Source organism: Pinus tabuliformis, chromosome 2_1 (assembly GCF_031772625.1).
Source record: "Pinus tabuliformis cultivar Carrire ecotype Pingquan chromosome 2_1, CPIR1, whole genome shotgun sequence".
In the NCBI taxonomy this organism is placed as follows: domain Eukaryota; kingdom Viridiplantae; phylum Streptophyta; class Pinopsida; order Pinales; family Pinaceae; genus Pinus; species Pinus tabuliformis.
The window spans coordinates 213,078,644-213,150,732 of NC_142299.1; the positions used below are offsets into that span (position 1 = coordinate 213,078,644).

At 40.7% G+C, this 72,089-nt stretch overlaps 1 pseudogene; it reads right to left on the reverse strand.

Annotated features, from left to right (window-relative positions):
* Window positions 1–25,089: 25,089 nt before the first annotated feature.
* Window positions 25,090–54,054, reverse strand: LOC149199505 (protein EDS1B-like; annotated as a pseudogene).
* Window positions 54,055–72,089: the final 18,035 nt, after the last annotated feature.

The window sequence follows — 72,089 nt, forward strand, 5'->3', positions numbered from 1 at the left end:
TGGGGATTTGATTTTAAATCTCATTGTTGTAGCTCCTAATTCTCTAAGTGAAAAATGGAATCTTACTCTAGCAGCTATGAAGGAATACTGTTGAACTTAATTGTTTTAGGAGAGGTCTTCTCAATTGTTCAATTATTGCTCAAACAATGTAATCCAAGCAACATTTCTGAATTAAACACACTTCAATTATGATGGATAATAAGCAAAGGAAATAACTGTGCAGTACTAGGTATAAAGAAAAGTGAAAAATGGCCTAATCTAGGTATAAATAAAAATAGAATTCTTTATGTAAATAACAATTTGAAATCATTATACAACATGATCACACAAAACAGAGCAATTGAATAATTGAGGGAAATTAGGTTGTATTCGATCAAAACATGACACTAATTGCAGGGTCCCTCCACATAGTCGTTCAAATATTTAAACGAGTACAATACTTGCACAGAAAAACCAAATTCATTTACATGAAAACCACAAATTGTTCAGGAAGCATTTCATTCGGCGCGCACCTAAATAACAGTGCGGCCATTAATTTTATAACATGTCCCTTGCATAATTGTATGAGAATTCTAAGCCTAATATCTCTTAATCCTATCTAATATTATATCGTGAAACCATCATTTTTCTATTTTGAAAGCAAAATGGTAGGGTTTCAGCTGATCTCGGCTCTGTTCTACGTTAATCTCGCAGTTGACTCAGGGTTTGACCGCGATCTCCCATTCTACCTTTGGAAAATGATTTCGAGTGGATAGGAAGGCATCCATAAGGGAGTCACCTTCTATCCATATGCCCCTTTCATTTCTAAACTAGAGCTTTGGAACCTTGCAAACAATGAAGGCAGCTACAGAATCCTGGACTAGCTGTGGAAATAGGTCAATTCGGTAGCTAATTACAACTTTAATTAAAACAATAGGGTATACAGCTGAATATGAACAAGAAAACATATTAATGCATACCTTCACCAAAACCTTGGAGATATGGATTTATTAAGTGGTAAATATATGTGAAAAAGAGAGGATTATTGGGCAAAAAGGATGTCATGGTAGGGAAATCTTCAGACTCTACACGGAGATAGAGTAAATGAATCCTACATCTAGCAGTTTTTGTAGTTCTTCTTTGACTATATATTTAAGAGTACACACTAAGGGGTGTACTCCCTTCATTTCCTTGTAACTCCAAGCGAAGGCTTCAAGATTTTCCTTTAACATGTTGCATAGCTTCTCATCTTCAAGAGCATAAAGATATGGATTGATTTTCAAGGTTATCTCTGGGCCGAATTGTATGGTTTTGACATGAAGTGGGTTGGAATCAGCCAAGAATAAGTCAATTGGATGATTGTTCTAGGTTTCCTTTGTTGCTTCTTCTAAAGGTAATGAACCGGGAGTTGGACTTTGGAGCAGGTGATCAATCAAGTCATCCTCATCTTGCTGTCCTCCTCCCATGGTTGCTTCCAAAGCATAAAGTTGGGCAGAATACACTTCATCTTCTTCCTCCTCCTCCAACTATAAAGGTAAATCATGCTCTAGAGAAGGTTGAGCAGGAGGGTATAGGACTAACTACTTGGACATATGCCCATTCTTGATGGTCATATTCCCAACCCTACAGCTAATGTAAGCATCATATGTGGCCAACCATGACCTCCCAAGGATGAGAGGATAACCAATAACCTTAGCCTTAGGCTGTAGAACTAGGAAATATGCAGGGTACTCCCAGGAGTCAATGGAGACCATCACTTCCTCCACAATTCCCTCAGGGGTTACTGTGGATTAGTCTGCAAGTTGCAGGACTGTTGTGGTCTTCCTCAATGACCATTGGAGGTTTGGCTTGAGCATGGTGTCCTTGGTCATCACATTAATGGCAGCCCCAATATCGATCAGAGTGTGTGGGACAATGGTGCCATTGATTTGCACATATACTACAGGACTTCCAAGGTCCAAATATTTTGGACATATTACCTGCCCCAGCATTAAGTCGGATAGCTACACAATGACATTAATGGTAGGGTCATCCCTTTTTCACCTCCATGGATGCTTGAAGCATTTCTCCTTAATCAACTTATTGTAAATGAGAACATCATTTATTGCCTGGAGAAGGGGGGTCTTTACACATAGATTTTTCAATTCTCCCAAAAGTTCAGTCTCTTCCAGGGTAGGCTGGAGTGGTTGGGCTAATCTCTCAGGAAAGGGTGGATTTAATTTAAGGTTGCTTTCCTCTCTTTCTTCCTCAACCTCCCTAGGTGGAGGGGGAGGTTGGTCATCAGGGAGAACTCTCCACAACATAAGCTGGATATGATGTCTCTCCACTATATACTTGCTAAGCCTACCTATTGTTTGGGTTCGGATTTGACTGGGCATGCATCTGGGGTTGTTTGGGTGGAGCAGAGTGTAGGTGCTATGGTTGGGCAGGTGGTGGAGGCAATAGAGTTGGAACATTGTTGTATTGGGGCCTCCACCCCTGGAGTGGTGTATTCCACTGAGGTTGTGGTGGAGCATAAGGTTGAAATGATTGGCTGGCTGGCTGGGAATGATACTGAGATGCATAGGACCAAGGAGGGGGTGTAGACCAGGAAGGATGAGCAGGGGGTCCCTAAGAAGGTATAGCTATGGTTTGGTTGGGGTTGTAATATGCATGGGATGACCCTTGCATGCCCTGCTAGTATGGTCTAGGCCCAGGAGGTCTCCTTTGGTTAACGTAGCAAAGTTGCTCAGTGAGCCCTTTAGATCCTTGATACACAGCTTTGAGTCTGGGTAAAGAAAGGCACTTGTTTGTGGAGTGGTTTTCTTCACAGACTGAGAAAATTTCAATACATTTCAATGGACATCATTCCTAGGATTCCTCCTGGTGGATATAGGACAAAACATGGCCAAGGCTCTCTCTGCTTCCTCCTGCTTCCTTTTAATCTTCATGGTGTCCATTTGCAAGGCAAGGGTTTGTAGCATCTCATTTTTTAAATCTTCCAGCATGTTTCCAATTTCACCCTTGACGGATGAGTAGGAAGATGATGTACTGGCCATAGGTTGAATACCCCTATCCTTTTTCCTGGCCGCCCTAGAATGGTTTCTAAAGACAATCTTCATATCCTCATAGGTTAATTGGTAGATGTCTCCTCCTGCTAACAAATGTAAGGTATCCAAAATATCTTCTCTTACTCCCTGAAGCAGGACCAACATTAGTGATTCAGGGTCAAGTGTGCACCTGGCCCTTTTGTAACTGAGCTAGAATCTTTCTTCGTATTCTTCCAAGGATTCATCATGGCCTATGGTCATCCTGAAAATTTGTTCTTTAGTATCCTTTTACTAGAAGTAGTCCTGATATTTGTTGTTAAAGGCCTGCTGCATTTGAGCCCAAGTTGTGATGTTATCTCCAGGTAAACCCATGAACCATCGCAATGCTGCATCCTTGAGGGTAGATGGAAATAGTTTTAACTTTTTCTCATCATATGTATAGTCATAGGTTTGGCATATAACAACAAGCTCAAACAGGAAAGTGTCGGGGTCCTCTATGGTCAAGCCATGGAAATGAGGTATGGCATAGGGGCTTATATTTTTCATCTTAGTGTCCCCATTGCTTTCCCTGATGGGGAAGGCACCCTCAACTCTCTCTCTATTCCCTCTATCATTTCAGTTTTCAGCCATTGGTTCAGTAGGAATGGGTTCCTCTTCTTCTTCTTCTTCCCCTGTAGGTTCTTCAAATATGTTAGGTTGCTCACTTAAGGGTTCCTCCAGTTCACATCCATCGAAGAAGAGATAAGGTTGGCTGTTGGATGCAATGGGGGTATTTGTCAAAAATTTCCCTAAGTTGTCCCTATTCCTATGAGGCATGAAAGGTGTTATCACTCAGGTTGTTCCCTTTGAATCCTAAGGGAATACGGCCGAGGTAACAACAGACCAATCTTTGGATCATAGGTTCTAGCCTACCTGCAATCAGAGAGGGCTCTCTCTTTAGAATTTAGCTTTGTTTTAGTAATGTTTTAGGCTAGTTATGATGCACTAAATTTTGTTTAAAGTTTTGGTTGAATGATATCTTCTAACAGCTAAAATGTAATCTTCAGGGGTTTCAGTCCATTGGGCATTGGAGTCTGTGATTATGTGTTGTTTGAGGTGTTGAGTGAGAGTGATGAAACTGCAGGGCCATATGGGTACTCATGAAACAATCTTCAAATTGTGGAATATGGACTATTTCCAGCCAGTGAAAGGCAACTAAGAATCTTTCACTACGCTGGTGATATGAAGAAATGAAATATTACTCAGGAGCAGATCAGAATTCCTGAACAATATTTACTATGAAAGATTCAGTGTAAATGTGAGCAATTAAGAATTTCACATTCACAACTAATTTTGAAGAAGACATTCATAACAGCAGAGATTGAGTTTAGGGTGTTCAATGAACAAATCCTGAACTATTCTTTTTCTCTAATGCTAAGCCTATGAAACATACAGCATAAGTGGATTATGAAAGAGCGGAATACATAATAACATGGTTCAGAAAAACTTATTGTGACATGAAATAGCGCAGGAATCCTGTAGCAGCAAGCAAGTCCATCACAACACTTCAAACAACTCAGAACTTTAGAAATTCCATTAGCCTCTTGTATTAAAAGTCTGAATTTACAGTATAGCTCTTCAGAAGGAAAATCAACAACCCCAATAAGTTTATGCGTGGGGATATATATACAATCGTTTTACAAAATATCTTAACGATGAGTCATTTGCTCAATAACTGTCTTTACCAACTTTCAAGAATAGCAGATGCAATAGTTATTGCTACTTTAAATGAACAATGAATGACTGTTCACTTCTGTCAGAAATTCTTTGACTTTTGGGGCAACTGGGTCTGTCGGGTGCTTTGCATTGATTCTGAGAAATCTGCCCTTTACTGCCTTGTCGTGGTGCGGCTACCTCAGCCCCGTCATCTGCATCTGTCGGTCCTGCTTTGGTGGCCAAATTTGATTGCTGAGTTGGCCTTGTCCACTCCTTTCCCAGTCAGAGCAAATATATTAATTTTCTGAAAATGCTGACTTGTGATCGATACACAAAAATTTGGTGAAAAACCTGTTTCTTCACAGCAGTGTTTGTATCATGCCCATCCACCATTCCTGTGTAGGCAATTGGTGTCTTAGGATTTTTCCCAAAGTCTCATCTGCCTCAGTGTATTTGTAATAGTTTTGAGGCACTTCAAAAAGATGTCTAATCTCATTCACAATAAAGAATAAATTCTCCAGTTTGTCATATAGACTTTGCCCAGATGGAGGGCCTGCTTCCTCTGGGGCACTTGCTGATGCAGTGATATGGTTTGTGGCATATGTGTTGACTCTTTTAGCATAATTTTCATGAGATAGTAACCTTCCTGCACTGGTTACCAAACTGGGAAGACCTCTGTTATGTAATGCTGTAACTTTGTCAATAAATTTGTTCACATCTGCCTGCATTTCTTGGCACCTTTTGTCCAATGTCTGCACATGATTTCTCAAGGTAAGCACTCTCTTTACCAGTAAAATGGTATCAGTTCTGCTGGTGATACCCATTGCTGCCAGCTGGGGCCAGTGCGATTGTTAAGGACATTGATCATCCTATTGGCTATTTCAGGCATGTTGCTTAGAGATGCCTTTGCTCTCTGATTTTCTAGTTGGGCCCTACCTATGAGGTCCATATGCTCATGGATAGTTTCAATATACTGCCACTGGTCTGTAATAGATTGACCAATGTTGGCCCACATGATTTTCTTGATTTCAACTACAACCTTATCAAGAGAGAGTTCTTTTTCCAGTTCCTTTATTCTTTTCTCAAGAGCTCTTACCTCTCTTGTTTTTTCAGCTATGCTCTGCTTTGATTTATCATACTTTTCTTCAATGGCAGCCAATTTATCCTTGGTCTCTTGTAGTTCAGCCATCTGTGCTTCTAAAGCCTCAAGCTCCTTCATCATGTTCTGCATGCTTAGGCTGGGTCCCTGTTCTGGTGTTGTTGCTGGCGCTGATGTTGAAGGGCCCGCCTCTGATGTTTGTCCGGTGGGAGGAGCTGCTGCAGAGGTCTGTGCTGGCTGCATTGGTAATTCAGCTTGTCTTGTTTTCAATGCTACCTCTAATGCACTCTCTGTTTCCATCAACCTTTTGTATAAACTCAGGAGTAAAGCAACCACATCCTGATCCTTCTTTTGCTCTGCCACCTCTCCAGTTTGAGGGTGAAGGGTAGCTGGCAGCTTGATATGTTTTCTCATAGCTGCTATGTCTTCATCTATTTTCTTTAATAGTGCCTGCACACCCTTAGGGTCCTTTGGATCATGACCTAATTCTATAATGATCTCTTCCAAGGACTTGATTCTGTTGTCCTTGGCTTGAGATGATGCTTTTTCTAATTCAAGCTGGGCAGCAGTATTGTGTAAAGAATTTTGTAATTGGTGTGCCAGTAGGGTCTTATCAGCTAAAGTGGAATAGAGCATCTCCCTGGTTTGCCTGTGTAGCTCAATCTGATCCATGGGGTGGATGTCTTTGGCAAAAATTTCCAAATTAGTTTTGATATAATCGGCAGTTGTTTGAGGTTGCTGCATAGTAGGCCTGAAATGACTAAGAGTCATTTTTTGTTCTTGAATGTCATAAGCAGACATTAATCTCTGCTGATTAGTTGGTGCCATTTTCAAGAGTTGGTTGTAGATTTGGTATTTGAGGGGCTCATTCCTTTTCTTGATATCTATGAACTGTTGCTTGATGCTAGAGTCCGCCTTAGATCACTGCCTTGAAGAGCTCACCTCTGCCCTAGGTGGCATGTCCTGTCCTTGCTGTAAGGAGATGGCCAATGTTTCAATGCTAGGAGGGGGCACAGTATCAGTTGGTCTCTCTGGTAATTCCTCCTCTGAAAAGGGATTTAGCCTCTGTCTTTTTTCACCTTGCTGGTCCGTTGAAGTAATAAGAGGAGTGTCCTCTTGCCTATCCCGTTTCCTTGTTCTTTCCTCATTAGCAGGTGTTTGTAACACTGAGGATTCAACTGTTACCTCCTGCCTGGGAGGGATTCACTCTTGTGTTTGCTGTTCTGTGGAGGCAAGTTCCTTGGCTGCACCTTTGTGCTGCTCTACATGCTGCTCCACATTAGGAGGTGACTCCTCTTGTTGTACTACTTTGCCTTTGGCCATGTTTGCTGCTTGATCAATTGTTTTGGCAGGCTGCTGTGGAACGGTGGAGGAAGAGGCAGCTTCTCCAAGATGTTGAGTGCCTAAAGACCAAACCTGTCCAAAATATTCCAAGTCAACTGCCTTTTCTAAAGTTTTAATGGCTATTTCTACTAATTCTTCTTCAGAATAATCCTCCACTAAGGTGCCTTCCCTCCACTCTAGTTGGTTAGCATGTTTTTCAATTTCTAGAATGCTAAAATGATCATAGGTGGCAAGCCTATACTTGATTCTTCTGAGGCTTATGAAATGGTTAGGGTCATAGGGTGCCCAATAGAAGCTTGTCTTGAGGAGGAGGCCCTTTAGCATTTTGTCTGCCTCTTCCCAAGCTTCTTCCCTCTTATTAAAGATAAATGGACCCAATTGATGCTTAATTTTCAACTGTGCCTTCTTGTTTCTGCTATGGAAGTGAATCATATCTGCATTGTCGAACTATCTGAAGTATTCTAGGGCAAAGAGTCTCATGGGAACATACTTTGGTAGCCTGTATGGTGCTAACTCACAGCCATATATTCTGATCACTGTGTGGTCTTGGTAAAAGTACCAATCTCCAATGCTATAGTTCTTAGAGAGCTGGAGGATTTTCTGCATATCATCAGTGAGTCTAGGAGGAGGGGAACTCTGCAGCAGTGCCAAGGCTGGATGAATGAAGAGGTCAATAAACTCACAGTAATTTTATGGTGAGTAATGAATATGAAGGCAGACTGATGTCCAAAACATTACAGATCTTCTGTTTCCCTTTGCATCTAGTTTCTTGAGGAAAAGAGGAAAGCTATCAGGCTGATTGTACAATAGCAGATGATATATATAGGACTTGTATTTGAATACCCTCTCTCTCTCCAAGTTCATGAACTGTTCATGAATTTTGTTGGCTATAAATGTAGCATAGTCATACTGGACATCAGGGGGCTGTCCTGGGGTAAAAATGGATAGCACTACCAATGTTGTCTCATCCACAAACTCACTGGTTTTGAACCCTAGGATGGAGGATATCGTGTCTACTAGCAGTCTGCGTATGTCATTGAACCAGACATGCAGATAAGGGGGAGGCTATTGGGGCTGGTAATCTGGAAGCATAAACAATTGGCCAATTCTTGTAATTTGTGAGTTGGAGAGCTTGGCACCCTGCTCTAGTAAAAGCTGCATAGTAAGAGGAACCAGTGGCTTTGTTGGTTGAAACTGTAGCATTTGGTTGATGGCTTCAGGAGTGATATGGAATAAGACAGAGCCTGAAGGACTCAGAACAACCCTTTGATTGGGGTCATAGTTTGTGCAGCATTGGTGAATCAAGTCAGGGAACTCATTGACCTGAGGGAGATAGTAGATTGGCAAATGGGATTTCCAGATTCCCAGGAGGTCTGTACCATCTCTGTGATTCTTCCTTAACTCACAAATTTTTTATATGTGGTATTTGTTACACAGCTCTACAGTTTCTCTCATCTGATAATCTCTGTCTGCAAGGGCCAGCCATTCCAGGTCCTTATGTGGGGCATTCAATGGTACAATGTTTAATGCCACTGGGGTCTCCATTGTCAATTGATACTTGGAATAGTATTTGAACTTGATTTTCTGGGAAAAAGCAATATAGAGCGGTGAATTTCAATGAGCAGGGAAATTTGCAGAGGGAACAAGGCAAATTGGGGTGAAACTGAGATGAAATGCTCCTGGGAGATATTTAAAGGGAAAATGTTGGGACTGAGAATTGCCTTTTCGGTGGATTTGTCTGGCAATGGTTTAGTTTCGCAAATGCGCAATAAGCTGTGAATTTGTGATAATTGTGCACAATGGGGGACCTCTGTAGGTGAATTTAGGATTATAGTGGGGAAATGAAGCTCCAGTTACTGAGGATTCCTAGCAATTCTTATGTTTTCCCTCTTTTCTTGTTTGCTTTAGTGAATTATGCAAGGACCAAGGCATGCAAAGGGAAACTGATAAATACCTGGGCACAGTATGAAGATGGTGTTGATAGTCAGGTGAATACACGGCGCCAGCAGCGAGGGAGCAAGCTTCAGAGTTGGCGGACAAGCAACGTAAACACTCATGCAGGAGTACAGTGCGTATTTCGGCGAAAAAAGGGGAAAAAACGATTTTTGCGCACTTATATAAAAAATTTGGTATTTGGCGCCTTTTTAGTGGATGACATCATCATGATGTCATTGGTCCGACAAGGTACGGAGGAGTGATGTGGCGGCTAGTAATTGGAAGTGACGTGGATGGGCAATGTGTCGGACAGGTGTGAGGAATGGCGGGGAGTGAGGTGAGGTAGAGCTGATGTGGTGATGACGTGGGGCGGGAGCGGGACAGTGGTAACCAGAGCGGTTAGTGGTATTTATCGGACCGCTAAGAGTACGGGCCTGGTAATGGTCAAAAGTTGCCTGCTCCAGTAATAGGCGGGCACGCGTCCTCGGCCCTACGTCACCCTCTGACAAATTTCGGGTGGTAAAGGACGGATGTAAAGGGTGGTCCGAAATCGTTGTGGGCCGTCGGATGGGAGGGCCCGGATCCGACAGACGACGGGCTGCAGATGTGCGAAGGCGATATGGCGGGACCCGGCGGGGATTTTTAACATTTTTTGTTTTTTTGTGGTGGGGCGTGCCGAAATACAGACTTTGGGAAAAGCGGAAAAAGGTGGGTTTTTGCCAAATTTATACAATGGCGGGGATAATGCAATGTTGTGGGTTTGCAAAGTGGATAAGGGTGGGAACAGGTTATTAAACTATCCAAGTGTTAATCCAATCCCCAATCTTTAAAATGAACCAAATACAAGAAACCTTTGATTCTGTAACATTCTCCAAACTTTGAAAATATGCCTATAATGCCCAAGGGGGGGGTATTTACATATTCTCTGGGCCTTTTTCACAATAGTGCTATAGTAGCAGGGGAAAAGGGGCACTTAGGGAGTTAGATAATATGGTTAGAAGTCAATGTGAATTGGGGATATGAAAGATTGAAAATGAGGAATGAAAAACTAAGTTTAGTGAGTAAACCTAGTTTCAGAAGTAGATGGGGAATGATTTTACACAAGAAATGTGGCTTCTTTTTGGAGAAGAAGGTGAAAACCTGTCATGAATTTTTCAAAAAGAAATACAAGGAGGACTATTTTAGGGAGGTCCTAAAGTCCTCCAGGGGATGTTATAAAGAGAGTCTTTAGGGGAAAGCAGGGGGAGTTAGACATGCTTCTATATTTTGCCTTCAAAATGCTGCATAGACACCTTTGCAACTGCTAACATGTGCTGTCTTGATCAAGGCCAAAACTGAATAGGATCAGGATTCTGCAACTTCTGGCTACCTACCCAACTTAGAACCTATCATTTTTTGTTACTTCAGGGAGGGTGCACTTAGACTTGCAAACCCTCATATGCTCTTTTCTTTTTGTTGCCCTCCTATCTAAATCTACCCTTATATCTCCCAAGGGCCCAGATTAAGCTGGTGGGATCCTTACTTTCTCTATCCAGCTAGTCATCTGTCAAGCTTGAGCTGTTTGAACAAGTACTCATTCCCTACTCTAAAACAGGAAATTTAAAACATGGCATCGCCCAGTTTGAACTATTGAGCCATCCATCAAGATAGCAGTGGCATTTTGACTGGCCACTTTCCTGGTCTTTCTTTGGGGTTCATTTCAATTATTTTTTCTTTTGACCAGTTCATTTTCTTGCCTTTTTATTATTCTTTTAAGGCATACCCTCTTTACATTGTTTAACTTTTTTCTTTTTTCACAAAAAATGGAACCTTTGTATCTTCAAATATGATCATTTTTAGCACTTCCACTGTCAATCATGAAATATGAAACCCTATTGGTATAGGAGGCTAACAAAAGGAAATATTTTTGGGTTGGTTTTGTATTATTTTTTAAAACTTGGAAAGTACTTACAAAATTGAAATTGTTGATTGAATGAAAATTACTGATAGAATGAAAAATCTACTTGCTGAATTGAAATCCTACTTGCAGAATGGAAAGGAAAGCAGATAATGCAAAATGAAAGAAAGGAAAAAAATAGATTACTATTGCACAAGTAAACTAATGGCAGAATATTGAAGACAAGAAATAGAAGAAAAGAAAGCAGTAATCACATTCTACTCAGACACCTCCTTGGAAACGGTGCCAAAAAGTGATGAGCACCAATATTGCAACAAGGATGCTCCAACTCCTAGGCTACCAACTTTACTTATCAACCCAAGGTTCATACAAATTTGGAGGTGATAGTGTTGTATGCACAAGTAAAAGTGATGGTTCTACCTATTGTCATTGTTCAGATGGCGAGAGATCACTCGGGTTCCAAGCCATACTTCTATAATGTCAGAAGAAGCTTGATTCTTTGATGGAAGAAGGGAAAATCTACTCTAAGAGAGTTACTCTACTGCAACAATGGAAGAAATCCCACATGGAATGCTAAACCACACCATACCCTAATGAACCATTTAAGAAGATATGCTAAGCAGAATTTCTAAATCAACACTAAACAAATGCTACTATCTAAGTTGTAGAAGTAAAAATCATCAAACAATACTAATGTGCAAGCAAAGAAACTAAATCTGTTTTCACTATTTTGGGTTTTTTTAGGCAAAATCAAGTATGGAAACTAATTGTTCTTGTGGATGTGGCAGGTGGATGAAGGGTGTTTGAGGATGGCTAGAAGGTTTATGATGTGGTTGGATGGTGTGGAGGGGTCCTAGGAGGCCTTTTAGTGACTTCCTAAAGGTTTCCCATCAATTCGGCCTCAAAACATGCCGTTTCAAGAAAACCTACAGGATGTACTAGAAACCTACAGGATGATCCTGTAGGAATTATAGGAAACCTACAGGATTCAATCGAGAGCTAATTGTTGTAGGTTTTAACCCCGTACGCAAATTACCTGCATACGAATTCTAAAACACAGAAAATAAACAATGTGAAAGCATAACACATAAAACACAAATACACAAATATTTCCCCTTGATCCCAAAACCAGGAATACTAGCTTGATTTTTCATTATGTTCCTTTCAATGTTACAATACACATTTATACATGCCGAAGCATCCAATACCATGGACAAAAAATCATCGCGTCCAAAACCATGTGCGAAAATCATGCACAAAACCATAGGTAGGTCCGCCCAACCTAATATAGGGTCCAAAAACAAAAAAATTCACGGCGCTACCCCATACCCCATAGAGGGGGGCTACCCGCACCCCTCAAACCCCCTATGACCCCCCCCACTCCGCAATCAGTGTAGCCAAGGGGGGGCCTCTGCCCTCCCTCTAACCCCTAGTTAACTACGTGGGCTAGTCGTGGAAAGAATATAACACAACCCAACATTCTCCCACTTTTTGTTTTCTTTCCACAGGGGGCCACAAGAGAGCTTAGTCATTTATCCAACACTATAACGCCCATTGTTTCTCTACACCAAGAGATCTTCTAAGAGCTCACAGATTTTGTCAATGCATCTGCAGTATTCTTCAAATTGTCCACCTTTACCAGAAACACCTTTTTGTCTTCTATCATATCCCTCACAAAGTGATACTAAACATAAATGTGCTTTGTCTTTGAATGATATGCAGGGTTCTTTGCCAAGAAAATTGCACTTTGGCTGTCACAGTCTATCCTTATGACTCCCTGTAGTAACCCCATACTTGAACACAATCTCTGCAACCAAACTACTTCCTTGCCTGCATGAGTGACTGCCACGTATTCTGCCTCTGTAGTTGATAGTGCTACTACCGATTGTTTCTTACTCATCCAATTGACTGCACCTCCAAATAGGTTAAACAAATACCCACTTGTAGATCTTCTCTGATTCAAATCTCCAGCCCAGTTTGCATCAACAAAGCCACGAATATCCAACACTCTATCCAATCCTGGTCTTCCTTGGTAGCACAAACCATAATCACTAGTGCCACGCAAATACATGAAAACCCACTTCACTGCTGTTGAGTTCTCCTTCCGTGGTTTTGACATAAACCTGCTCAATACTCCCACTGCATGTGCAATGTTTGGTCTAGTACAGACCATTGCATACATCAGGCTACTGGCTACACTTGCATATGGAACACGGGACATGTCCTCTTCCTCTTCTTGTGTCTTGGGACATTGTTCAACAGATAACCTAACACCTATAGGAATAGGAACCTTCACCGGTTTACTATCTTGCATATTAAACCTCTGCAGTATTGTCTCGACATACTTCCTTTGGTTTAACTAGAGCTTCCTCTTTGCCCGGTCTCTTTTAATTTCCATGCCCAAAACATAGTTTGCAACACCAAGATCTTTCATGTCGAATTTAGAGGACAATTGGGTCTTCAAATACTAGATAATTTATTTGAAATTTCCAATAAGCAACATATCATCCACATACAAGACCAGATAAATAACACGGTCACCAATTAATTTAAAATACACATAGTGATCTGCTTTGCTTCTAGTGAAGCCAAGTCCCCGTATAAATGTATCAAATTTATGATTCCACATCCTTGGTGAATATTTTAACCCATACAGAGAATTCTTTAACTTGCATACCATTTATTTCTTACCCTTCACCGCAAAACGTTCAGGTTGCTTCTTATAGATCTCCTCTTCCAGATCCCCATGAAGAAATGTTGTCTTCACATCCATCTGTTCTAGCTCAAAATCAAAAGCAACAACAACAGATAAAAGTAATCTAATAGAAGCTACCTTGGCAACAGGAGAAAAAATATCACCAAAATCAATTCCCGGCACCTGGGAATAACCTTTTGCTACCAACCAAGCTTTGTATTTCTCCGCCTTTCCTTCTGCATTTGTCTTCTTTTTGAACACCCATTTGCTGCCAATGGTTTTCCTTCCAGTTGGCAATTCCACCAGATCCCAAGCCTCATTTTTGTGCAAAGATGCCATTTCATCAACCATGGCCTCTTTCCAGAGTTTTCCATCATCTAAATCTACTGCTTCCTTCACAGTTATGGGATCATCATCAGTAACAGATAAAGCACAATTTGAACAGAAAGTAGATGGACTATACCTTTCCAATTGCCTTCTTTCTCGAACTGATCTTCTCACACCCGGAGTTTATGGCTCTTCATCTTCTGATTCCTCCTCTCCTGTAGAGTCTGATTCTTCCTCCTTAAGCTCAAACTCTATCTTCTCAGGTTCCTTTGGTTGGACTTCATGTTTAATAACATCTTTCACCTCTTTGAACACCCCATCTCAGCTGTACACAATCTTCCTTGTTACTGGGTTCCAAAGCTTATAACCCTTTAAACCATCCTTATGCGCAATAAAGATGCACTTTTCAGATTTACTATCCAACTTGGTTCGTTTCTCCTTTGGAACATGTACATATGCATCACATCAAAATACCCTCGGATGCGAAAGAGAGGGTTTCTTACCAGTCTGTATTTCTTGTGGAGTCTTATCGTCCAACACTGATGAAGGTGATCTATTGACCAGGTAACGTGTTGTCTCCATCATCTCTACCAATAATTTTGTCCTAATCTGGCACCACTGAGCATGCTTCTTTCCCTTTCCATCGACGTCTTGTTCATTCTTTTTGCAACTCCATTTTCCTCAGGTGTGTATGGAGTAGTCTTCTACCGTGCTATACCACACTTCTTACATAATTCTTCAAATTCCTTGCTGAAAAACTCTCCACCGTTATCTGTCCTCAACACCTTTATCTTCTTCTCTATCTGGTTTTCCACCAGAGCCTTAAATTCTTTAAACCTGTCAAAGACTTCAAATTTCTTCTTAAGGAAATATATCCATGTATTGCTTGATAAGTCATCTATAAATGATACATAGTACATAGACTTACCCAGTGATGGAACCTTCACAGGTTCAAACACATCACTGTGCACAAGTTCTAATATATGTTTTGCCCTCTTACCACCAGAGGGGAAACTCACTTGATTTTGCTTCCCATATACAAAATTTTCACAGAAACCAAAATACAGAGAGCTATTACTCATAGCTTCTACAATACCTTTACCATGAAGTATTCGTAGGCCCTTCTCTCCAATATTTCCAAGCCTTTGATGCCACAACATGGTCTTCTCTCCAGAGACCACTAGATTTTCTGCTCCACTTTCAGGAACCACAGAACTATTGCACCCATCAATAATAGTGCTACCTTGCGGCTTGTACAGGGTTCCAATCCGAGCTCCCCACATCAATACCAGTGTTCCCTGAACCATTTTGTAGGTATCCTTCTCGAACGCTGTTTTTAAACTTGCATCATCCAGCTTGCTTATGGAAATCAAATTTCTAGCCAATGCAGGAATATGCAGAACACCCGGAAGTGTTCTAACCCTTCCACCTTGCAACTTCAACTTTACTTTTCCGCAACCAATGATTCTAGCCTTCCTGTCATCCCCCAAGAATACATCACCACCATCATATTTCTCATACTTGCAGAACCACTCTCTATTGGGAGTGAAGTGAAAGGATGCACCTGAGTCAATCAACCATGCCTCATGATCTACATGTGTACTTGAAGAAGCCAAGTACACATCCCCACCTTCATCTGAGGTGGTTTTCACCTCTGCAGAAGGAGCATCATCAGATCCCTTTCCTTTGTCAAGAGCTTTAGATTTACAATCCCTTTTGTAGTGCCATTCCTTTCCGCATTTCCAGCACACCACCTTTACAGATTTTCCTGGAGATTTAGATCTCCCTCTAGATTTATATCTCCTACTCGATGACTTATTTTTGTTTCTATTCTGGGACCATCCTCGTAAAGACAAGGCATCACCATTCTGGCTCTCCATATTTTTCCATCTCATCTGCTCCGTCAGTAAGGATAAGACTATTTCATCAAACTAAAAGGTAGTTGTATTGCTACCTATTGCAATAACCATACTATCCCACGAATCTACTAGAGAACACAACAAACTAATGCACTTATCTTCATCTGAAATTTTAATATCAATAGATAATAACTAACTTACCACAGTATTAAATGCATTCAAATTTTCTGTCACTGAGTTTCCATATTTCATCCTCAGGTTATACAGCGTTTTCCGTAGGAACAGTTTAGTCACTAGAGACTTAAACTAATACAAAGTCCCTAACTTGTCCCACAAAGCCTTCGTCGTAGCTTCCCCTGATACATTCAGCAATACTGAATCTGAGACACACAATAGTATTGTGCTTTCAGCCTTGTGATCCAACTTCTTCCATTCTTCATCAGACACTCCCGTTGGTTTAGTACTTGGATCTACTGCGATCCACTCATCTCTATCCACCAACAGATCCTCCATCTTGAGTTTCCATAACTCAAAACTCTGACCATTAAATTTATTGATCTTTATCTTTCCACTTCTTGCCATATTCTTTCACCACTAGAATCGATCTCGCAGATCTCCCACTGAACAAGGTCTACCACAGGCTTGAGTGAAACCCCTCAGCAACAAAGGCGTCCCCTTGAAGCCAAAAATAGCTTTGATTCCAAATGTAGGTTTTAACCCTGTACATAAATTACCTGCATACGAATTCTAAAATAGGAAATAAACAATGTGAGAGCATAACACATAAAACACATATACACAGATATTTTCCCATGAATCCCAAAATCGGGACTACCAACTTGATTTTTCATTATGTTCCTTTCAATGTTACAATACATATTTATACATGCTGAAGCATCCAATACCATGGACCGGAAACCATCGCGTCCAAAACCATGTGCGAAAACCATGCACAAAACCATAGGTAGGTCTGCCCAACCTAATATAGGGTCCAAAAACAAAAATTTTCAGGGCGCTGCCCTAGATCCCATAAAAGGGGGCTACCTGCACCCCTCAAACCCCTTGTGAGGCCCCCGCTACACAATCAGCAATGAAGGGGGGGGCTCCGGCCCCCCACCAATCCCCGGTTAACTACGTGGAATAGTCGTTGAAAAAATATAACAGAACCCAACAGTTGTGAGGTGTTGGAGGTGTTAGGAATCTTGGGAAAGGTGTGTGATGGGTGGAATGGAGTGTTAGAAGGCCTAGGAGCACTCAGGAGTTAATATCCAAGATAAGAGATGGTTAGATTCACTCAATGTATCTAGGGGAATTTCAATGAAAAATGATGAAAAACTAGTGAGGGTGATGGTGAAACAAGGGATGGCTAAGGTGAATGAAGAAGAAGGTGGCTGCTAGTGATGAAGTCTTGGTCTCCTCCTGAAGCACCTGCTCTGCTTAAAACATGTGTGTCTTCCAAGAACTATGCAACAAGATACATTTTCATAAACTAGAAAAGCATGAACCAATTGCCTATATTATGCATGAAGAAATTTGCTGAAGGGAATGAAAGCATGAGTGATATATTATTGTAGAAATGGAGATGCAAAAATATGATAATGAAATTTTCCTTTCAACATGAACCAAATACTGAATCAAAGACAACAAACTCCAAAGCTCATACAAGAACTAGAAATCTGTGTTTTTGGGGCTATTGAAGGGTCCCTTCCTCAAGTCATGGTCCCACAGGGAGGAAGTGAGGTCGAGACACCTGCTGATGACCTTGTGGTGATCCTTTCTCTCCTTGCTAACCCGCTACTTGAAAGAAGGCACAAATGGAAGTAAACTATAACACAACCAATCTAATCTACATTGCTGAAATGCATCTACTAAGCAAATGAATAATTAAGCTATGAATATATACTAGCATACATGTAAAATAAATAGGAGCCTTGGATGCTAGGGTTGGGCCCTAAACCAAGATATTCAGCCCTCTAAGTTAACTCAGTGTTGGCTCAAAACAAAACTCATTCTTATTACCAAAACAACATATTACATCAAAAAACTGTCACAAGTCTTGCAGCTGAAAAATAGAGTAGAGTTCTACAATAGAAATCTAAATCCTACTGAGGTCTTGGGCCTTTCTACTTATACATCTGAATTTTTCAATGACTTCCTTAAAATTAGGGAGGCTCAGCTCCCAAACTTGAGATAAACTAGTGCTTTGTCTTTCACTTGCTCGACTACCTTCTAGTCCTCATGATTTGGATGTTTTCACTCCGAGCTTATGGAGGAATATTCAAATGGAGGGGTAGTAAATGAGGAGGATTTACCTCCTGTAATCCCTCTCCCTTGTCCCATTCGAGTTTTGACCTTGGTCTTTGCCAAAATTCCTTGCTTTTATCCTTCAATCCTGCATTAAATGCACATTATACCACAAAGAAAAATATCCGACTCTAACTCGTCTCATAAAAAAAAATATAATCAAAAGTATGCAATAAGTTATGAGAATAGTTGGTTTTGACTAAGCTAGGAGGTGAATTAAGGCCCCTATAATTACCCAATGATGAGGCTCATCATCGATCATAGCCGCTCAACGTTAAAGGCAAAAATAAATATCATTGAATTTAGCACCAATGTAAACGCCCAAATTAACCTCTTCTTTAGATCCTAGTGAAGCTTCATGTATAGCTTCTTGTGTAATATCATATTTCGCTCCTCATTATGGCATTATTTTCAGCTTTCACTTTAGATTCCATTTAAGCTTCCATTTAAGCTTTCGTTTTAGCTTTATGTTTAACATTCTATTTTTCTCCTCATTATGGGATTGTTTTTAGCGTCCACTTTAGCTTCCTTTTTAACTTTTATTTTAGCTTCTTGTTTAACGTCATATTTTTCTTCCTCATTTCTTATAAAAGCTTCCCTTGAAACTCTTTCATTCAGATCACATGTTGTATATATAGAGCAGTCATTTTTCTCTCCTTGTGATTTGTTTCTTGTAGTTGATTCGGATTTAAACAGGAACACAACAAATTATAGAGATAACCATAAACACAGATATGCAGCGGAAATAATACTTAATTTCATTAATATAAAACATTGAAATATGCTTACAAACAGTAACGGAAATAAACCAGCTAGGGCGATTGTAGCTTATCTTTGAGAAGAGATGTGGTGGCTACATGCCTCTGAACTGTTCTGAACTATGTTACAATGAGGCTCGAAGGCCTATTTATTATTGAGAAACAATGGAAAACCCTTCACATCCCAAAACCTAACCCTAGAAGATGAAACTCCAAATTGTGGGCCCCGTTTTGGGGTGAGTTGGACAGCCAACTTCCCGGGGTCGCGAATTGGTCGTATTATCTCCGTTTGACGCGCATGATAGCTCGTTGGAAAGATATCTCCGAGCAGTAGATTTCCCAAAAAATGTTGTTTAGGGCCTCAAAACGGCTCTAGAAGTTTAGGACCTGAAAAACTGCTAAAAATAGTAAACTACGCTATAATTAAGGAAACTGAAAATGCTGAGAGGAACAATGGTGGGGGTCCAGGTGGACTTGGCAGGTGGCCACTAATATCCACCTGGATCATCCTCCCCCCTTAGGAAGCAATGGTCCCCATTACGTTGAGTTCCTCCGTGAGATGAGGAAACTTTTGTTGAACTTTGTCCCTGGTGAGCCACTTGCCATTGTGAAGGAGTTGGCATGCTTTGACAACTCGATACAGATGAATATTCTGTTGGCGAGTATTCTTGATCTGTGTGTCCATGATTCGATCAGTTGCAACTTGTTCCATGCAATCTGGATTTAATTCTGTGGGTGTGAGCTATTCTGCAATGTCGGATGTGTCTAACAATGGTGGAAAGTATGGCCAAAGGCAGTTCACATTGAACACTGGGTGCAGGCCAAGGAATGGGGGAATGCTAAGTTCAAATGCATTGTCCCCCACAACCTTAGTAATGGTGTAGGGACCATATCAGAGTGGTATCAGTTTCTGATAGGCTCCAGTAAGGCATTCCTTTTGCAAATGCAACCAGACTTTGTCACCCACCTGAAACTTGTGTAGCACTCGATGTTGATCATGTCACTGCTTGAACTTGGCATTTGATTTCTCCAGAACATCATGGACCCGCTGGTGAATATGTTGGATGTGCTCAATGAAGCTGGTTGTCTTGTTTGTTTCAGGCTGGACATGAGCCGAATCTGTGTGAGTAGCTGCAAATGGCATGGCCACATCAATGGGGCATAGTGGTTGGAATCCCAAGCCCACCTGAAAAGGGCTATGGCCAGTGAAGCTGTGAAGAGCTCGGTTCTAGCTGTGCTGAACATAGGGGAGGCTCTCGTCCCATGTGTGTGGATGATTTGAGTTGTACATGCACAGAATGTGTACAATCATCCTATTGACAACCTCTGTCTGGCCATTAGTTTGAGGATGGAAGGCTGTGGACTTAGTGAGTTTGGTGTCCAGCATTGACCAGAGACTAGACCAAAATGTACTGAGGAATCGACTATCTCGATCTGAGATGATAGATTGTGGGATCCCAAAGTGCACCCACACCCATTCAAAGAAGAGTTTAGCGGTGGCTTCTGTTGTGATGTTCTTCTTGCAGGCCGCCATAATGGCCATCTTTGAGAACCTGTCGACGACCACAAAAACACAGTCATTTCCATGCTCAGTGGAAGGAAGGCCTGACATGTAATCCATGGAGATGGATTCCCAAGGTTGACTAGGGGTAGACAACGGGGTATAGGGGCCTTGCTTCTTGATAGTCGGTTTGGAAATGGCACAGGCAATACATGATTTGATGTACTTCCCAACATCTTGTCGAAGATTCGGCCAATAGAAATACTTTTGCAGTACTGCCACCATTTTCTCGACCCCGAAATGCCCAGTAGCTTGACTATAGTGTGCTTCCCAAATCATCTTGGCACGCTCGCTTGAAGGAACACAAAGGTGACCCAGATGGCATAATAGGGCATCCTGGAGGTGAAAATCTGGAACATGCCGACCCTCCAAGAGTGTCTGGTATGTGTGGCCGAATTCTGGGTCGCTTTTGTAGAGATGTGGCCAATTAGAAGTCTCGTGCCCACAAGAGTTGAGCACAGTGGTTAATGCCATGATCGGTGGCCGACTGAGGCAATCTGCAACATTATTGGTGCTGCCCTTCATATACTTGATATTCAAATGGAACTGTTGCAGGTATATAGACCACTTCTGATGGCGATCATTTTGCAATTTCCCTTGGGTCTGTATGAACTGTAGGGGTCGGTGGTCTGTGTGGATGACCGTTTCCTTCACCAAAATGTAATGCTTCCATTGTCGACATGCCTACACAATGGAATACATCTCTTTATCATAAGTGGGATACTTCCGGACTGTGTCTGAAAGCGTTTCACTGTGATATGCCTTTGGATGCCCGTGTTGAGTAAGGACTGCCCCAATAGCATAGTTAGAGGCATCTGTCTCGACCTTAAATGGTTGTTGTAAATCTGGTAACGCGAGCACTGGTGCCGTACAGAGGCGATCTTTCAGCTCTATGAATGCCTTCTGTTGAGATTCAGACCAAAAAAATTTTGCTTTCGCTCCTCCCTTGGTGACTTGACTCAAGGGCCAAGTGATATGAGAAAACCCCAACACGAACCTGTGGTAGAAGTTGGTAAGACCTGGAAAGCTGCGGAGCTCTGTCAGAGTGGTTGGAGATGGAAAATCCCGAATGACTTGGATCTTGGCTGGATCCACATGCACCCCCTGTTCATCAATAATGTATCCCATATATTGAGCCTTGGTCATGCCAAAAGTGCATTTCTCCAAATTGGCACATAGCTTGTGTTGCCGCAGTGTTTGGAGTACCTGTTGTATGTGGTGGAGGTGCTCTTCCCAACTCTGGCTGAAGATCAGAATGTCATCCAAGTATACCACTACAAATGAGTTGGTGAATGGCCGCAAGATGTCATCCATTAGCCTCATGAAGGTTGCAGGAGCATTCGTCAATCCGAAAGGCATCACCAACCATTCGAAAAGGCCCTCCTTGGCTTTGAAGGAAGTCTTCCACACATCAGAGGGTTCGATTGGTACTTGGTGATATCCTGACTTCAGATCAATCTTGCTGAAATATTTTGCCCCCTTTAGTTGGTCCAGGAGGTCATCAATCCACGAGATCGGGTACCTATTACAGACAGTGATCTTGTTCAGTGCCCGATAGTCAATACAAAGTCTCCAAGTCCCATCCTTCTTCTGTACCAACACGATCGAGCTCCCACAAGGCGATGAACTTGGACAGATGTGACCTTTCTGCAGAAGCTCCTAAATCTGCCTCTTGATTTCATCATTCTCCAGAACAGAGCACCGATAAATTGGTCCATTGGGTAGCGGCGCACCTAGGGTCAGATCGATGGAGTGCTTGACCTGACAGTGCAGAGGAACCCCTACAGGGGAGGTGAAGATGTCCTCGTACTCCTCCACGACCTTGTCCATCTGTAGCTGTTGTGCAGAGGGGCCTTGTCTGGAGGCCGTGGCCACCGTCTTCTTCTTTCCTTGAGGGTGTATCATCAGGAAGACAAATTTCCCGGTTTTGGAAATGAGCTTACTGCATTGTTTTGCAGTAATCAAAGAGATGGCGGTAGGCGGTGCTACCTCTAGTATCCTGTACAACTTATTTCCCAATGTAATGATAACAGCACGGGGCCTTGATTCATACACAGCATGTCGCTTCCACAAGTATGGTTGTCCTAATAATACATCACAAACTTCAAGGGGAGCAATGTCACACAATACCTCATCCGTGAAGGGCTTGATGTTGTATGGAAGGCGACACTGCTGGCTCACGCGAAGATCCTGTCCTTAGTGAAGCCACCCGATGGTGTACGGTTGTGGATGTGCTATGGTCGGTAAGCCCAACCACTTCACAACCTTTGCCGAAATGAGGTTCTTTTAGCTCCCACTATCAACAATGAACTGTAGCTGGGAGCCTTTTACCCACATCTGGGAGTGGAAGAGACGCTCCTCCTCCTCTGGATATTCAGGTTTTTTTTTTTTGGATCTTGGCGGTAGCAACAGTGGCATTGGGATCCGCATCAATGATCTGCTTCCCTTTGTCGGGTTCTGACTCAGAGTCAGAACGTGCATCTGATTCTGAAACCTTTAGCTCAGCCACCAGTGACTGCTTGGCCCGACACTCACTTGTGTTGTGAGTGGAGCTCTTATGGAACTCACACCATTTTCCCATGTCCTTTTTCGACTTTGCAGCGCTGTTCTTTGCTTGCAGCTTTGGCGGGTTGTCTTGGGTTGTTCCGCCTTGGCTTTGTCCTTTGTTCTGTGGTTTAGGGGCACCTTTCCATTGCTTCGGATTCGCAGATCCGAAGTCTCGCTTCTTTTGTTTAAACTTCTGCTCGACCTTGACAGCATATCGGTATGCTGTGCTGAGCGAGGAGATGTTCAGGAATTCTATTTCTTCCAGGATCTACTTGTGCAGGCAGCCGCGGTATTTGAGTATCAAATGCTGCTCTGTATCCTTGATACCCAACTTTTTGCGAAGGGTATGGAAAAGATTGGTGAACTCCGACACATCTTGGTCCCTTCCTTGTCGCAGCGTGGTCCACTTTATGTATTCATCCTCATAGCTTCCGACAAGGTAGTACTGCTCGTTGATGGCATCTCGGAATGAATTCCAGGTGGGTGCAACCGAAAATAGTGAGCTGCTATATTCATCCTTTTGCTCGCAGTAGGTTTCCCACCAGTCCTTGACGTGGGGGGCTACTTTGAGAAGAGCGAAAACAATCTTTTCCCGACTCGAAAATTCATGAACAGAAAAATAACCCTCTAGCAGATTTAACCATTTATCTATGGCACCCGCGTCTATCTGACCCTAGAATATGGGGATTTCAAAATTAACTTGTACCTTAAAGGGCGTGGCATTTCCAGAGTAGCTGCTGGAAGCCAATGCGTTGCTTCTGGGTAGCCGCTGAAGGATCTAGGAAAAGCTGTCCATCATCGCGTTGCATTGTTTCTCGAGGGCTTCTTCGAGCAAGATTTTGATAGGATCTCCTACACCCTCGTCTTTCTTCTCATCTGCCATGGGAGGCCTTCGGGATTTGTGAGGCTGGTCTTGCAAAGCTTCGACCAGTTCAAGCCCTAACTCCTTATATCCCGACCTCGTTGGGGACATGCAAAGAAAAACAGAGAAAAGGCAGACCGCTCTGATACCACTGATCCGGATTTAAACAGGAACGCAACAAATTACAGAGATAACCATAAACACAGATATGCAGCGGAAATAATACTTCATTTCATTAATATAAAACACTGAAATATGCTTACAAACAGTAATGGAAATAAACCAGCTAGGGCGATGGTAGCTTATCTCTGAGAAGAGATGTGGTGGCTACATGCCTCTGAACTATTCTGAATTGTGTTACAATGAGGCTCGAAGGCCTATTTATTATTGAGAAACAATGGAAAACCCTTCACATCCCAAAACCTAACCCTAGAAGATGAAACGCCAAATTGTGGGCCCCGTTTTGGGGTGAGTTGGACAACCAATTTCCCGGGGTCGCGAATTGGTCGTATTATCTCTGTTTGACACGCATGATAGCTCGTTGGAAAGATCTCTCCGAGGACTACGACGAAAAAGACGATTTTTTGGTAGAAAAATCGTTGGCCTTAGATTTCCCAAAAAATGTCGTTTAGGGCCTCAAGACGGCTCTAGAAGTTTAGGACCTGAAAAACTGCTAAAAATAGTAAACTACGCTATAATTAAGGAAACTGAAAATGTTGAGAGGAAAAATGGTGGGGGTCCAGGTGGACTTGGCAGGTGGCCACCAATATCCACCTGGATCAATAGTATAGTTGAATCATCGCTCTATAAAAAGAAAAATTATTACCATGACTAAAAGAAACTTTAGCTTTTAGGATTGATCAAATATTGTCCATAGAAATACTTCTATATATGTATATATATATATATATATATATATATATATATATATATATATATATATATATATATAGATAACAAATATGATAACACTCCTTAAATCAAATCAGTCCCACCAATTTAGTTATAAAGCCCAGGAGGAAATCTACTACAATACTCCAAAAGTGACCCAAAACTAAATCAAATGAAAAAGTGAAGCAAATTCTACAACGCTACTCCACAATGATGGGAAAATGAATCAAGTAAAAAATAATCATAATCAGAATGGCATAGGGCCACTCCAAACTACTAGTATCGAGATGTACCATTCATCATTCAATCAATTATTCTGGGCTATCTGCGATTGATAATTAATGATAAAACAAAAGGGAGATATTTGTTGCTGCACTGGAGTCATATGTGTCCACTACCAGTTGACCACTATTTTGAAGGTGTATTTTCCAGTCATAAGATCTTCCTACATAAACCATGGGATTCAATCAAAGGCCTCACTTGATCCTCCAATTATGTTCATTTTTCATCAATATAATTGTTTTCTTTCATTAAGCATGCAAGTTCTTCAACATATTCCTAGAGGCAGGAGTCCTGAGTATGCATCATGAGTGGTTTCAGTTGTTTATTCTCTTCATTTTCTTCCAACCACTTTTCAAGAGTCCTATAATGAGTAGTTCTTCCATAGAATCTCGAGTCCTCATTTTTCCCAATCAATAATAATTAACGATGTCTAGTGGATCAACGAGTTGTCTATAGTGAGTGCCTTGTCTTATCCACACTTTATTGCATTGGAAATCATCGGGCAATTCTTCTTTATGGAATTTTTTTAGTATGATCTCGTCCCATGACCCAACAAGTTCCAACCTCTTGGGATTCTCTTCAAAATCTAGGTCACATCATGGCTTCTTTTTAAAAGCATCCAAATATCCAGTGTCATTTCTAAAACACAAGTTGTGATTATCTTCTAGTATTTTCGTGTTCAGTTCCATGTTTGTTGCATATTCACTCTCCAATTTGAACAGATTCTCCATTTGTTGCTTCATAAATTGTCCTACTACACTCAGGGCAACTCTAGATTGACAATTCTGCACAAAGTTTTCCCACCCACACAATTATTCAAAGAAAGGACGATTTCCCTACTGATAACAAAACATAATTCATCTCTCCAACTAATTCATTATCTGAGTGTCTTGATTGTTGTATAAACCCTTGATAATTTTTATATTTATTAAAGAAAAATGATCAATTAATCATTTTTATTTAAATGAACATCTCTCTCTCTCTCTCTCTCTCTCTCTCTCTCTCTCTCTCTCTCTCTATATATATATATATATATATATATATACATATATATGCATTTTCAATAAACATTGAATAATTACTTATAAAAAGATGGGTCAAGCCAATATTGTCCATAGAAATACCTCAACTTATACATATATTGTATATTAACATTACTTCATCAAATCAAATTGATAAAAATGAAGCCGGGAAAATGATTCCAGTCAAGTTAGGAGCAACGCAAGACCATACTTCAGAAGTGAGTTAAAACTAAATCTAATGAACATGCCAACACAATGCAAAACAATACATTTGCGCAAGTTAGCTAACACTCAATCTAATGAAAAGGAAAAGGAAATGTCATATTGAAGAAAAATTTAATTATTGTTTTGAAGAGATTTATAGTTCAATGTGAAGAAATGTTATATTATTAATTTTATTATTTAAATTAGAATAATAATACATATTAGCACAATCACATTATATCAATAATATTAATACATATTAGTATAATCAAATAATAATAATAATAATAATAATATACTAGCCTAATTGTATTATATTATGCACATGCTCAATCACATTAGTACATGTGATTGATATAATTGAATAAACATATATCAATATCAATAAACGTAATATTAAGACTTAATATTTCAAACTTAACATATTAAACTTAATATTTAAACCTAATATTAAACCCCAATATTATAAAGCATAAACTCTAATATATAAATATATATATATATATATATATATATATATATATATATATATATATATATATATATATATATATATATATATATATATATATATATATATATATATATATATATATATATATATATATATATATATATATATATATATATATATATATATATATATATATATATAGATATGTATATATAAAGTTTGGTAGGACTACATCTTTATCATGTCTAACCTCTCACCTCTCACCCCAATCGGGGGATAGCACAAGATTTGAACCCAAGACATTCGGTTCAGTGAGACTTCATTTCCACAATTGAGCTACCCCAAACGGACATAAACCCAATATATATTATACTAAAATAATAATACACATTAATAACTATTCTATTTCAAAATTTCATAGTTAAATTTAATTAATAAACATCTAAAAGATAATACTCACAATAACTTATTACTTTGCTATACATACTACTTTAAAAAATTATAACATATATCAAAGAAAAATGTTAAACACATAAATATAAATATATGTATCAAAATTTTGATAAAATAAAAAATAAGAATATTTCTACCTATAAAAATGCAAAATTTATATAAATATAAATAATATAATTAAAAATTAACATTAATTTATCTTAATTTTAAATTTATCATATGTTAAAAAAATCAAATCTCTCTTACTATAAACATTTCTTCAAATTTTACATTTAAAAAAAAATATCACATAAAAAAATTAAAAAAAAATAACACTATCTTATAATATAATATTATGTATATATAAAAATTTGATTTAATTTCAAATTTAACAAAATGATAATAAACCGTAAAAACTCATCTCAATATTTTTAATTCAAAATAATTTCATAATTCAAAAAAACTTTAACTAACATCAAATAAATTAAATCACCGTTCCCATTAAAAGATGAAAAACGTTACATAAATTGCTTGGAAAATTGCTCTATGGCATTTAGTATTTGTAACATTGACTTCAGTAGTTTAAATTTTATTTGAGAGATGAAATACTATTTTATATTTAGAGTGAAAGAAGTGCAGTCTTGTGTATAAGACAAAATTTCTCAGCAATCTTTGCTAATAATTCGGTTGTAATTACAACACTAAGAAAACAACAAAACCATATTATCGTAAGTCAGGAAAAAATAAATGCAACGAGGCTTACCTCAATTCCAAGCTTAAAAGTTTCCAATTGTGTTTTCATGCTTGAACCTTTGTTTTAAAAAGGAAGATTTGAAAGGTCCAACTTCATTATGTTTTTCAGAACATTAGGTAAGACATGGTTATAAAGAACATGCGCTAAGAGGAAGAGATCTAACTCAACATCTAATGTTGGAAGGGAAACACAATAAAATGATTTTCTATCCAAATATCACCGATCTTGGACAAGAATACATAATGCCCAAATGGACAATAAAGAATCAGCTTTATTAGAGGCTTTGCAACAACTAACAAGTGGTTGTTGGCTCTTTTTGGCTGCACTACTATAAATTACAGTAGTTGAACAATGTTGGAGTACAATATCAACTAACTCAGCAATGCCCTCTAGGATGACTTCTTCCATAGGTGTGTCAATGGAACCCATAAAGTCCCCCTCACTTTGCACAAATCTTTTCCAATAAGGAAACAATGCCTCCAAGGGCTTATTCACAGTTATGCAAGTGGCCAAAAAGACTACAAAATATATCATGTCCTAAAACCACATGGCATAACTGATCTACCCATGTCTTGCAATGAATTTCTCATGTTACAACACCATCGCCAACCAAACAGAAGCCAAATATTGTGTAGAAAATCAATTTGGACTTGTTGGGATGCAACGATATTTTATCCAACATGCACAGTGTGGCTAAAGAAGAAATATCCCCTCCAATGGAGTGACCGGTGAACACCACAATCTTCCCCCTTTTAGATTCCTGGCAAGCCTACACCAAGAATACAAATTACAAAATGAATCCATGAAAGGATTAATTGGTGGTATAGGAATATTTTGCATTGCCCCATTACTCTCAAGCTCATATGTTTTACTTGGTTGGATTTGGAGAACAAGATACATTTGGGACAACCTACCCCGAAGGGGTTTTAAATGACTGAATATTTTTGTTTTCTATTCAAATGACATTGAATCCGTTGATCACTTAATTTTCCAATGAACTTTCTGAAAGGCTCTTTGGACTGGACTTCTTGGTTCACTTAATATTTTGTATAAAGGACCCTTGTCTCCTATTTAGTCATGTCTTTTATGGTGGGAACATAAGACGTGAATGTTTAAATCTTTTCCTATATTATTTGCATGGGGCATATGGAAAATTTGTAACAAATTCATTTTTGAATGGCCTCCAGTTAATCTATCTTGTATCCTGCCCTAGATTCTCAAAGTTTTTCAAAGATTTCTTTGAACCTATGAATCACTAATGGATCTGCTCCTTTTGATATCCTCCAAGCGCACACTCATGTAATGTTTTCTTCTTTAATGGTGCTTCTTAGGCTGGAATTTGTGGAGGGGGTGCTATCATATTTTCCCCGGGCAACAAGTCCTTCTAGATATAGTTGAATATTGGATCAGGATCTATTGTAGTGGCTGCAACACCCTCCAAAATTTTGTTCTGTATCCAAATTTTGGAGCCTTCCTTGGTTTTTCCACTGATGGTTGCAAACAATCGAGCTCATTCCATGAGCTCTTGTAGAGTCTTTACACCCTTTTTTTGTTCGAACAACAATCGTGTTTTGGCACATTGATCGCTTTGTCATTCTTGTGGTCTTGTTCTGGAAATTTTGAAGGTCTGTCATTGTGTGCATGAGTTGTCATCTCTCTATGAACATCGGTCGTACTCACACACAAAGTTGTAAGAGTTGTCACGCAAGTGTCGTCACGGTCATTCAAATGTCTATCTCAAGTGTCACACTTGTTGCTCTAAACCTTAAGACAATCTCAATGAGCATGATTGTCTTGTTGGTTTATGGTGTCTTTTCATCGAGTCATGCTAAGTGTGTGATCACAATGTCATGTCTACATAGATTCACTTGCTTTCGACAAAATATGCTCGACCAAACAACCTCCTTCAGTCAAACCTTGACTGAGGTGCACTGCATAGTTTCAACCCTTAGTGGCCCTACTCTATCTCCCATAAATGCACAGAAGTTATCCCTATGCCCGATCTAATTTGCGCTTCCCACAAGATGAGTTATGAAGCCCCCCTCTGGACTGCTGGAAATCTGCACTGCATTGTGACTCGAGGTTGCACTGCTCTAAAAAACTGTGCAGACAAGCCCAATGTCCTGCCCTGCACTGCTTGCAAAAACTGTGTAGTCATGTTGAGTCAGGCCTTTGCTACGTTGCTCTTAACTATTCCTAGAAACTATGCAGGCCTGTCTGGCGAACCCTCCTATTGGCTTGTTCTTCTCTACTCCTAGATACTATGCAGTCCTGACTGGTACACCCTCTGCTTCCCTGCTCTGCATTGTTTTCGAAAACTGCGCAGTCATGATGGGAAGGCCCCTACTTCCTATCCCTCAATGTCCCTCAAAATTGAGTAGTTGTGACCAGAAACTCCTCACAGCCCAATCATGCCTTGCTCTGGAAAACTGCACAGAATTTCTTTTCAGTGCCCTCTCCTGCCACATTTTGTCTACCTCTGAGAAGTTGTGCAAATTCCCAGCTAAAGCCCAAATGGCCCACTCAATCATCATCCTAAAAATTGTGCAGAAACGTCTAGCAGTTCCCCCTAACACCTTGCCTTGTCTTCCGCCCAGGAACTACAAAGTTTTTCCTAGCTGGGTTCCACCTTGCCGCTGTCACTATTGTGCCTGATTGTGAAATTCTACCTCCCAGTGACCTCTACGTAGTTTTTCCCGACAGTACTATGGAGCCCCTAATTCCGGCCTTATTTTTGCTTTGTGCAGTTTCAGTGTCTCATCCTCCATCCCAGTCACCAAAACATAAAACGATGCATCATGCTAGACTAGGATATTTTGGATTTGATGTCATCCTATCATGAGTGACTTGTAGGAACAGGTACATTGATATAACATGGGTTGACAATGAAAGGGATGAAGAAGGATCGCATGCTAGAAGACTTGTTCACGGATGAATGGATGTATAAAGCACATCGAGCAACAAGCGAAAGGGATACATGCACTGAACCATCAAGCAAATACCAAGACCATCATAGACCTCACAACACTTTTCCATGTGAAAGTGAAGACACAACACACCAAGAGCACATCCATCACTCAACAGTAAAACAAATTGACATGGACACCACAGTCATCTGGTACATGTCAGCAGCGTCACGTTGAGTTGTGTCATGAGTTGTCACGACCACATCACTACTATGGGCCATACTTGTTGTAATCAAATGTAATGTAAAGTGAAATTCAAATGGACGCACACGTGAAGTTGAAGAATCATGTCAGTTGAAAAGCCATAGGATGTTGAACGATCATGAGGGAAGTCTAAGAGTGACAAGGGTCAAGCATCACCCTTGGCTATATATATCCCCTCATTGTATGAGTAAATTAATTTTCACCTTGGTTCCTCCCGCATAGCCTTGAGAGTCTGTAGTCTATTATTTTAGGAGCGAGAAGTGGCTCCAATATCCCACTACTCGGACTAATGACATATGGTGTACAGATGTACGTTGGAATTTTTTCTTAATTCATAAGCCTATTTAGGCCAACACATTTTCACGTATGTTTTGTATCTATTTGTAAGGTTATTCTTTAAACATTTGTAATGCATGTTTGCTTAACCTGTACTAAGATAGTTGAACTATTTCGGTTAGTTTAGTGCATACATTGTTGAATATGTGTTGTATTGGTTGCTATTAATGTCTCGCCATGTGGACTACTCCATCAGACACTAGACAGATTCATCTTGTTCACTTTTTATAATGACTATCACATCTGTGTGGACTACTCTGTTGGGTGGTGTATGTGTTTTTCCTTATACATTGGTTTTAACGATTTTTTCATCTGCTGTGGACTAATCCGTTGGATTTTGGGTAGACCCTTATTGTTTTGTGTGTGTCGCTCCCTGGGTGGTACTACTATCTCTCATCTAGAGGCTCACTTTTACCCTCTCCCTTTATAGTGAAATAACTTGGACACAAGTTACACTATGCACTCACCAGACACACCTACCTACTTTTTAAAGACAAAAGAATAACACTCTCATGTGCTAAGAAAAGAGAGCTAAGGAAAACCTTTAAGATAATGGCAACCGGGCCATTGTACCGAATGGGACTCCTACATGAAACGATGTGAGGTCTAGTTGGGAAGTCATACCAGGGAGATCCCCTGAATGTTGGCGAGTCCTGTACCGTCAACATTTCTGGCACTAGAAGGAGGGCCGCCAGTAATTTATGGCTAAATTTCCTCTCAACCCCTCTCATCCATCATCTGGTTAAGGCAGTAACACTCATTCCCTCTCCCCAATGTGCAACTCTTAATTTGGTTAGTCCTCACCTCCTAGACCTAAACAAGAAATCTCGTATTGGCATATTTTCTCTGTCTGTCCCATCACCTGTAAATTTTCTAAAGCACTCGGACTTATTCCAGGTGTACACTCTCTTCCATATGAACCTAAGAAGTCAAATACTACTCCCACATGAGTGGTAGTTTTATATGTAGAAGAAGCGATCTTCGCCACTCTTGAAGAGATGGCAGAAGTTGTTGTGAATGAAGAGGAACCTTTAATCTTCCAACAGGGAGAAAAATAAAATCTCTTGCTCTTGGGCTCAAGTTTCGGCACAGGAGGCAGAGGGGAAGGCAACAGAGGAGGTAGATGTGGAGATAAACAAAAAGACTCAAAGGTAGAACCCTCAAATTATAGAGAAGAGGAGGAGGATGAAGAAGAAGATACCATGGCTGACCAAAATATGGAACGGATGACTCAGGGCCCATTAGCACTCTCGGTTGTCTTGCACAAGATGCCAAGGAACATAGAGAAGTTGTTAACAAAGTATGACCTTAAGAAGACAGTGAAGGAGGAAGACCACTTAGACACTTTCTACCTACATCTGTAGACACTTGAGGTACGTTATGATGACGTTTCATGTAGACTGTTTCCATGTACCTTGGATGGTAGAATAGTTGTATGGTATTAGAGCCTTTCTGTGAACTCCATTCAGAACTTGGGGATGTTCAAACGAATTTTCCTTGAGAATTTTACTGATGAAAAAACCCCCGCCATGTTACTCAAGGAGTTGGGTAGTCTTAAGATAGAGTATAAAGAAAAAATTAAATATTTCAACCAAAGGTTTACCCGTATCTTGAAAAATTTCACTGCAGACACTAAACCTCATGACTCCATCACTGTTGACTACTACACATCCACACTACTGACCAATATTGCATAGTTCGTCAAGTGATCTACGAAGCCAACACTTCCTGAAAATTACCAAGAGTTAATTCCTATGGAGAAAGACCTGTGCACTATTAAAGTCATTGTATATGATGAACTGATAAAAGACTCCAAAGACGTCGGAAGGAGGTCTCAAACTGCTATGATTAAGGAAAACGAAAAGGAAGCAAGTGAAATTGAGAACCTTACATGTCTCATCAAGTCCTTGACAATTGAAGTGTCCGACCTCAAGCAATGGATGATCGAGACAATTATGAGCAGCAGGCCAACCAAATTTACGCAAAAGAGGAATGGGACATCAGGCAGAAAAAATATCCACTTGGATAAATCTACGCAAAGCTCTTACATTGTGTTCCACTTGGACCAAATTGTGATGGATCACTTCTGCATGGTCCATGAAGACTGGCATTCAGAAACAAACTTGTCTAGAATGGAACAAAGTGATGAGAACCATGGCTACAAGGTTGACTAATCAATTGAAATCTAGTGAAGAAATTCAGCCCGAGGAGGAAGATGAAGAAGAATATGTTTCATCTAATGAAGCTCCAAGTGTTGGGCAGGTGATTAACAAGTATCAACGCAAATGCATTGCCCAGAAGACAACCATCGAGCAGGAGCCTCCGAAGCAAAAAAATCAACACAACTTGAGAATTCAAGAGGCCCCCATTCTGTTTGAGTTACTAAAAGAAAAATTCAAACAACATCTGCTCAAAGAAATTGATCCTCTGGTCTCCTCAACACATAAAACACAAAGCAAGTCTAGTAAGACAGCCACAACAAAAGGTATGTCCGTGAGCAGCGAAGATCAAAAAACTATGTTGGATAGTACGAACACAAGTCTACCCCCAGACATCTCGGTGATTCTACCCGCTTTGGAATACAATATTGTTGAAGACATGAAGAAGACTCGTGTGAACATATCTCTGTATGATCTAACTAATATCACGGGTCAGCGGGACATTATTCTGCGCATAATGGGGCAAAACTCCACAGATAGTTTTGCCTCTTCTATCACGGGAACAAGCAAGTATTCCAACTCACCACATCATACTCAACACACTCCGAATGGAGGAAGCGATCTTGCTTTGCCCATCATTTTTTCTCTCATTTGAAATATTCAACTTTAATGTTCACAACTGTTTGGTTGACTCTGGCATGTCATTCAATGTCATTCCACTCTCCATTGCTAAGTATATCAATGTGTAATGGAGCAGTACAACTATGAAGATCATCCAACTTGACCGAACATGTGTACCATCGATTGGTGAACTCCAGGATGTGATCATCCAGCTATCGTGTGATGGATAAGTTCATCAGTGCATCAACATTGTGATTGTGGACATTCCATAAGCATATGGCTTATTGTTGAGCAGAGACTAGTCCAACAAGTTGCAAGGATACTTTGCCATAGACTGGTCATACTGATGGCTTCTGCAAAAGGGCAGAAACAACCAGATCTGGGTGTTTTTGGAGACTCGATACATGAAACACAACGTGACTCCCTTGAACGGTGAAAATGAACCATTGGATTTGGTGGAACTTGTGTTCGGTAATTGCCTTCTGGAAACACAACTGGGGTGTTATCTTGCACATCAAGCCCCCATCCCACTAGACACATAGTTGGGTCTCCTTCCTTTCCCATCTGGCAGAAATAAATCATGTACAGATGAGATGTGGACCTTGTTTTTTGACGGATCCAAAGTGCGGGATGGCTCTGGAGTTGGGTGAGTCTTGATAGACTTGATACAAAGGAAACACTTAGTTTCAAGCCACTTGGAGTTCGAGTGCACGAAAAACACTGTTAAATACAAAGCACTTGTTTTTGGATTACACAAAGCCTTCAGCCTCAAAGTTGTTGTGCTGAAAGTGGTAGGTGACTCAGAGATCGTGGTACGGCAAGTACTTAACACTATACATTTTTTTTCACCCCATCTTAAAAGTTATCAAAAAGAGGTATGGCGACTCATCTCAAACTTCCAAGCTTTTAATATTATTGATGTACCAATAATGCGTAACGCAGCTACAGATGCCTTGGCCAACGCAACTGCTAGAATGGCACCGCTAAGGGATATATTTACTATTGAAATTTTTTATAAGCCGTTTGTCCTAGATAAAATTACTAACTTACACATTTTGGACAATCATCAACAAATATTGCATTTTATGGCCAACACTGACGTCTTCAAAGATGCAGCGATTGACGAAGACATGCAAGATCAGTCTCTGCAAGGCATGGCTGATGACAGTAAAGGAAACCTTATCCCCAAGGGTGTGGTATCACTCGACAAGATATACGACTTGTAGAACCACTTCTAGGGACCCAGGAACACTAAAACCCAAAGTTCCACACTAATGCACGAAAATATTAACTTGGGAACAAACAAATATCTGCAGTTTGTAAATACGGTACATGTTACACACCAAAAGAGCGACAAGACTTTGTTCGCTTGTTCATACAGTACCATGATGTTTCCTGTAGACATAAGATGACTTGAAAACATATGACATGTGAATAATCCAACACATTTGTAGGTTTTAACCCAGTACAAAAATTACCTACATATAAATTCTAAAAAATAGAAAATAAACAATGGCGAGAGAATAAAACAGAAAATAGATATACACAAAGATTTTCCCCTGGATCCCAAAACCAGGACTACTAGATTGATTTTTCATTATATTACAATACATATATATACATGTCAAAGCATTCAAAAACCCCAATCCATTAACCCTTGATTACAACATAACCGTATTTCCCTTGACCAAATTTATAAAATACCATGGACGGAAAACCATCATGCCCAAAACCATGTGCAAAATACATGCATAAAACCGTAGGTAGGTCCTCCCACCTAATATTGGGTCAAAAAAAAAAAAACCCTGGAGCATTAGGTGTGGTAGCCGTGGAAAGAATATAACACACACCCAACATTCTCCCACTTTTTTTTTTCTTTCCACAGGGGGCCACAAGAGAGCTTAGTCATTGATCCAACCCTGCAACACACAGTGTTTCTCTACACCAAGAGAACTTCTCAGTGCTCACAGATTTTTCAATGCATCTACAATATTCTTTAAAGTGTCCACCTTTACCAGCAACACCTTTTTGTCCTCAACCATATCCCTCACAAAGTGATACTGAACATCATTATGCTTTTTCTTTGAATGATAAGCAGGGTTCTTTGCCAAGAAAATTTCACTTTGGTTGTCACAGTCTATCCTTATAGCTCGTTGTACTAACCCCATACGTGAACACAATCTCTACAACCAAACTACTTCGTTGCTTGCATGAGTGGTTGCAATGTATTCTATCCCTGTAGTTGAAAGTGCCACTACAGAATGTCTCTTACTTATCCAACTGACTGCACCTCCAAATAAGCTAAACACATACCCACTTCTAGATCTTCTCTGATCCAGATCTCTAGCCCAATCTACATCAACGAAGCCATGGATGTCCAAAACTCTATCCAATCATGGTCTTCCGTGGTAGCACAAACCATAATCACTACTGCCATGCAAATAACTGAAAATCCGCTTCACTATTGTCCAATGCTCCTTCCATGGTGTTAAAATAAGCCTACTTAATACTCCCACTGCATGTGCAATGTTTATTCTAGTACATACTATTGCATACACCAGCCTACTAGCTGCACTTTCATATGGAACATGGGACATGTCCACTTCCTCTTCTTATGTCTTGGGACACTATTCAACAAATAAATTTTCACCTACATGAATAGGAATCTTCACCAGTTTACTATTCTGCATATTAAACCTCTATAGTATTGTCTCGACATACTTCTTCTAGTTTAACCAGAGCTTCCTCTTTGCCCGATCTTGTTTAATTTCCATGCCCAAAATATAGTTTGCAGCACTAAGCTATTTCATGTCGAATTTGGAGGACAATTTGGTCTTTAAATCCTAGATAATTTCTTTGCCCTTTCCAACTAGGAGCATATCATCCACATACAAGACCATATAAATAACACAATCACCAATTAATTTAAAATACACATATTAAAATTCTTTGCTTCTGGTGAAGCCAAGTCCCCATATAAATGTATCAAAGTTATGATACCACATCCTTGGTGACTGTTTTAACCCATGCAGGGACTTTTTTTAACTTGCATACAAGTTCCTTCTTACCCTTCACCGAAAAGCCTTCAAGTTGCTTCATGTAGATCTCTTCTTCCAGATCCTCGTGAGGAAATTTTGTCTTCACGTCCATCTATTCTACCTCAAAATCAAAAGAAATAGCAACAGGTAAAATTAATCTAATAAAGGCTACCTTGGCAACAAGAGAAAAAATATCACCAAAATCAATTCCTGACACCTGGGAATAAACTTTTGCTACCAACCGAGCTTTTTATATCTCCACCTTGCCTTCTGCATTCATATTCTTCTTAAACACCCATTTTCTACCAATGGGTTTCCTTCGAGCTGAAAACTCCACCAGATCCCAAGCCTCATTTTTATGCAAAGATTCCATTTCATCAATCATGGCATCTCTCCAGAGTTTTCTATCCTCTGAATCTACTACTCGCCTCTCATTTCTAGGATCATCATCAATAATAGATAAAGCAAAATTTGAACAGAAATCGAACAGACTATACCTTTCTCGTTGCCTTCTTTCTCTAACTGATATTCTCACAACTGGAGTTTGTGGCTCTTCATATTCTAATTCCTCTTCTGCTGTAGAGTCCAATTCTTCCTCCTTTAGCTCAAACTCTATATTCTCATGTTCCTTTGGTAGGACTTCATGTTTAATAACATTTTTCACCTCTCTAAACACCACATCTCGGTTGTACATAACCTTCCTTGTTTCTGGGTTCCAAAGCTTATAACCTTTTAAACCATCCCTATACCCAATAAACATGCACCTTTCATATTTAATATCCAACTTTGTTCTTTTCTCCTTTGAAACATGTACATATGCATCACATCCAAATACCCTCTGATGTGAAAGAGAAGGTTTCTTTCCAGTCCATACCTCTTGTGGATTCTTATCTTCCAATGTTGATGAAGGTGATCTGTTGACCGTGTAACATGCAGTCTCCACCACCTCTGCCCAAAATTCTTGTCCTAACCCGACACCACTGATCATGCTTCTTTCCTTTTCCATCAACATATTGTTCATTCTTTCTGAAACTCTATTTTTCTAAGGTGTTTATGGAGTATTATTATGGCGTGTTATACCACACTTCTTACAGAACTCTTTAAATTCCTTCTTGCAAAACTCTCCACCATTATCTGTCCTAAGAACCTTTATCTTCTTCTCTATCTAGTTTTCCACCAGAGCCTTAAATTCTTTAAACCTGTTAAAGACTTCAGGTTTCTTCCTGAGGAAATATATCCATGTATTCCTTGAGAATTCATCTATAAATGATACATAGTACACAAACTTACCTAGTGATGGAACTGACACAGGTCCAAATGTGTCACTGTGCACAAGCCCTAATATATGTTTCACCCTCTTAGCACCAGAGGGGAAACTCACCCAATTTTTCTTCCCATATACACAATTTTCATAGAAATCAAAATCCAGAGAGAAATTAGACATAACTTATACCATACCATTACCATGAAGTATTCGAAGGACCTTCTCTCCAATATGTCCAAGCCTTTGATGCCATGACATGGTCTTTTCTCCAGAGACCACTATATTTTCTGCTCCACTTTCATTAAGATATGAAGAATATCTATTGACGCATCCCCTGATGATGGACTCACTTGGTAGTCCGAAACGTTGGGTTCACTAAAACTCTACAACAGGTCATTCCTCCTATCTAAAAACTACAAAACTGTTGCACCAATCAATAGTAGTGCTACCCTGAAGCTTATACAGAGTTCCAATTTGAACCCCCCACATCAATACCAGTGCTCCCCGAATCATCTTGCAGGTATCTTTATTCAACATTGTTTTTACACCTGCATCATCCAACTTGCTTATAGAAATAAGATTTTTGGAAAATGCAAGAATATGCAGAATACATAGAAGTGTTCTAATCCTTCCACCTTGCAATTTCAACTTGACTTTTCCACGACCAATGATTATATCCTTCCTATCATCCCCTAAGAAGACATCACCGCCATCATATTTCTCATACTCATAGAACCACTCTCTATGGGGAGTGATGTGAAAGGATGCACCTGAGTCAATCAACCATGCCTCATGATCTACATGTGTACTTGAAGATGAAGCCAAGTACACATCCCCACCTTCAAATAAGGTGGTTTTCACCTCTGTGGAAGGAGCATCATCAGATCCCTTTCCTTTATCAGGAGATTTAGATTTACAGTCCCTTTTGAAGTGCCCTTCCTTTCCGCATTTCTAGCACACCTTTATAGGTTTTCTTGGAGATCTAGATATCCCTCCTGATTTAGATCTCCCACTCAAGGACTTATTTTTATTTATGTTCTGGGACCATCCTCGTACATGCAAGGCATCACCATTCTGGCCCTCCATATATTTTCGTCTCATTTCCTCTGATAGCAAGGATTATACTATTTCATCAAATTGCAAGGTAGTTGCATTGCTACCTATTGCAACAACCAGACTATCCCATGAATCTGGTAGAGAACACAAATGATGAACTTATCTTCATCTTAAATTTTAATATCAACAAATAATAATTGGCTTACCATAGTGTTAAAGGAATTCAGATGCTCTATCACTGAGTCTCCATATTTCATGCTCAGGTTATACATATTTTTCCTTAGGAACATTTAATTCACCAGAGACTTAGATTGGTACAAAGTCCCTAACTTGTCTGATAAATACTTCACCGAAGCTTCCCCTGATACAGACAGTAAGAATGAATCTAAGACACGCAATTGTATTGTGCTCTTTGCCTTCCAATCCAACTTTTCTTAGTCTTCAATTGACATTGTTGTTGTTTTAATACTCGGATCTACTGTGATCCACTGGTCTTTATCCAAGAGCAGATCCTCCATCTTCAGTTTCTACAACTCAAAACTTTGACCATTAAATTTCTCGATCTCTATCTTTCCACTACTTGCCATATTCATTCACCACAAGAATCGATCCCACAAATATCCCACTGAACAGGGTCTACCATAGGCCCAAGAAAAAGCCCTCAACAGCAAAGGCGTCCCCTTCAAGACAAAATAACTCTGATACCAAATGTAGGCTTTAACCCTGTACAAAAATTACTTGCATACAAATTCTAAAAAACAAAAAATAAACAATGGCGAGTGCATAAAACATAAAACAAATATACACAAATATTTTCCCCTGGATCCCAAAACTGGGACTACCAGATCAATTTTTCATTATATTCTTTTCAATGTTACAATACATATATATAGATACCGAAGCATCCATTAACCTTGGATTAGAACATAACCGTAGTTCCCTTGAATGAATCTACAAAATGTCATGGACATAAAACAATCATGCCCAAAACCATGTCTGAAATCCATGCACAAAACCATAGGTATGTCTTCCCATCTAATATAGGGTACAAAAAAAAAATCTCGAGGCATTGCGCCTAGCGCAACATATAGGGGCGCTTCTAGCCCCTCTATGAGCCCCCCTCACGTGGGGTAGTTTTGGAAAGGATATAACACAAACCCAAAAACATTATCCTGATCAAAGAAGGGGCCAAGCCATTTTAGCAGAAGCTCAAAAAATTATATCCATCACTTGAACCCTTTGTATAGAAAGAACTAACTAAGTTGTTGGATGCTCGGATCATTTACAAGCTCTGTCATTCTACTTGGGTTTGAAATTTAGTTCCTATGAGAAAGAAGTTTGGGGAGATCCACCTGTTCATAGATTTTCATAACCTTAAACATGCCTCAGACAAAGACAACTACCAAGTGTCGTCCATAAAACGCATCTTCCAGACAGTATCTATAACAGAAATGTTTTCTTTGCTAGATAATTTTTTAGGATATAACTAGGTTCTGGTAGCAGACCCTGACAGACTGAAAGCTACATTTCATACCAAGTGTGGTACATTCGCTTATCAAAGAATTTCATTTGGGCTGGTAAACGGAGGCGCAACATTTCAGCGTGCAATGGACATTGCCTTCCATGGGATCATCAAACAGAGCGTGGTAGTTTACCTTGATGATGTGATAGTCTTCTCTAGAAAACAGGCATACCACTTGCACCATCTCAAGAATATCTTTGAGTGATGTTGAAAGTACAAGATATCCTTGAATCCCAAGAAGAGAAGCTTTGCAGTGTCTGAGGGGAACCTCCTTGGGCACATCATTGCCAAGAGTGGGATCAAGGTAGATCCAGATCGAGTTCGGACTGTCACGCAGATTCCTTACCCAGTAAACAAGAAAGCCATGCAGTACTTCTTGGGGAAGATCAACTTCCTCCGTAATTTCATCTCAGATTATGTGCACATTGTCAAACCCATCCAAGAGATGATCAACAAGGATGCAGTGTAAATTTGGGGAAAGAGGTAAAATGACACGTTCACCCTTATCAAGAAGGATATAGTAGACACACCTGTGCTATACAACCCAAATTTCAACAAATATTTCTTGCTTTTCACTTTTTCTTCCGACACTTCACTCGCTACAATGCTCATTCAGAAGAATGAGATGAACAACAATTGTCCCATCTCCTTCATGAGCATGAGATTTAAGAGACCCGAACTTAACTACCCTGTTGGCATTATGATTCTGGTATGGCTCTATGTTACAAATGTTGTACTTGATGGCAACACCCTCAAGTGGCAATGCTCTGATCAGGCTCTCAAAATGTTGGAAATTAAGAGGTACGCAGGTGAATGTTTCAGAAGATGCGTACCCGCAGGTACGCCTGCCAGGAAGTGTGTTCATACCCGCAGGTTACCCGTTCATGAGGTGCGTACCCCCAGCTCACTCACTTCAAGGCAGAGAAGCGCGCCCACGTGGGGTTTCTTATGTCTGGCCCGTGGTATTTAGCCCGTGGTATAGGATCTAATTTTGCCCCGGTTTGGATCCCTTGTATTGGTTATTGATGGTTTTGTCCCATGGTGTGAATAAGGGCTTGACTATAAATAGGGAAGGAGATCACTTGGCTAAGGTATCTTTTGCAAATTGAATATCTTAAGATCTGAAATATTGGGTTATCGGTTTAAAAGCTTGATCCATATAAAAGTGAAGTTGAAAGTGAATCTATGAAGTGTGATCTCTCGGGCGCATGATCAGATCTGGGCATCTGACTATCTGTGGCACACTGGGGGACTGCCAATTCGGCCCTAATCAGAGGTACACAGGTGATTAACAGTGCAAGTGCGTGGGTACACAGAGCAGAAGAAGGCGCAGTGTGTGGGTACGCAGAGCAGAAGAAGGCACAGTGTGTGGGTACGCAGCGCGACAGAGGTTCAGGTGCGTAGGCACAGTGAAAGTACGCGGCGCTACAGAAGCCGTAGGTGCGTAGATACGCGACGCGATAGCATCTGAGAGTGTGTGGCCACAGTAGTAGTACGCGGCGCGATAGAAGCAGTGGGTGCGTGGGCACAGTGAAGGTACGCGGCGCGTTTAAAGGAACAGTGCGTGGATACGCAGTGCAGCTCAAGGCTCTCTGCGGGGATACGCAGAGGTGCAGAAGGTGAAGTGCGTAGCAACGCATGCCAGATAAAGAAAAATTGCGTATCTGTCTTAAGGCATTTATTTGACTGACTTTTCTCTGTTGATAAGGTGTTCTGGGTTTAGTCTACTGTTACTATTGATCTGGTTACTGCAGTTGACTAGGTGATTACTTGTACTTGATGTTCATGGATCCAGTTTGAAAATTTATGAAAAGTGATCCTTGAAAGAAAAGAAGTAGGGGGTTGTAGCTCCCTTCCAGGAGAGACTGGAAAACGAGAGAGAGTTGTAGCTCTCTGCAGGTTGCAGCCTGCGTACTGGTAAAGGACTGCACCAGTACAAAATCATTGTAAAAGGAGTTTCTAATTTGAAAGAAGATAGAGACATATTGCAGCAGGTGGTTTTCACCCACATTGGGTTTCCACCTTATATCTGGTGTTCTTTGGTGTGACTATCTGTTTTTCTTGTTCATGCTCATTATTTTATGGTACTGACATACAAAAATAATTCAAAGTATAAATAAGGAAGTTTTATTAAAAGAATTTGATAATACTGATTCACCCCCCCTCTCAGTATTATTTCCAACAATTGGTATCAGAGCAGGTCCTTCAGAGAAGCTTGATCGCTTGAAGGAAGATCATTCATCATGAGCAATTACGAGAGGGAAGCATCAATCAGGCCACCAATTTTTGATGGGACAAACTTCAATTATTGGAAGGTAAGAGTTACTGCCTATCTTCAATCTCTTGGTACAGAAGTTTGGGATATCATAGATACAGGCTACACTTTTCCTTCAGCTACTCCTACAGATTCGACCGAGAAGAAGAAATATGAAACAAATGCTAAAGCAGTCAATACTCTGCTGGGATGCTTATCTCAAACAGAACTCGTAAAGGTTATGCAATATAAATCCGCAAAGGAAATATGGGACAAGATTGTCTTGAGCTACGAAGGAGATGAACAGGTAAAGCGTGCTAAACTTCAAACCCTCAGGATTCAGTATGAGAATCTCAGAATGTATAATGATGAAAGTGTGGCTAACTATTTTCTTCGGGTAGACGAGATTTTTAATTGCATGAAAAACTTGGGTGAAGAAATAAAAGAGGCTATTGTGGTTGAAAAAGTTTTAAGATCATTGTCCCCCAAGTTTGAATCTAAAGTATCTGCAATAGAAGAAAAGGAAAATCTACGAACTCTTACTATGTCTCAGCTACACGGAATTCTAACTGCTTATGAAATGAGAAAGGGAGGTCCATCAGACAGGAGAGAAGCTGCTTTCAAAGCTTAAGGCAAAGGAGACTACTATGAAGCAAGTCACATACCAGAAGAAGAAGAAGAATCAAATTTTGTCAGAAATATTCAACGGGGTACTGGAAGGTTTAGAGGTAAGTTACCTTTTAAATGTTTTTCTTGTGGAAGAGTAGGTCATTATGCTGCGAAATGTCTGCATAAGGATAAGATTGAGAAAAGAAAGGAACCTGCTAGATGGAACAAGAAACAGAATGCAAATAAGAAAAGCTACTACACTCATGAAGATAGTGATGGTCTATCAAATAGTGATGAAGATGAACGAGGTAATGACTATAAACTTTTAATGGCATTTGAAAATGATGATTACATGGATGCTATAGATGTGGATAGCTTTTATGAAGAAATTTCTAGACTCAAGACATGTATAGAAGAAAATAATATGATCATTGATACCCTACAATCTCATATTTATGAAAAAGAAAAATATCTTGAAAAGTTAGAAGGTGAAATTGTTGGTCTTAGAAAAGAGATTGAGAAAACAAAGGCTATTAATATTAAGTTTGTCAAAGGATCTGAAACTCTGGATGAGATCATCAATGTACAACGTTCTCCTCTAAACAAGACAGGTCTGGGCTATAATGGAGAAACTTCTCAACCATCCACCTCAAAGAGTTATCTTGATGCAGCAAGAAGGAATGAGCAAAAGCACAATGAAGATCACTAGGTAAAGCAGGGACGAATTACATCAAACAAAGACTATCAGGTAAACCAGGGGCAATCCGTCCTAAGGATGAACAAAAGCTACAACCAGCCACAGGTAAAATCCTCTCAATTTGCTTCAAGAATGGATGACAATAGAAATTACAATCATTTGGCCGGAAGATTTAATAACCGCAGAAGTTTCTTCAATGGAAAATGCTTCTCTTGCCATAACTTTGGTCACAAAGCAGCTCAATGTGTTGCATAAAAAACAATCATGACTAGAGAAGCTCAAAAACAAAGAAGTATGACCGGGATTACAAAAAGGACCTATAACAACTTTTCGGCTCTTGAAAATGAAGTTGAATGTTCTATTTGCAATAACTTTGGTCATGAAGATTCTGAATGCAGGAGCAGGTTTCAGCAGACAAAGGAACAAGCCTCAAGCACCAAAACATGGAGAATAAAGGAACCACAAACAGAAAGATGTGGGATAACATTTTATGCAGAGGGACAGGAAAATCTATGGTACATTGACAGTGGATGTTCGAAGCATATGACAGGTGATAAAGAAAAATTTGAATCATATTCTGCTTTAGAAAAGGGAAAGAAAGTTTCTTTTGGAAATGATACTCCTGCAACTATAAAGGGAAAAGGCACTGCTCAGTTAAAAGAAAAGGTCAAAGCTGGAAATGTTTTGTATGTTGATGGATTGAAGCATAATCTTCTGAGTGTCAGCCAGATGTGTGATCAAGGAACCGAGGTGATATTTAGATCAAATGGATGTCTTGTTCGTGATCTTGATACAGGTAAAACGGTGATCAAAGGTGAAATAACTCCAAATAATCTATACATATTTGAATAAGGACAACAACAATGCTATCTAAGAAAGGATGATGAACACTGGTTATGGCACCGAAGGTTGGGGCATATAAGCTTTTCACAAATAAGGAAAGCATGCAAATATCAGGCAGTTCGCGGTCTTCCAGATATCAAAATTCCAGACAACACCATATGCAAATCATGTCAGTTTGGAAAGCAAACCAGAACTAACTTTCCAGAGAAGGAAGGATCAGCTAGCATGCCTCTTGAGCTTGTGCATACAGATGTATGTGGACCATTCAGGAAAAGGACACCTCGAGGAGAAGAATACTTGATATTATTCATTGATGATTTCTCCAGGTTTGTCTGGTTAAGACTTATGAAGCACAAAGATGAAGCATTCGAAAAATTCAAATCCTTTAAAGCCTTGGTTGAAAATGAATCAGGATACAAAATTAAGTGCCTCAGATCCGACAGAGGTGGGGAGTTTACCTGAAATGAATTTTTCGATTTCTGTGAAGAACATGGGATAAGAAGAGAATTCTCTAGAGCTAGAACTCCTCAGCAAAATGGAGTGGTGGAAAGAATGAACAGAACAGTCCAACAAATGGCTCGTGCTATGCTTGATGAGTCTGGAACTCCCGCAACTTTCTGGGGTGAAGCTGCATATGCTATGGTTTTTATTCTCAACAAAACAAATGTCCGGGTGAACAGAACTTAAACCCCTCATGAGCTCTGGTATGGTGAGACTCCTTCGGTAAAGCACTTCCAAATCTTTAGGAGAAAATGCTATATTAAGAATACTGATGAGAAACTTGGCAAACTTGAACCTAGAGTAGATGAAGGCATTCTTCCTGGTTATTCTCCACAAAGCAAAGCATACAAGTGCTACAATAAAAGACTTGGAAGAATTGTTGACAACATTGATGTAGTGGTTGATGAGAAGGGATACATTCCTAGGCAAGTAAATCATGAAGATATCGAAGAAGATGAAGACTACCCTCAAAGACAGAATGATGAAGAAGAAGAACCTCAAGAAGAACTAGAGGAGCAGATAAGGATAGAAGAGAAGACTCCATCCAGATATGTTCAGAAGAATCATCCAGAATCTCAGACTTTGGGACAGAAAGAAGCAGGTGTACAAACAAGAAGAACAATTGCAGAAGCTTCAAGCTATTTGGCATCTCTTCCACTGAACCACAAAATGTGAAAGAGGCATGCAAAGATGAATGTTGGGTCAAAGCAATGGATGAAGAACTTGAGCAGATAAAAAAGAACAACACTTGGGTGTTGGTTCCTAGACCAAAGGATAAGAATGTTATAGGGACAAAATGGGTCTTCAAAAATAAATTGAATGAAAATGGAGAAGTAATTAGAAACAAGGCTAGACTTGTTTGTAAAGGGTATGCACAGCAAGAAGGAATAGATTTTGAAGAAACTTTTGCTCCTGTTGCAAGACTTGAGGCCATCCGAATGTTTTGTTGCTCTCTCAAGCTTTCAAAACTTCAAAGTATTTCAAATGGACCTGAAATCAGCCTTTCTGAATGGAGACTTGGAAGAAGAAGTATACATTGAGCAGCCAGATGGTTTCATTCTTGGAAATGATCCAAATCTTGTATGCAGATTGAAAAAGGCTCTCTATGGTCTCAAACAAGCTCCAAGGGCTTGGTACTATCGTTTGGACAAATATCTTCATCAACAAGGTTTTTCAAAAGGATCAGCAGATAGCAATCTTTATATAAAAGTTGAAAATGACAAATTGTTAATACTTGTTGTGTATGTAGATGACATTATCTTTGGAAGCAATGAAGAAGCTATGAGTCAAAGCTTTGCCTTGGTAATGTAGAAAGAATTCGAAATGTCCTTGCTGGGAGAACTGACATACTTTCTTGGTTTGCAAATCCAACAAAAAGAAGGAGGGATCTTTTTGTCTCTAACCAAGTATCTCAAGTAGATTTTGAAGAAATATGGCATGGAAGATGCAAAACCAGTATGTACACCCATGGTCACAGGATGTAACCTCAGTGCAAATGATGAATCAGCAGCAGTGCATCAACCAACCTACAGATCTATGATTGGAAGTCTACTTTATTTGACAGGTACCCGACCAGACATAATGCATGCAGTAGGAATAGTTGGAAGATTTCAGGCAAATCCAAAGGAAACTCATCTTCAGGCAATAAAGAGAATCTTCAAATATCTTCAAGGAACTCAAAACTATGGCTTATGGTATCCTAGAGATACAGATCTCACACTTCATGCTTATAGAGATGTAGATTGGGCCGGAAGCGTGGATGACAGGAAGAGCACAAGTGGTGGTGCATTCTTTATGGGTTCCAGATTAGTATCTTGGTTCAGCAAGAAACAGAGTTCGATTGCCTTGTCTACAGCTGAAGCGGAATATGTTGCTGCTGCATCTTGCTGCACTCAACTCCTTTGGATGATGCAGACCTTGCAGGATTTTCAAATCACTTGTATACCACCCATCTCCATCTTATGTGATAATACAAGTGCAATTACCATTTCAAAGAACCCAGTCATGCATTCAAAGACCAAGCACATACTGATCAAGTATCATTTTCTCCGGGAACAAGTACTTGAACAAAAGGTCAAGTTGGAATATGTTCGTTCTAAGGAACAAGTTGTTGATATACTCACCAAACCATTGCCCAGGGATACCTTTGAATACCTCAGGCAAAAGCTGGGGGTTGTTGATGCATCATCCTGTTGTTGAATCTCTTCTGATGGTTGGTTGTACGCAAGGCTCATCTGGGGCATATGCGTACATGTGCTAGGTTGCGGATTGGTCGAAGATCGAATGGCACAGGTTCAGGGGGAGCATATAATGCATTGTTGGCATTATGGAGGACGTACAAAAGGAGATCATGGATGCTGGTCTGAATATTGCTCTATCTCTTTCATGGTCATTTATGGTGTTTGGTGGATTATGGTTCTTCTTTGCAGATCTGGTTTATAGTCAGGGGGAGCATGTTCTTAGGGGGAGCATAACCCTTTGCCCTTGATGTCAAAGGGGGAGAATGACGTTGAGGATCTTGAGGTTGCCATCAAGTCCAAAGGGGGAGATTGTTGGCATTATGATTCTGGTATGGCTCTATGTTACAAATGTTGTACTTGATGGCAACACCCTCAAGTGGCAATGCTCTGATCAGGCTCTCAAAATGTTGGAAATTAAGAGGTACCGCAGGTACGCCGGCCAGGAAGTGCGTTCATACCCGCAGGTTACCCGTTCATGAGGTGCGTACCCCCAGCTCACTCACTTCAAGGCAGAGAAGTGCGCCCACGTGGGGTTTCTTATGTCTGGACCGTGGTATTTAGCCCGCCATTCTCGATTCTATGGTTTTGGCCCATGGTATAGGATCTAATTTTGCCCCGGTTTGGATCCCTTGTATTGGTTATTGATGGTTTTGTCCCATGGTGTGAATAAGGGCTTGACTATAAATAGGGAAGGAGATCACTTGGCTAAGGTATCTTTTGCAAATTGAATATCTTAAGATCTGAAATATTGGGTTATCGGTTTAAAAGCTTGATCCATATAAAAGTGAAGTTGAAAGTGAATCTATGAAGTGTGATCTCTCGGGCGCATGATCAGATCTGGGCATCTGACTATCTGTGGCACACTGGGGGACTGCCAATTCGACCCTAATCAGAGGTACGCAGGTGATTAACAGTGCAAGTGCGTGGGTACGCAGAGCAGAAGAAGGCGCAGTGCGTGGGTACGCAGCGCAACAGAGGTTCAGGTGCGTAGGCACAGTGAAAGTACGCGGCACTACAGAAGCCGCAGGTGCGTAGATACACGGCGCGATAGCATCTGAGAGTGTGTTGCCACAGTAGTAGTACGCGGCGCGATAGAAGCAGTGGGTGCGTGGGCACAGTGAAGGTATGCGGCGAGTTTAAAGGAACAGTGCGTGGATACGCAGTGCAGCTCAAGGCTCTCTGCGGGGATACGCAGAGGTGTAGAAGGTGAAGTGCGTAGCAACGCATGCCAGATAAAGAAAAATTGCGTATCTGTCTTAAGGCATTTATTTGACTGACTTTTCTCTGTTGATAAGGTGTTCTGGGTTTAGTCTACTGTTACTATTGATCTAGTTACTGCAGTTGACTAGGTGATTACTTGTACTTGATGATCATTTGATGTTCATGGATCCAGTTTGAAAATTTATGAAAAGTGATCCTTGAAAGAAAAGAAGTAGGGGGTTGTAGCTCCCTTCCAGGAGAGACTGGAAAACGAGAGAGAGTTGTAGCTCTCTGCAGGTTGCAGCCTGCGTACTGGTAAAGGACTGCACCAGTACAAAATCATTGTAAAAGGAGTTTCTAATTTGAAAGAAGATAGAGACATATTGCAGCAGGTGGTTTTCACCCACATTGGGTTTCCACCTTATATCTGGTGTTCTTTGGTGTGACTATCTGTTTTTCTTGTTCATGCTCATTATTTTATGGTACTGACATACAAAAATAATTCAAAGTATAAATAAGGAAGTTTTATTAAAAGAATTTGATAATACTGATTCACCCCCCCTCTCAATATTATTTCCAACATACCCCACTATGGATAAGAAATCATATGCAGTATAGAAAGCGGTGAAACATTTCAGACCCTAACTGCTAAAAAACATTGAGTAGTCTTTGTGTCACACCCAATAGTCAGATCGATGCTTGTTCAACAAGAGCTAGGTGAAAGACATGTGAACTAGATGACTGGACTATAATAATATGATATTGACATCAATCCAATTCACACCATCAAGGGTCACAGTCTCTACAGACTGGAAACGGAGGCAATGCACACATAATAAGAAGAAGAGCTCGGTGGATGGGAGCTAGAAATTGATATGTACAATGTAGAGCAAGCACCCCCCACTTTGCATGGTAACTCTTGGTATGAAGAAGGGTGTCAGTACCTTGAACACAACACCATTCCCTCTCACTTCTCCATGTAGCAGAAGAGGGGGCTCTGACTCAAAGCCTTACCTTACTAGTTGGTGCACGGAGTGCTTTACAAAAAGCACAACAATGGTGTTTTTCTCAGGTTCCTAGAGGAGCAAGATTCATAGGCAGTGTTACATGATCTGCATGACGGATCAGCTGGGGGTCACTTCACGGGTAAAACAACAATGCATAAAGTCATGAGAGCCAGTTTCTACTAGCCTACGTTGTTCAAATATGCACACGCATATGCCCACAAGTTATCGTTCTATTAGCAATGCGCCGACAGAACTCAAAGGTCAGCAACACCGCCGCAGCCTGTTGCAGTGAACAAACCTTTCCAACAATGGGGCTTGGACATTATTGGGGAGATTTTCCCACATTCATCAAAGTAGAACCTCTACATCTTGACTACTACAAATTACTTCTCTCAGGGGACAAAAGTAGTTCCAATCAAACAAGTGAATGACCAGGAAGTCATCAGCTTCCTACAACAGAACATCATCTCGAGGTTTGGCGTTCATGTATCACTTGGTTTTGACAATGAAAATTACTTCTCTTCGTTGAAGATTTATGATTTTTCATTCCAATATGGTATTGTGCTAAAACATTTTTCTAACTACTACACGCAAGGAAATTGTCCTGTTGAATCCACGAACAAAAACCTCATTTATATCATAAAAAATACCATTTACTCTGAACAGTGAAACTAGCACTCCGCTCTGGTGAATTCTCTATGGGATGACTGCATCACACCAAAACCCTCTCTGAACACATCTCCATAATTCTTGGTATATGGGAAAGAAGACATTCTCCCGTCGAACATCTACTTTCTTACTCTCCAATTATCCCAAGAATCCCAAGGCAACCCGTGTTTATTAGTTCAGGGTAGGATGGACACACTACACAAGTTATAGGAAGAACGAATGAAAGCGAAAAAAAAAATTTCACTCCACCAGAACTGTATCAAGAGATGGTTGGACAAAAAGTCTGCAGGGACCACCAACTTCAGTGTGGGTGACTTAGTCTTGAAGTGGGACAAACCCCATGAGAACAAAGGCGAACACACAAAGTTCCAGTCCCTGTGGATTGTTCCTTTCACAGTTCACGAGAATCTTGGCTAACACAAATACTGTCTTCAATCACTTGAAGGGAGGATTGACAACCTTCCTGTCAATGGACAAGACTTAAAACATTATCTTCAATGATCTAGCACCGCGCCCCGCACTATGTACATAGTCTGTTATTGCCTATTCTATTTTTTTTCTTTGTTGTTTTTCTTTGCTTCACTTTGATTTGATTTTATGTCTTTTCATTTCATTTGTAAATAAGTGTTGTCCTGCACTATGTTTTGGTTTTTGAATAAGTATATGGCTAAAGTTCAAGAGCCTTGTGACACTACAATGCTTGGCTAGTCCTGTGTCCATCTTCTCCGTGATTTGTTGTAAATTTTGGTCGATGAAGCGTCGACGAAAAATACGATCCATCTGTAAGGGAAGCTCTAGTCAAACCATGAACTTGTGTCCAAACTAGGAAACCCCATGCCTGTAATCAGTCTTATGCTCAGTGCATTCAAGCTTATCCAACTAGTAGAAATAGGGAAAGGGAAAAATCTAAATGAGAAAGCCTGAATCAGAGGTCTTACATGTTGTTGGCTTGATGGGCCCTGACCCAGGTTCAATGTTAGTCAGGAAAGAAAACCCCTACACTACTAGCCCTTTCGACATCAATCCGCAGAGCGTAGACTGAAGTCTCACTCGGAGCAGTATGGGGGGATGTAGGAACCAAGTTTCCCCACCCTGAGATGGATGTGATCTTAGTTTTATACCTTCACCCACGTCCTCGTGCAGATTGATAAGCCTTTTAGGGCTTATCGATATACTTCTCGTAGTCGTCCCGTGATCCTCTGCAAAGGTATCTGATCATTCTTCACGCAACCCTAACAGGCGGTTCAGTCACTTATGCGCCTTTGTAACTACTTTACTATATAATTATTCGAATTATCTTAAGTATCTGGCAACTTTAACATGCAATTATGATTATCTTCACGTAAACATATATCTTTACTTGTGTTCATATAACAGAGGGAAACATATAGATTCACACATTATAACAACATTAAAACATAAACCCAGTGCTCAACATAACATAATCATATGCATTTAGCAGAAATAAAATACACAGTCATTTCAGAATAATTCTCTTTATTAATGACTCAAATCTCTAGTACAGAGTCTGACCTCCCTGTGCACATAGCTACAGGGGTCCACACACTCAGCTGCAGACTTTGACCCTAGGCTTCTGTGCACTTAGCTGCAAATCCTCTTTCCTATGCTAAGACTCTCGCTCTTAGCCCTTTTCAAATTCATCAATGACTCTCGCTCCACTATGACTTAACTAGGACTTATTTTTATACAATCCCACAGTCCGCAAACCATGGGTAGATCTCTAAATCTGACATGAATTCTACAAAAGAAGGGCGAAAACCCTTAGTAATTCTTTACATCTTCACGCTTCGCAACCACAAATTGTGGAGACTTTATATTCTTTATACAAAATTTGGGCCTTCTGCCCCAAAAATTAAGCTTTTAACCCAAAAATGACTCTGAGGGGAACCCGTTACAAATAGGCCCCCAACACAAACATGGTGACTCACCCTCAAGTCACTCTGCTATCGCAGAGATCTTGTCACAAAGACCTCCTAGCTCCACTTGGATTACTGCGACTTCGGCTGTGCACTGTGTTTCAGGCTGCTTCATCTACTCGACCAACTACTTTGACACTGGCCCTGCGCTATCTACCTATACCTTCTGCTGCATCACCTGTAGACTAGCCAACTTACCCTCGATTTTGGCTGTAAGCACATATGCATCGTTGAGCCAAGGCTTCAAGTGAGCCTTCAGTACTGCTTCCTTGTGTTGTGTTGCATCCACTTTCTCTTTCAGCGCCTTTTCTTCCTACAATTTTGCTAGTCTTTGGGTAATGGCGATGGTGCATGTCATCACTTTAACCTTGTCGTATCATTGTTGCAACTCCCACGCCTTTGTTTCTAGCCTCTGCACATTAGTCTCTTCTTACAGGAAGATGACTACTTCGAGCAAATGCTCAAAGAGCATAGTGCACTCCTTTACTGAGCTATCTACTACTGCCAAGACATCTTTAATAGCTACCTCGCGCTACTCCCTAACTGCTAGCAGAGTTGAAGGCTGGGCCTTCATCTACAATTCACAATCTTAAGGTTCAGGTCAAACTGAGCCTTCACCAATTCTGTTGTTGCCTCGCGCACTTCGACAACGAGCTTCTGAATTCGCACATCCATTGACTCATTTTCAGGAATGTCCAGCTCTAGGACAGACCTACAAGCCTCAACGACTACCTTGGCCGTGCGCTTTTTCTTATCTGTGATGGCCTTAATGAGATCAATAATGTTAAGCACGCACTGATAAAGTGAAGCACACACTGTTCGCAGGTCCGAAGTTCCGTGATCACACCATCCTGCAAGGTGTGAAGGGATTCACCTGGAAGCGCAGCCAAATTGAGTCCAACACCCTTGAGTGTGCTGACAATGGCCCTGTCAACTTTGGCTTCTGTAGTTAGTGCTCCCTCTGGAGGCGCTCTTGCTTGGGGATTTAGTGTGCACACCATCTCTACTGCTTCTAAGGTGCGAGGCGCCAAACTTATTAACGTTGCGTTGCTCCATCCCACACTAGTCTGCACCTGCGACGCCTCGATCTACAGCTCGTGCAGACCCGTCTGAGTGGCACCCAAAGCCTGCTTATATTGTTGCTCGAACTGTTGCAACAGTTTCCCGGTTGCATCCCTATTTGTGTCACCAATGTCGTTCAAATCACCTTATGTCAAGGTGATTGGGTGATCCGAATTGGATACTTAAACTCTCTTAAAGCTACCCGAACTCTGTAAAAACTCATACCGAAGTTTAAAGTCTTGTGGATGTCGAAGCCTATCAGAAATAACCTCTAAACAATGAGAATTTATGGTTAGCACAGAGCAACGAGGACCTTCGGTCAAAGCGCGCTGACCGAGGCCCATGGAGACTATACAGTGGTGCAAACTAGCCATTGGAAATCCAAATCAGGAAACAGAGGCTGTTTCTAATGCACATTGTTGGGCAAAACCCCTCGAGAAGGAAAATCCCCGAGTGCACGGTCACAAGGAAAACTTGAAAACCATGGGAAAAGCACTGAAACGACAGGCGGGTCCCGCGCTCCAAAACCGATGGAATATTGGAGGCGTTTCAGGCGGTAAGCGGGTTTGTCAGGGGACCCAGCGATGCCATACAGTGAATGATGCGTGTCCGGCGGATGAGAAAGAATGTCGCTCTCATCACAGGTTAACATTCGAGAAAGTCACCCACGCGATAAGAGCGATAATCGTAGGATCTGGAGGCCCTAGATCTAACGGAGGAGATTGCACCTGATGGGAGACCGGATCTGGAGGGAGAAATAAGCCACAACACATAAAATTTTGAAGTCTGATTTGACCGCTAACCTGGCAGATGAATCATTTCACAAAGTAACCGAAAATAACGAACCATCGAGGAAGAGCTAGCACTTAGTTCGTGAGAGGACAAGTGACCACCTCCTTGTGAAACTTTACACAGTGGTGATGACGTAGAGGCAGGTGATGTGAAGGGATGGAAGAGGAAGCGAAACAGTCAAGGGACAGATTGGCTTCAAGCCACGAATAGATAGAGAGTAAAGAGATAGAAAAAGAGAGAGCAGTTGAGGAAGCAGTAAGCAGACATGGCAGTAGAGAAACCAGAGCCGAGCTCACTGTAATAGGCAGAGCCACCAGAGGTTGGAGGCAGAGCCGCAAAGCCAGAGAGCTCTAATAGACTTCTAAGAGCCACGAGGCTGTAGTGAAGTTACAACACAGTAGGAGATCGAATGATCGAGCTATGGCTGGTTGTCTGAAGTGTGTCAAAGACAAGAGAATGAGTTCCAGAGATGAAGGCAGAATTATGAGGGAGTCGAAGAAGCTAGAAGCTCGAGAAGCTCAGAGCACTGACAGAAGGAGTCCAGTCCAAAGAAGCCTAGACTTGTCTGCAGAACAAGGACAACCAGGGGTAAGATGGCAGTCTAAGCCCATTGGTTTGGCTGTAAACCAATCGAGTTAAGTGTATCACTTGTAAAAGAATTGAAGCCATAATCCCAGAGAGCCTAATCGAGTTGATTAGAGCTTAAGGAGACGTAGCCCAAGATATCAAGATGAACTCTGTATTATATTGTTGTCTTATGTGTTTGTTTTTACTACTGCTTTAACTACTATTATATGCATTTATATATCAGTTTAAGTACCTTCCCATATCAGCACAAACAACAAATTTTAAAGTTAATAATCAGCTGAAAACAAATACAAGCATACACCCATATTTTCAAGCATTTCTTATTTCCGCATTGGTTTATCAAATAGACTTTGGAAAATTTAAAGCTTTGGAAGTGGGAGAGGTTCTTGAAAGTTAGACAAGAAGCCTAAGAGCCCCATTTTCAGATCAGGTGGTATCATAGCCTAAGGTTGGTTAGCCCCACCTTCAAGAAGGTTGTATCAGAATGCTTGATTGACAGGGCAAAGATTGCTTGTCTGAAAGGTCTTTGGACAGTCAAAGATTGATTGCCTCATTGATTGTATGCTTGGTTGCAGACTGACTATTGTTTGAGTTTGCAGAGGTGAAGGGAAAGCTATTGATAGCTCAATCCAAGAAGGACAAGAAGGGAGAAGGGCTGAAGGCATTCTTCTATCCCAAAGGACCTCAGGGCAATCCTTGAAGCACAAAAGGTTTGTTGCAAAAGGTTGCTGAATAAGCTCTTTATTAATCTTGTTTGAAGTTCTTTTGTTCATTAGTATAATGAAAACATCTACAAGTGAGTTCTCAAATTCTTCTTTCTTAACAGGTTCCTTTGGTGGAGACATGAAGCAAGACCTGTCCACCATGATGGATATGGTGAGAGAAATGTATGAGGATGGAAGGAAGAGCAGCATATTTAGAGAGCAATTGAATTCCATGGAGGAAGAAAAGCAGATGATTTCTGGAAAATTGCAGGAAATGGAGAGGCAACTTCATATTGCAAGTATGAACCTGAAAAGGATGCATGAGTTGGAGTCACAACTCTTTGTTGCAAAAGAAGCCTTGGCCACGTATCAGCTTCAAGAATAGGTAAACCATTCCTGTTTGTCTTCAAATTCTTCTAAGAATGCTTATATTGGTTCTTTTGAAAAACATACCAGAGGCATAGGTTCCAAGCTAATGTCCAAGATGGGCTATGAAGGAAAAGGATTGGGCAAACATGCACATGGTATTGTTGAGCCAATAATGGTTGAGGAAAAGCCTAAGTATTTGGGTCTTGGCTATGGACAGTCTTATGGAGAGAGTTCCAAAGCTGCCATGAAGGCCATTGAAACAATTCCAAAAAGGAGTTTCATTGTAGGTCCTCTACCTCAGAAGTGTGAGGATTGTATTAAGGAGGAATGCAACAGCTCGAAACATCATTCGCATGATGCAGGTGTTTAGAAGAACATACTTGAACCAGAGGGTTGTGGAAACTCTAACAGCCTTGAAAAAAGTGATATTGTTCCAAAGGGAGCTACTTCTTCATTTGTCTCACCTCCTCCTGAAGGCAATAAAGGTGAAAGAGGCAGTTATAAATTTGGTTCTAAACACATTCCTTTTGATTTTGTAAAGCATGGAAAAAAAATTGCGTGTTCCTTTTGTGGTTTGGATAACCATTATGTTTCTAGATGTTGGAAGAGGATGGCCACATACAGGAAACTTTTGAGGGAAAAGAAGCAAGCAGCCGAAGGTCCACAGGACAAGGAAAATCATGCTATCAAAAGGATGCACACGTGTTGCACTTACTACCATAAGCAAGGGCATATTACTGAAAGGTGTTGGACTTTGAATCCAGCACTGCTTCCACCAAAGCTGAAGGAGAAGGTGGAAAAGGAAAATGGTAGGGTTGGAAATAAAGATCCCATGATTGATGTGGTTCAGGGTGATTCACATATTGATGCTGATGTGCAAAAAAAGGAGGGACCTTTGAAATGGATTGGTAATAAATGATTAGAATTCTTATCCAATTAAGGCTGCATGTCTAGTGATGCATCTATTTGCATTTCTTTATGGAATAAATGCAAGTTGCAAGATATTACCAAAATGGTAATTAGAAAGAAGTTGAGTAGGAACTCACCTTATTGCTGCAACAATATGTTCATTTTAGCTTCAAAAGTACAGTGTACTTAAGTGAAAGTTGAAATATGGAATGCATGCATGAGCATGAGATGCATGTGATGCTGGCTTGGGAGAAGTTAACTTGGTTTCCAAAATGGAGATAAGGATGAAGTGTTTCATCTTTTGGAAAAGAGTCCTAAAGATCTTTTTCCTACATACTTGACTTGAAGGGTCATTTTTTGTAAAGGCATGTTTTATTGGCTTGTTATCTAGTTAATCATTTGTATGCAGATATAATACATGGAAGGGTTCACAAGATGTGAAATCTGTTTCTTTGTTGAAGAAGGAGTTAGCCCATGCAGTTGTTGTTTGTATGCCTGTTGTTGTTAATAGTTGTTGTTGGCAGCTTTTCAAACAGGTACAAATGAAAGTTTTGTGGAGTAGATGTACTTCACATTTGTTTGAGCCACCTTGGATCAAGCATCAGGGCAAAAAAGTTCAAACGACCTTCTGTAAACTTCATAGTAGAAGTTCTGCATGAAGTCAAGGAGGAAAACAGTTCTTCCCGAGATGACCAACCCATTCAAGAATGGAAGTGGTCAGAGATTTTGGTTCAAAGGAACTATGCAAAGGCAAGTGTAGGGAGGCTGAAAGAAGAGGGTGCTTTTACTCTCATTTACTGCTCAGATCAGTATATCAGTCTTTTGGTGGACCAAAAGTTCTTTTAGTGGGAAGGCGTGATCCGAATTGGATCCTTAAACTCTCTTAAAGCTACCTGAACTCTGTAAAATCTCATATCGAAGTTTAAAGTATTGTGGATGTCAAAGCCTATTAGAAATAACCTCTGAACAATAATAATTTGTGGTCAACACCGAGCAACGCGGACCTTCGGTCAAAGCACATTGACTAAGGCCCATGGATACCGCACAGTGGCATAAACTAGCCATCAGGAAATCCAGACTAGGAAACGGAGAGTTTTTTTGATGCGTGATCAGCGCATCAAAAACCCCTAATAGCACATCGCTGGGCAAAACCCCTCAAGAAGGAAAAGCCCCGAGCGCACGGTCATAAGGAAAACCCAAAAACTGTGGGAAAAGTGATGAAATGATAGGTGGGTCCCGCGCTCCAAAACCGGTGAAATATTGGAGGCGTTTTGGGCGGTAAGCGGGTTTGTCAGGGGACCCAGTGATGCCATATAGTGAATGACGCGTGTCCGGAATATGAGAGAGAAAACTGCTCTCATCACGGGCTAATGTCCGAGCAAGTCACCCATGCGATAAGAGCGATAACTGTAGGATCTGGAGGCCCCAGATCTAACGATAGAGATTGCAACCAATGGGAGACCGGATCTGGAGGGAGAAATAAGCCACAACGCATAAAAGTTTGAAGTCTGATTTGACCACTGACCTGGTGTTGAGTCTTGAAAATGTCATTCATTTCCATTACACTTTCACTATTATGTCCATTATATCACCTCCATTTCACCTCCATTTCACTACTATGTCACCACATTCATCCCACTTTCATTATCATTGGGCCACATTTATGTTTTTCCAATCTTTATTAATTCTAAGTCTTTTAAGTGTATTTGTGGTTAAAAATTAGAAAATAATGTGCATATGCTTATACCTAACAAATGGGTTGAGATTGTTGACATGTGTAGGTTGAAAGGAGGCTTCTAGAAGACCCTTATGTGGCACTCTAAGGCCAAATTCGAATTTGAGTGGAAAGAATCATGGGATCATGAGGATATTTGTCACATCTCCTAATTGTATTTTAACTCTAAGAAGACATGTGTCTTATCAGTTCCTATTTTGATTAGGACTCTAGAGGTAGAGGGAGAGATTCATGGACTCTCATTAATGAGATGGCTGAATCTCATCTTTTTGTATAAATAGGAGATCTCTCTCCTTCATTTGCTAGCTTGTTAGTCTTTTAGCTTGTGAGTTCTTTAGCTTGGAGTTTGTAGTTCTTCCTTGATGGCTTTTGAAAGCTTTGGAGAACTTTTTGGTACTTTGTAATTTTGAAGAATTTGAATAAAGCTTTGATGTTCTCAACATGGAAGGAGATGTGAAGTAGATGTCATGGAGCATATTAGAATGTAAGGTAGAGTAGATTTCATTTTGTAAATTTTGCTTTGATTTCATTATGTAACTTGATTGCTTTCAAGTTTGATAGATTAGATTTTTCATTCATGCAATTTTAATTCATGCAAGTGTGTTCAACCGGTTGATTGTAGATTAGTAATGCACATAAATTTTTAATGACTAATGACATGATGGAATCATCTTGTCCTTCTGCTGATTTATTTTTCAGAGTTCTAATTCCGGCATTGTTATTTCTTTCAGTTTTGTTTTTCTCATTTACTTTCATGCAAATTTAGATATCATATTACTCCATTTGTTTATGATTACCTTCCTATAGCCAAGCAACTCAAATAGTGAGGAATCAGAATATTATTTGATGTAGTATGATTTAGTTTCATTTTATGCAATTTCATTTCATGCAATTTAGATATCATATTACTCCATTTGTTTATGATTACCTTCCTATAGCCAAACAACTCAAATAGTGAGGAATCAGAATATTATTTGATGTAATATGATTTAGTTTACTTTTCTGCAAGTTAGTGATTAGATTACTCATGTCATTTTCGGTTACCTCCTATAGCCAGAGCGAGTTGAATGGTGAGGGATTGAATTATGAATGCATAGTTTGATCTTAGTTTCATTTTATGCAATTCAGATATCAGATTACTCAATTTGTTTATGATTGCCTCCTATAGCCAGAGCGAGTCAAAAGGTGAGGGGTCAGAATATGGGTTGATGTAATATGATTTAGTTTACTTTGCTTACAGTTTTTGAATTGCTTTAAGTTCAGTTTTCTTTTTATACAACAACAAGGATATTGGGTTTCATAGTCACTAGCTCATTGTTTGGTTGTTGCATCCTATTTTGATTGAAGTAGCTGCATATTTACACTTTTGTTTAAGTACTAATTCCATCAATAACATGTTTTAAGATCTTTTGAAGTGCTAAGTTTTGGAAGTTACCATTAGGAACATAGGCCTTGTCTTGAAATCTCTATCCATAGTTGTCCTTTAAAAGTATTCTTAAGACCTTAGAATAGGATTTCCATTTGCATTAGACACTTTAGGAAACCAAAAAAAACAAAACCACAAAACAAAATAAAATCTATAAAACAACGAAGTAAGAAAAAGGTTAACTAAGGACATATGGTGCACCACACTTCATCAGTTTACGATACCTGGATTGATAATTTATGTAGAGCAATTTAAGACATTAAATTGACTAGACACCTGGTAGATGAATCATTTCACAAAGTAATCGAAAATAACAAAACGTCGAGGAAGAGCTGGCACTCAGTTCGTGAGAGGACAAGTGGCCAACTCCCTATGAAACATTATAGAGTGGCGATGACACAGACAGGGAATTTCAAGCGGATAGAGGCAGGCGATCCGAAGGGTCGGAAGAGGAATCGAAACAGTCAAGGGACAGATTGGCTTCAAGACACGAACAGATAGAGAGTAAAGGGGCAGAGAAAGAGAGAGAAGCTGAGGAAGTAGTAAGGAGACCTGGAAGTAGAGAAACCAGAGCTGAGCTCACTGTAATAGGCAGAGCCACTAGAGGTTGGAGGCAAAGCTGCAGAGCCAGAGAGCTCTAATAGACTTCTAAGAGCCATGAGGCTATAGTGAAGTTACAGCACAGCAGGAGATCGAATGATTGAGCTGTGTATGGTTGTCTGAAGTGTGTCAAAGACAGGAGAAGGATTTCGAGACGAAGGCAAAATTTTGAGGGAGTCGGAGAAGCCAGAAGCTCGAGAAGCTCAGAGCACTTACAGAAGGAGTCCAGTCTAGAGAAGCCTAGACCTGTCTGCAGAACAAGGACATCCAGGGGTAAGATGGCATTCTAAGAACTTGTAAAAGAATTGAAGCCATAATCCCAGAGAGCCTAATCGAGTTGATTAGAGCTCAAGGAGACGTAGCCCAAGATATCAGGATGAACTCCGTATTATATTGTTGTCTTATGTGTTTGTTTTTACTGCTGCTTTAACTACTATTATATGCACTTATATATCAGTTTAAGTACCTTCCCATATTAGCACAAACAACAGATTTTAAAGTTAATAATCAGTTGAAAACAAATACAAGCATACACCCATATTTTCAAGCATTTCTTATTTCCACATCGGTTGATCAAATAGTCTTGGGAAAATTTAAAGCTTTGGAAGTGGGAGAGGTTCTTGAAAGTTAGACAAGAAGCCTAAGAGCCCCATTTTCAAATCATTTGGTTGAGGGAGGTTTTGTTGGCCTTGGACTTCTTCCATGGCCCTACTTTCTCTTGCTCTTGGTTGTGCTTAATCCGGAATGGTGTAGTTTCTAGGTCCGCTCCTCCCTGCTTAAGCTCTTGTTCCTCTTCCTCTGTCTTCGGGGGAGGCAAATTCTAACTCCTATTAGAGGTGCACTCCTCCTCTTCCTCTTGTCCTCCTATCTGCATCACGGCAACGCGCTCTGCCTTGGCCTTGTCTTCAACCTCCTTCTTTCTCTCCACGGCCAATTGTTCCATCTTTAGCTTGGCCTCTTCCTTCTTTCATTGTGTTGTGGACTTGCTAGATTCAACTATGAAGTTTGACGCAATGCGCCAATCTGGCGGCCAGTGGTCGAGGACCACTGTGATTGCGTCGTCTGTGGCTAGGTATGGCAGGTCATACCACTTATGTTCAGGGTCCTTCTGCGCATGCATGGAGACATGGTGGAAATATGCCTTGAATTCCACAATATCTATCAGCTGATAAAAAATTGTCGGCGACAACCACGGCTTTCGGTTGATGACCATGTGGATACTCATCTCCATCAAGATCCAAAAGAAATTGCTATCCTTAACCCTTTGGGGGTCCTTTGTAGCCCAGAGCGAAGCAAACTTCGCGGCTTCTAGCAAATCCTGTGCGACCAGAGGAGACTGACTATACTCCAGTAACTCCCACGCAATGAGTACTATGGACAACATCAACCATGCATAGTGAAATATTTTGCTATGATCCTGTGCCTCTCTGTCGTTTGCGAGGAACTTGTTGCAGAGGTAGCACGCCCAGTTAAACTGTACACCCTCCGTGCACTAGGCCGATAAGGCTACTACCGCTGTCGACACTTCATCTGTGCGACACTTCCTCATGATCTTTCCTGCGAAGATCTGAGTGGTTTCTTTAACTGCGGGGTTAGTTATGCTTGATATGGTGTAGCCGTGCTGATTCTTCGTGAGCTTAAATTTTCCCTTCATTGCATTGGTGAGGTCGTGCTCACTTGTCTTGTTGCCAAATTCCATGGCTAGATTTTCTCCTGAGTGTGGCAGCCGAGTGATCTTATGGATCAGCATGTCAGTGATGGGTATCGGCTCTTCTAGCCACATGCACCCATCATGCACCAAGAACAGTAGCTTCTTGATCACTACCATGGTTATGGTCATGCGGTTGTAATGCAGTACCCACAACATGTTTAATAGACCAACCTTATCCACCCCTTTTACCCACTTTCTTGGTTCCAGCATGGTCACACCAGAGTCTTTGTAGAAGATGTGGTGCATGAGTCTATTCGTCGCTAAGTGGGGAAATCGTTCTACATCAGCCAAATCCCAATCCTCCAATTTTAAAAGGGGGACATGCCCTAGGCACTGTCCTTTAAAGATTATTTTGTCCAGCAGTAAGGTTGTATGCAGCACGACCTTTCTTTCATCTATGTCCTTTGGAACCTTTGTCTTTCCTATCCGCGGAGGAATGTACTTAGGTAATTTAGAAATAGGGTCGAACCCCTCCAAATCAACATATTCCTCCTCCATTTCAATGTCTTCCACACCCATATGGATTTCTTCCACATCTTCTTCAGGCTCTTGGCCAACCACCTTACCCTTTTCTTGCGCGGTTGGATTTTCCTTCTACTGGTGCTTCCTGGGTGATGCCTGCACTGGCTATGGCCCTTTTTGGTTATCTTTCTTTGATTTTGGACCCTCTTTTGTTGGCGTAGGCCTCGGCCTATGCATCCTTAGTGATTTAGGCACTTCTACCGGTGCTTCGACGCTCTCAACCTTCAGGGCAGCGCCCTTGACTGCCATTGCTACCTCTAGAACAACCGCATCAGATGTCATTGGTTCTCCAACACTCATGGTTTCTGCGGGCGTCGACATGATGCTAGTCAGAAAGTCCTGCGTCTGCTTCGAAAATATCTCAAATGTTGAGCTTGCTCTTAAAGCCTCAAAGTTCTCACGGTTCATGCACACTGAAGAGCTCAACACCTCAATTCTCAAAATGCCAATTGTTTTTCCTAGGCAGCCACTGGTAATTTATAGGCATTTTTGAATTCAAATATGACCGTTACCCCCAGAATTCATTCATAAATGTTGGATTGGTGGCATATTTTCAAAGATCTTGCCCTTAAATTTTTACTTAAATTCCGCCACCCCACTCTATTTGGCCATTTTCCCACTGTCAAGTCATGAAAAATGACCATAACGGTCATTTTCCAGCTGCCTTGTGCAGACCCTTCTTGGACAACGCAACTCCCTACACATTTTTGCAGACACAGTGACATTCCTTCATTCCACGTAGTTCCCCAATCGCGCAGCTCCCCAACCCAGGTAGTGTAGTTTATAGTCCCACATCTCCTTTCAGCTGCCTGGAGTGCTAAGACTTTGTTTCCATCATAAAGTCATCTAGTGGGATCGCCGGCGTATGGCTTCAATCGCCTGCCATACACCTTTCCTGAAAGGGGTTCTCCATTCAGCTTTACCAACTGAATTGCTCCACCATCGTTGATTTCCTTGATGACATATGGCCCGAGCCAATGCATCCTAAATTTTCCTGGAAATTTATCAAACTTGCTGTCATACAATAAAACCAAATCATTTACCTTGAAGGTGCACAGATTGATGTGTCGATCATGCCATGCCTTTTCGTGCAACTTTTGAACTTGTTGATGGAATCCAGCTAGAAATCTATCCTCTTGGAGCGCTGTTATCTATGCGAGCCTCTCCTCCAGGGCTCCATGATCCACCATTCTTGTGAATTCTGCTATGAAAAGACTTGGTACAATGTACTCCATTGGAATCACTACTTCTATGCCATAAACCAGCCTAAAGGGTGTTTGTCCCATCAGCTTCTTACAAGTCATTCTATAAGCCCATAGTACCGAGGGTACGTGCACATCCTAGTCATTTCTCTTTGCATTGCAACCCTTTATCATTGTGCTCTCCAATATTTTATTGAATGCTTACACCGTCCCATTATCCTGCAGATGATAAGGTGTACTTTTATGATGGTACACCTGAAATTCCTCTATCAACATGTTGATCATTTCATTAAGAAAATGCATACCGCGATCACTCATCAAAATATTCAGACACCCAAACCTCATTAGAACGTATTCAAAAATGAACTTTGTTGTTGCTACTATTGTACAATCCTTTTCAAGCTATGCCTATGCCCATCTGGTTAAATACTCAGTCACGGTAATGACGTACCGTGCACCCATCTTCTTTCCTAGAGGCTGAATCGGTCCCATAAATTCAATCGTCCAATTTTCGAATGGTTGTAACGTCACCTGTGGATTTAGAGGCAGCTCATCCCTCTGCAATGCCCTGCCAGTCCTTTGACATGCATTGCATGCTTGACAATATGCTTTCGAATCCTTATGCAAGGTTGGCCACCACAACCCAGCACATAGAATCTTCAACATTGTTGATTTTCCTGCATAATGTCCTCCTGTGGCTCCTCCATAAGCCTCAGCGAGGATGTTGCTTCGTTCAAGCTCAGGCACATATCGTCGTAGTATTTCATACGATCCCATTTTGTACAAGTGCCCTGCGATGATAGAAAAATTTGTCGCACACGCCACCAATTCCTTCTTTTGCTGGCTTGTATATCCTTCTGGAGTAGTTCCTATCGTCAAGAGGTGTATTATATCTTCGAAGTGATTGTCCGCAATGCATACTGCAAGGAGCTATGTGTCAGGTAGTCCTTCCTCCAAATTAATAGGCTCTTCTCCAGTTTCAATGCACGACAGATGATCTGGTCCTGCATTCAATCGTCTTGGTTTCACAATGACTTCAAAGTCATACTTCTGGAACAACAACAGCCACCTACATATTCCCCGCCCCCCACACCCACCCCCCCCCAACCCCCCAACACAGGCTTGTTGACCAGGTATTTCAACGCAGAATGGTCCATATACATCTTAAAATTTCCGCCCAACAAATAATTCCTGAACTTCTGGAGTGCGTACACCATTGCTAGTCCTTCGCACTTTGTCATGGAATAATTTTTCTCAGCTTTGTACAGTTTTTCTATTTGTGAACGCTATAGGGTGATCCAATTCTCCCTCACCGGCCTGAGTCAATACTACTCCCAACGATACATGACACGTCCACATGCACATGAAATTTCTTCTTCCAATCCGGGAAGACTAGGATCTGTGCAGTGACCTTTTTCTCCTTCAGAACATCCAAGATTTTCTTATATTCTTCATTCGCACAAAACGCAATATCCTTCTTCAATAGTTTTTCCATCAGCGCGATGATCTGGGTATAAATCTTGATAAATTTCCTATAGTACCCTGTCTGCCCCAGGGTTGCGCGTAGCTATTTCACACTCCTTGGCGCCTCCAAATTCATTATGAGCGTGATCTTCACAGGGTCTACCATCAAACCTTGTCTGCATACCACATGACCCAACAAATCCTAAAAGGGACACAAAACAAAAATTTCTTCAGATTGAGCGCGATCTGGTACCTCCGGCATGTATCTAGCATTAAGCGTAGACTTGCTAGATGGCGCTTTACCAATCCAAACACTATCCAATCATCAAATTATACCTCCAGAAATTTATGAATGAAGTCCTTGAACGCTACGATGACTACGCACAAAAATATCGGTGGCCATTCTTCAGCCCAAAAGGCATCACCATATACTGGAAGCATCCCCATTTAGTCGCAAAGGTCATCTTACTTCTATCCTTAGGTGCGATTTTGATCTGATGGTACCCAAAGAACTCGTCGGCAAATGAATATGATTCCTGGCCACCTACATTAACCATTACCTCATCAGTAAATGAAGTTGGGAAAGGATCATCTACGCAAGCATCATTCAACTTTTTGAGATCTACACATATCCTTATTTCATCCTTCTTCTTCTTTTCTGAAATGCTATTGGGCTTACCCAATTAGATTCCTCCACCGGTTCAATAATACCTACCCCAAGAATCTTATCTAGCTCTAAGCGAACCTTTTATTTGTACTTCGGATTGAGGCGGTAAGGTCTTTGCTTAACAGGTTTCGCGTCCAGTTTTAGGGTGATCTTCATGATACCCAGGTCCCCTGTGATCCCTTTTAGGTCTAAAAATTTCATAGGGAACAAGTCCTGGTATTTGCGGAGTAGCTTGATGACCTTGTCTATTGTTGCGTCATCCCAATAGTCCCCAATCTTTGCAAACTTCGACTCTGCCTCCGTGACAATGTTCACCTGTCTAGTTTTGAGCAACACAGTTATGTTTGGATTCTCTATTTGAAGTCCTTAAACTTTGCGGTGACCTTCAGTCTTCGGAATATTAATCTTCCTTAGATCCTCATCTTTTTCTTTAACAGTCACATTATAACACTCTAGTGCGTGGCTCAAATAAGTAGCCCAATCAGGTTGAATCATATCTAAAGGATCCTGCGATATCTTGAAGATTTTTGCTTTGAACTCTTGTAGCTCTTCATTAATACAATCAAATCTATCCTGAAATTTGAATTTCATTACAAACCCCTAGCGCAAAATATCCCATTATTCAGTACCATGGTAGATCTCTGTCTCCAAGTACCAATTGATCGATATCACATCTAGAGTATGGCAGAACAGATGCACCCATTCAGGCTGAGGCTCTGCTCCATAAACTTTAGTCCATTTGACCAAGTGGTCATGCAGATCATCCCTCCCATCATATTTTTCTATTAATCACACTTTCAGTTATCCGAAGCATATTATCATCATCTTTCTATAATCGTGCCAATCATCAAAACTATCTTTGTACATACCCCAGCATCTTGTAGGCGTAGTGCGCAACGCCCAATCCAATGCCTGGAAGCAATGCTTCTCTGGCACTTCTCTTTCAAAAGCGTGAAAAAATGCATCAACATCAGTCAAACCATCATAAGAGGGCAAATTCCTTACCTCCTATGACACACAGCACAACAATTTAGTCATCATGTTACAGGGTAGCGTAGATACTTCATGTAGTCGATTCTGCCAGTGCTCCAATTCTTCATCTAAATCTGATGTGCAGGAACTTTCGAAATCCCATGTAATACGTCCATCCGTTGTCAGATTCACCTAGTCTTGATCTCGTGTTGTTATCTTATATATATGGTCCAAATCATCATTTCTTTCATAATTGTAGACTGGTTCAGTATAGCACAGTCCTCCTATAAGGTCCAGGGATACTACTACACGAAGCGACTTCTTTTCAAATGTCATCTTTCGCTTCTTTAGGTTAATCACCCCATTCATGTCAGTAGCCCAATGAATCCCAAGGAGCGTAGGGTAGGGGTTGCTGTCATCCACAATCTCTACCACATCGAAATCAGCCAACGCACTCACGCCTTCAATTTCTATGGCTACTCCCTGTAGTCGTCCCATGGCGATGATCTTTTGTTGATTTTCCATCCTCAACTGAAGCGGAGACCATTGCAGCACAGGTCTCCCATTGTTCCCACGTTTGTTTAGGAAAAACATTCTCGTCTGACCCTAAATCCACAATGAATTGTTCCATTTCATATTCTCCTATCTGCGTGGTGAGTCTCATCTCACGCCTTGTCCTTGCCTTATACGGATCCTTGCTAGCAGTACAGGGAAATATTTAGTCTCATAATCGAACTGCATACAATACCGACACGACAGACGCATCGGGTTAGTGCATTCTCAGGCATAGTTTCCCATTCCTTCATAGTTATAGCAGACTACCTTCCCTCGACCTCTGTCAGGTCGTCCACCTCGGCCTCGTTCGCACCCGTGAAAGCATGTTCACACTACCCCAGTGCCTTGATTAGGAGGCTACGTTTCTGCCTGAACTCTATATGCGGGTTTTCTTTCCATCGTAAACTCCTATCTATGGAAATTACATTCATCATGACCCACTGACTAACAGAAGTTGCAGAATAGCTGTTGCGGTGTCTATACAAATTTTTGCAGCAAATGGAAATTACGAGTCACATGTTTTCCTGCTACCTGACAGATATAACACCATAGCACAGGCCCTATGATTGTCTTGGCTTCAGCTTTTGGCCTTAGAGGCATTGGTCCTCCTGCTGCAACATAATTCGCAAACATTGGGTAGTGATCTTTGTCGTGCCTTTGACCCTTGCATTTCAGGCACCAAATCTCTTCACGCACCTCTGTCTGAACTGTTATATTGTTTTTTAGACTCTGTAGTTCTAAGCAAAGGTTCTGCAATTACGCAAGAATCTGCTGAACCCCCAGATTCAGATCTTGCATCGGTGTTTCATGTAGTCTCATTGCAATCTCCAAGGCCTCTGGTTGGGTCCCAATCTTTTATTGTGATAACACAACCCTTAAGTGAGGCAACAACGAAGCCACAAACCATTTTCGGTGTTTTCCATATGTCAAATTAATATTGGCTTCGCGAATCTTACACTTCAATCTCTGATCCAGCTCCCAGGGCATCTCTCTTGATTTCATCTTGATTTCTTTGAACCCCACAATTGATTGTGCTACAGACTTAAGTCTACTGAATTCCTTATTCAGCGCGGTTTGGATATCTACCAACACAACTGTTGGGTTATCAATACAATACTTAATATACCAGGTTAGTGCACGTTCTTGCAAAGCACTAACCAAGGTTTCCTTCTTCATCTGATCATTTGTGATACCCTGATCTTCCCATACAGCCTTCGCGACGAACCAAAATTGGTTTGGATCCGCATTTCCCAAGCCCTTGAACATAGGAAAGTTTACTGAATTCGCCATATTGAACTGCAGTGGAGGTGGCGGTGGTGTGGGTAAGGGTGTAAGTGGTGGAGGAAAATATGGATGGGGTGTGGGTGGATGTGGTATTCGTGGGAACCCCTGCCTTATCCACTGAACAACGTTCTGCCGAGAAGCTTGTGCTACTCCCTCTTCATCACTCAGAGGAGGTTCAATCAGTGAGCTATATTCAGGGCCCCTTCTTCCTCCATTCCTATAAGTCCTTCCACTTTACGTAGCCCCAAACATCAAGGTAACTGCATAACCCATTTTTCACATAATAGCATCTTAATCCAAGTATTTAAAGACCTTAAATACTTACCTCGTGATCCTTTGAAGAAGCGTCGCTTTGCTTCATTGTAACTGACCGAGGTATTGACTATGAACTCTGTCACAAATCCTCCTATGATATGATCGAGCCAATGATTGACAGCGCGCGTGATCTTATCCTTAGAGGCTTCCAATCTCCGCACTAACTCCAGGGTCCAGAACATTGGACCGTCAAGCCTCCAGCTCCCTTGGTTGCCTACTAATTTCACTATCCACTCATATAATTCCATTGGGAATGAACAGAAGAATATTTCATGTATCTCTTTGTATAGAGATCTATTCAACCACTATTATTTCGTCAATCGTGGACACCTATTATCCTGCGCCACGAATTCGCGGATATTTCTATCCAACCAACCTTCAATCTCTTTCTTAGTTCGATTCCAGTGATGCAACATCACACATTTCTCATGTAGACCCCGGTCCCGATAACGGAACCATTTGTTGGCTTGATGAGCCCTGAACCAAGTTCAATGTTAGTCAGCCAAGCAAATCCATATACTACTAGCCATTTCGGCATCAATCCGTGGAGCACGGACTGAAGTATCAGCCGAAGCAGTATGGGGGGATGCAGGAGCCAAGTTTCTGCACCCTGAGATGGATGTGATGTTGGTTTTATACTTTCAACTCCATCCTCACGTTGATGGATAAGCCTTTTAGGGATTATGGATATACTTAGGCTTATTGATATATTTCTCTTAGTCGTCCCCTGATCATCCGCAAAGATATCTGATCATTCTTCCCGTAACCCTAACAGGTGGTTCAGGAACTTACGCGCCTCTATAACTACTTTACTATGTAATTATCCAAATTATCTTAAGTATCTAGCAACTTTAACATGCAATTATGATTATCTTTGTGTAAACATATATCTTTACTTGTGTTCATATAACATAGGAAAACATATAGATTCGCACATTAGAACAACATTAAAACATAAACCCAGTGCTCAACATAACATAATCGTATGCATTTAACAGAAGTAAAATACACATGAATTTCATAATACTTCTCTTTATTAATGACTCAAATCTCCAGTACATACTTTGACCTCCCTGCGCACACAGCTGCAGGGGTCCGCGCACTCAACTATGGACTTTTACCATAGGCCTCTGTGCACTCAGCTGGAAAGCCTCCTTCCTACATTAAGACTCTCACTCTTACCCCTTCTCAAATTCATCAATGACTCTCCCTCCACTATGACTTAACTAGGACTTAATTTTATACAATCCCATGGTCTGGTCCGTGGACCATGGGTAGATCTCTAAAGAAAACATGAATTCTCCAAAAGAAGGGTAGAAAACCCTTAGTAATTCTTTACATCTTCGCGCTCCGCGACCACAAAATGTGGATACTTTGCATTCTTTATACAAAATTTGGCCTTTCTTCCTCAAAACATAGGCTTTTAACCCAAAAATGACTCTGAGGGTAACCTGCTCCCAATACATGTTTATATGATGAAACAATCTCTCCTTCTTTAAAATAGGCTAGGATCCCTCTTCCGCCCCAAAAATAAATAAGTTCCTATGCACAGTTCGCTTTCAAAAAAATAACAAAGGGAAAAGAAGAGAAAGGCTTCCTGCATAGAGAGGTGAAGTAGACAACTCCACCGGGTACTGTCCAGGCTCGATGGCAGTGGAGTAATGATTATGTTCCTGGGTGACTCTGATGGGGTACTATCCAGGCCTGCTGGTAGGGGAGAAACACTAGAGATGAAAACTTATACTCTAAAAATCTTAAGCTCGCAAGCCAAAATACCCTCCTCGATTTTGAAACACTCTGATACGGCTGAACATTTTGTTGTGTTTGACTGAGTTGGTACAAGGTGAACCATGTTTGTCCATGGGGTAAGTGGGGAAGTTGAAGTGACCTGCACAATGAATCAATACTCCCTGAAAGGCCAAGGCCCTATGCTGAAAATGAACAGAATTAGAGACGCTGGTATTCAACCAGTGTGTCACCAAGTGTTTTAGAAACTACAACACCCTCTAACATTTTGGCCTGGAGATTCCAAATTTTGGATCCATCCTTGGTTTTTCCACTGATGGTTCCAAACACTCAAGCTCATTCCATGAGATCTTGTAGAGTCTTTACACCCTTTTCTTGTTTGACCAACGGTTGTCTTTTGGCATGTTGATTGC